The sequence below is a fragment of the Hypanus sabinus genome, chromosome 18, assembly GCF_030144855.1.
Source record: "Hypanus sabinus isolate sHypSab1 chromosome 18, sHypSab1.hap1, whole genome shotgun sequence".
Classification (NCBI taxonomy): domain Eukaryota; kingdom Metazoa; phylum Chordata; class Chondrichthyes; order Myliobatiformes; family Dasyatidae; genus Hypanus; species Hypanus sabinus.
Window position 1 is genome coordinate 10,126,699 of NC_082723.1, and position 72,089 is coordinate 10,198,787.

Consider the following 72,089-nt stretch of genomic DNA (forward strand, 5'->3'; position numbering starts at 1 on the left):
ATGGGCTCAACCTCATGTGACAAAAAAAGTCTGTTTGAAGTTGACTGTCCGTGTTGGTTGTGCATGATGATTGTTAGTGTTAGAAACAACACTGTTTGGAAGATGCCCAATTCAGCATCTGAAACCAGGTCCCTTGGAAATTAGATTAGTAATGTTCATATTATCATTTGTTTAAAAGTAAATCACTGGTACCATTCCTTCGGGAGCCGACTTTACGGCACGGTGACAGAGTCAGAAAAACACATTAATGTCAGTGTTTGTGCGGCTGTCTGTGATTGACGTGGTAACCACACTAATTGCTTCAGTGGAATTACTCTGAATTGCATATGACTCTGTAAAACCTGCACCAGTCCATCTGAGCAACTGAACGCTGCTTCTGACGGAATATTTGTTATCAAGCCAATTTCTAAATCGCAGGCGTTTTCTATCCTGCAATTGTAGAGGTCAGTGTTCCTGGTAAGATGCTGGACCTGGTCACTATATGTGTGGTGCCACTGTGTTGCTTGCTGTTGCTTGTCCGTCTCTCCTGCGCTGTTTGGAATATTTCTGATCACAGATGCTTCCTTCATCTGAAATGCGTTTACAGAATGGAAAATTCAAGCATCTGATAGATTTGTTGTTCAGTTTCCATATTTTTTCAAAGTGATGCTTTTTTAGCTTTTGACAATTACGTTGGTGCCGATATTTCTGTCGATTCACAGCTTCACCTTGCTCAGCTCTCTGAACCGGCAGTGGTCGCTTTTCCAGATCAGAAGCTTTTTCAGCTGACCGGCACTCAGGTCTGTTCTTCCATTATAGTTCATGCAGTAAATCTCATGATTTCACTACAAATAATCCAATCAGCTGTTTCACCTCCAGTAATGGAAATGGTGATGTTCAATGGAGCGATCGATCGTTCACCAGCACTGAGTTGTGGAAATCAGATGCCTCGTTCCAAACTGTCGGAAAATCACAAACCCACTTCCCCGCCGGTCCATTTGGTCCACCAGTTGGAGTTGACTGACGGAGTCCGCACTCACTGGATTTCTGTTTTCCACTTCCCAAAAAATATACCATGCATAGCATTGTATGACTGGTGGGTACTCGGACAGTTGCAGCTAACAAAGTTTATGTTATTTCCCAACCCCACCCTCCATAAATTCCTTATAGTAAATTTAACGGCGATTGTGATCTTATCTCGGTGAAAATGCGTACTCTCGAAATGCATCACCCGTTACCTGGTTGGAATGGGAACAGCCGATCTGATGGTAGTTATCGTTGTTGCTTTAGTGGAACTGTCCAAAAATATCCACATTTATTCCAGATCCCTGCTCACCACTCCTATATGCGCTCTGATACTTATATTTGGGGTTGTAACGATGGACTGCTCTGTTTGGTTTACGGTCAGTTTTAACTTCGATCGTTTCATCGCAAAATGCTGTCGAAAACTGCAGAAGCGATACTGCACTGAGAGAACAACAACGGTAGTTATGGTGACCGTGGTTATAGTGAGCTGCTGGAGAAGTGTGCCGTTTTACTTTGTTGTTGAACCTTACGTCATCATTGACAACATACCGTGGCGGTGTAGTGTCACATCTGAATACGCTGCTTCACCCATGTGGAAAGGATTCGATTTACGGGATAACATTTTAACACCGCTACTACCAATTGGCTTAATTCTGGTGTTCAATGGGCTAACAGTAAGACGTATTGTTGCGGCAAATAGAGTCCGCAGAGGGCTTCGGAAACGCAGTGATAATCAGAAAGATACCGAGTTGGAAATGCGCAGAAAATCGATGATTTTGTTGTTTGCTATATCAGCTAATTTAATATTATTGTGGATGCCGTGTGTAATTCATTCCCTCAAATGGCAACCGCAGAGCTATTTTTATCTGGACAGATATTTGAGTTCCCCCGTATATATACAACAACAGTTTGCGTACATGTTGCAAATTCTGAGTAAGTGCACCAATACTTGTATCTATACACTGACACGAGAGGAAATTCAGTGAAGAGCTGAAGAATGAAGTATGTGTTTACTTTAAATGGCCATATCTCTATATAACGCCCATGCCCAAGTGAAATTCAGCCGTTTCCGAATAATACAGCTTTAAAAATTAGATTTGACAAACATGTCTTAAACTCAAAAACTCGCGAGGCGGGCCAACCTTAGATCGGAAAATCCCAGAGGATTGCACACGTCATAGAGTTAAGGTAGGAAACTGGGCAATGATTATTACATTGTTTGGATTTCAACGCACTGTCACAGAAACTTGACTATCACAAGATGAAGAATAACTTTTCGACTTTTCCGTTTACAGATGTTTCAAAATGGACGGAGTCGTGTAAAACAGCGTAAAGGAAGTGATATCGAAATGCTGTTCAATATTGACGCAAAGAGTTTCAGGTAATGACTTGCTAAATCTGAGACTATTCTTGGGGGAGTAGCTGCTTATTATGTAAATTGTGAGACCTGCCAGAGAAGCAATCTGTAATCTCGTAATTGCTGAATGTTGGCATAAATGTCGGAAGCCGAGTGAGATAGGTTTCATGGAGAACGCAAAATGCTCCAAAAGGACATTAAAACCTTTAGAGAAAGTGCTACACTGTCACAGAGATTTGGTATATATGGACCGACTTTCTGTTCTGAGAAGAATAGTATGTCCTTTTCGATCTGCAAACGGAGAGCAAAGTGAATACGGAGGAAATTATTGGCAGGATTCAGCCGATGCAGCTATTTGCTACGATTACAATAAATACGAGGAAACATTTCCTGAGGAACTACCACCAACATACTATCAAGGGGAGCCGGTGCTACAGTCTGCACGATTGGCGTCTGCACGAGTTACTTTCAGAGAGGAGGGAGGCGGTGCAGGAGTAGCGAATCAAATAAGACCATATCATAATCTGCACCACGCCGTTCGGTGTACAAAGACTCCAATAATAATGGGACACGAGTGCTCGGAGTCGATCATCTCTATCCTTTGCAGACAACTCGACAATAGAGTAATACGCGCAATAGATGAGGCCGAGGAAAGGAAATTAATGGGAATGTGTTTGCTTCCAATAATACACTCAGCTCTGGTAGATATAGGGAGTCCAGATGGGAAAACAAGTGGAGCACTGAAGAACGCAATACTGACTGTCAAGGGTGTTGACAGAGGATAACCGGTAGACGCAATAGGCGAATATTACCAGAGGAGAAGTGAACATCTCATTGCATTTACATCCCGTTATGGAAGGTATTCCAAAGGGCGTATTAGAGCTGGACCATTTAGGAACGGAGGCCTCAAATAGATGGCTAAGGACGCTTGTGTCAAACTGTACCGACGAATCTATAACGGTACTGGAGATGTTTGCTCCTTCTGACACACACATATTGAGGCATGTGTACTGCAGAAAATGAATAGAACGTTTGAAAAGGAGATATAAAGACTGACTAAGCACTGTCATTGGAAGGTGATATCGATTAAATATCAGGCTGCCCCTTCCCAAGGACCTCCCTGCTACACTATTCAGGGGCAAGGACGTGCAGATGAAATGGAACGAGGCTGGGAACAGGCAGTACTGAAGGTGGAGTAATTAAATATTATAACTGTGGTCAGGAGTGACACTTTAAGGGAAAAAATCTAATCACGAGAAGAGAAGGAACAGGGCAATGCAGCTTGCCCTTGATGGGGCGAGATACTCCGAGACCATAAAATAACCTGGTGGACACAACACCATCCAAGAAATTGTACCCTGAGCTTCATTAATGGTGTTAGGCCTCGGCAACATGGGTGTGGCACAAGGTAGAATAAAACTGGAAGTCTTTTCTTGAGTAGTTTTGTTGGAGGCCGCCATGATACCATTTCATTGGCACTGGGGGAAATCACAAACACAATGTCAAACTACAGTAATCAAAACTCAAATGAGAAGACATAAGGTAAAAATAAAATTATATCTTCTGTGGATTCACAGGATATTCACAAGTGGAAAATGTGAGTGTAACATTAAAAATTAGAATATGAGACATCACATTGAAATCTTCAGTAGTGTTGGGTTGGCTGAAATCCCCAGGGAGCAGCAATATATAGTCGGGAGAGATTATATGGTCAATGCGAGGCGTTGTTTTGATCCAGCTATGATTCCAAAAATAGCAAATGGCATGATTAACGTTCACCACTTGCAGATCCCAGCAGGAGAATATTAGGATAGAATATGCACAATGGTTGAATCGTGGATAAAGCCGGAGGAGATGAGCAATAATCGAAAGGTGCATCAAGTTATGGCACATAACACAAAAGCATTTGCACGGCACAAGCATGTCTGCGGAACGATGGCTGTTCAAGGTCCAGACACCAAACCACCACACCACAGAAGTAAATTGGGTTCCCCAAAAAAACAAAGAAAGGTACTACAGAGTGCGGTACAATATGGAGTACTGAGGCCAATAGCCTCGACTAATAACTCACCCTTATGGCCAGTGAAGAAACCAGATGGTAGCTGGACTTTGATAATATACTGTCGACAGCTAAATAAAGCAAGTCCGTTAACAGCCACAACTGCAGCAACACAGTGTCAGTTGTCAAACAGAAGTATGGAGCGCAATTGTTAATAGTTTCAGATTTTGGTCTTTCCCACTATAACAGGCATGTCAATACAAGTTGGTATTTACCTTTCAGCGACAGCAGTGTACATAGTCTGCCCGACCACAGGGTTTCCTTGTTTATATTTGACCAGCTCATATGGGAAGTTTTAAAACGCTTTTCAAACCTCGAGTGTTTTGTACTCCTAGAGTCTGAAACCAAGCAGTAACATTATAAGTTATTGACAGAGCTGTTGCAACATTGGGACTATAGGCAAACCGTAAAAAAGCACAGGTGATAAAACAAGTAGTTAGTTTGACATTGGGAAGAAGAGAAATTGAAAAGCGAGGAGTAAAATCGGTTATGACAGTGCCAATTCCCCGAAACCGAAATGGTTGTGGTCCCTTTTGGGGCGATTCGGCTACTGTAAGGATCACATTTATGGACTTTACATGAAGACAGCCCCTTTAATGGAAGGAGTCAATCTCATTGGAATTGGCTACAAATGATGCCACCCTCTCATCAGTGCTGTTACAGGAGACGCATGAGAAGACCTGTATCGTATGCGACACGCATTCTCTCAAAAGTTCAACAGGGGGATATTTATGTGACCAACATTTGTTAGCGGCTCCCTGGCAGTTCAATATTTCGCGTCCATAGTGGGGTTTAATCCGCTTACAACACTGACAGAACACACGCCCATACAATTACCGTTAGATGGAGCGGTTTCAAATGGTTCACTAAGGCAAAGCAAAATCATTAGATGGACATTGCTATTGCAATGACGGAACATTAGTGTGAAGGAAATAAGTACAACATCAAAGTTGTATAAACTGGTGTAACAAGGAATTGAATATGAATGTCAAGTAATGATAGCAAATGGTCTCAAGGGTCCATTTGTATCGAAGGCAATGCGAGGGGGTGGAGGAAAGTCAGATAGATTAATGACTGAGATCGAAGATAAAAAGGGAAGAGAAAACGCCTATTTTTTAGATGGAAGTGGCATATCTGTAGAGGGTGAACATGGTCAGGAAAAGTATAGTGTATCTTTAAAATTACCCAAACCCATGCATGCACAGGTAGCAGAACTTGCAGCTGCAACATACCTGGTTAGCTAGCCAGAACATTCTTTTCTCAAAAGTCAGCCACACAATCGGATCGTATCGTCATTTTGCAACATCCTTACAGAACATTTGCCACTGTGGGAGACAGAGGCGTTGTTTCAACTTCCCCCATCTGATGTTTTATTACAATATATGTCAGGAGGCAAAGGCAAAACAATGTAGGGTCATAAAGATGAAGGATCGCTCTAATGTATCTCCCGAGGGAAATACAATGACTGAGGAATTCGCAACGCAATCTGTAATGGCAAACACAGATCAGGAAGGCTGGCAGGCAGAAGGACCAACAGATTACGAGTATGTATTTAGCAGAAGGGTACAGATAAACCCTGGTAATAAAAGATAGCTTTACGGCGTGGGTGAAAGCTTTCCCAGCTGAGATTGACAGAACAAAGCCACTGCAAAAAATCTTTTCGGAAAAGATATTCACTTGTTGTGGGCCACCCCGGAGTATCCACACGGATTAAGACACACAAGAATTTCAGCTGAGACCGCGACAGCAAAGGACACTGAAGAGGTCTTTCCAGAAAGGATATTGACTTGTTGGGCACGACGCCGGAGTATCGAAATGGATTAAGACACACAAGCTTTCTCAGCTAGAACGGACACAACAATAGTCACTGCAAAAAAGGCAACTGCTTATCGCTCCATTTCCGAAACAAAATCAGGTGAGGAAAATGGACGCCTTGAGTCCAAAGACAACTGAGAGCCCGGATTGGACTGTGTAAAAATAGACAATATGGACTTAAATTAATTTAACATTATCACTGGAATTAAGAGCAGAAAAACCCTTGCTTACTGGTTCCATTCAACCTGAACAGAATATTGCATTTTGTTGCGTTGGCATTAAGCATGTCTGGGCCAGTGTCAGTTTGTTCCAGAGCCAGTACGCGGGCAAATGAGCCAACAGTGATATCATTGCTTGGAAAATACTCAGTGAACAACAAAATAGTATCTTCTTAACGGACACGTGATACAATCGAACAAGGGAGAAATAGAGGACTGTAATGTATTTTATACACAGTAATGAAGGAGAACTTTCAAATACAATGCACTAATACGGATGATTATCTCTGAGGATTTGTTATTACTGATCAGCCACCGATCCCTCACTTGACAGCAGACTGGACATGCGTTGTGTAGGGGTCAAGAGAGATAATCCATCACTGGACCAACCTCACTAAACTAGTTGTCACACACTCTGGTGAGGCAAATTAAATTTTCAGCTGCGCAGGCTTTTGAAGTAAGTTTTGGAACTGCGGGACAAATATTCAAATATATCTGCGGATAAGAATAGTAACGCATGCTGCTGTAATACCAGTTTAATTTACCCTCTTAAATATGCTTAATGTTTTAGACTCCACCACCAGCGCTGGCGAGTCTTTCCAGGAACTCACAACCCTCTGTGTAAAAAACATACCCCTGATGTCTCCCCTAAATTTCCTCCCTTAATTTTGTACATATGTGCCCTGGTGTTTGCTACTGGTGCCCTGAGAAACAGGTACTGACTATCCACCCTATCTAAACCTCTCATAATCTTGTAGTCATTTATCAAGTCCCCTCTCATTCTTCTACGCTTCAAAGAGAAAAGTCCAAGCTCTGCTAACCTTGCTTCATATGAATTCTTTTCCAAACCAGGCAAAATCATGGCAAATCTCTCCTGCACCCTCTCCATAACCTCCACATCCTTCCTGTAATGAGCTGACCAGAATTGAAAACAATACACTAAGTGCGGTCTTACCAGAGATTTTTAGAGCTGCAACATGGCGTCTCTACTCTTGAACTCAATCTCCCTGTTAATGAAGCCTAGCATCCCATAGGCTTTCTTAACCACCCGATCAACCTGTGCAGCGACCTTGAGGGATGAATTGATTTGAACCTCAAGGTTCCTTTGTTCATCCACACTGTTAAGTAACTGACTATTAATCCTTTACTCAGTCTTCTGGTTTGTCCTTCAAAAATACATCACCTCACACTTGTCCGGATTGAAATCCATCTGCCATTTTTCTGCCCAGCTCTGCAGCCTGTCTATATCCTTTTGTAATCTTCGAACACCTACAGCTCTATCAATAACTCCTCCAATCATCGTGTCATCCGCAAACTTACTCGCCTATACTTCCGCCTCTGCATCCAGGTCATTTATAAAAAGCACAAATAGCAGGGTACCCAGGACAGAACCCTGCGGCACTCCACCAGTCACCGACCTCCAGGCAGAATACTGCCCTTCCACAACTACCCTCTGCTTTCTTCCTTTAAGCCGATTTTTTATCCACAACAACAACAGCACTGATCTCATGTCTCCTAACATTCTAGATGAATCTCTCTTGAGGGACCTTGTCAAATCTTTGCTGAAGTCCGTGTGGACCACATCCACTTCCCTACCCTCAGCAATTCATTCTGTTACCTCTTCAAAAATCTCAATCAATCTCGTGAGGCACGATATTCCCTTCAAAAGCCATGTTGACTATCCATGAGTGGACTATACTTCTCCAAATGCTCGGAGATCCTATCATTAAGAATCCTTTCCAGTAGTTTCTTTAGAGTCCTGTCTTTCTAGAATCCTTTCCAGTAGGAGTAGACTCAACGATCTATAGATCCCAGATTTCTCCCTATTAACTTTTTTAAACAAGTGAACTACATTTACCATTCTCCAGTCCTCCGGAACTTACCCTGCAGATACAGAGGACTCAAAGATCATAGCTAATGCTCCTGCGATCTCTTCTCTCAATACCTATCAATCTCAATCTCAATGATACAACAACTTAGTGTGTATCTTATCCAGACATGGAAGTTTAGCAATCATAATGTTTCTAAGAAGATCCAGCACATTTTCTTCCTTAATCCCCACATTGCGCAGCGCACAGGCCCGCTCTACTTCGATCTCATCCTGATCAAGATCCCTTTTATTTATGAAGTCTGAAGCAAAGTATTCATTTAGGACCTTACCAACCTGCTCTGGCTCCAGGCATATGTTGCCCTCTTTATCCGTTAGCGGTCCCACCTTCGTTCTCGTCATCCTCCTATTTTTCGCATACGTATAGAACGCACTGGGGTTCTCCTTAATCCGACATCCCAAGGCCTCCTCATGCCCAGTTCGATCTCTCGTAAGTCCTTTCTTTAGCTCCTTCCTGGCTACCCTATGTTTCTTATAAGCCACTCCCACTCCCTGCTTCTTATATCTAATATATGCTTCCTTGTTCCTCTTGACGAGTTGCTTCACGTGTTCCGTCAGCAGACGTTTCCTTTTCCTACCATTTTTTCCTTGCCTTGGTGGGACAAATCTATCCTGAACCCAGCTCAAGTGGCCCCTAAAGTTCTCCCACATTACTTCTGTGTTTCCCCCTTTGAACATCTGTTTCCAACTAAATTTCGTTAGTTCCTGCCTCATCCCTTGAAAGTTATCCCTTTCCACAGTTAAGTACTTTACCATTTCGTCTGATTTTATCCCTTTCCATACCTGTGCTGAAGCTAAGGGAGTTGTGGTCACTCTCACCAAAATGCTCCCCCACAAAGAGGTCTGTCACCTGAACAGGTTGAGTACCCAAAACTAGATCCAGTGTAGCCTCTCCTCTCGTCAATCCATATGCCGTGTCAGGAATCCTTCTTGAACACACCTGACAAATTCAGCTCCATCTATCTCCCTTGCACACAGGAAGTGCCAGTCAATATGAGGGAAGTTGAAATCAGCCACAACTACTACCCTGTATTTCCGGCACCATTCTACAATCTGCCTGTTTATCTGTTCCTCGGAGTCCCGAGGGCTATTGTGGGCCTATAGTCTCTTCCCAGCACAGGGATTGAACCCTACCTATTTCTGACTTCCACCCAGACTAACTCCGTGGACACTCCTTCTGCAGCGTCCTTCCTTTATATTGCCGTGATACTATCCCCGAATAGCAATGCCACTCCCCCCTGTTCTACCACCCATCCTGTTCCTTTTAAAGCAACTGAACCCCGGGACCTGGATCATCCAATCCTGCCCCTCCTCCAGCAAGTTTCAGTAACGGCCACAACATTATAGTTCCACGTACTATTCCATGTTGTAAGTTCATCCTCTTTGTTCCTAATACTCCTAGCATTGAAATATACACATTTCAACCCGTTTAACTGGCTACAATTATGTTCTGTCCACTGCCTGTCCTTCCTCATCAACTCAGAACACTTAACAACATACCCTTGTACTTGTACCTCAATCGCTGCACACACATGCTAAGTCCCACCCCCCTGCCAAACTAGTTTAAACCCGCCCCAACAGCTCTATCAAACCTTGCCCGCCAGGATATCGGCTCCCCCTAGGATTCAAGTGCAATCTGTCCTTTTTATACAGGTCACATAGGTCAAAAGAGGTCCCAATGATCGAGAAATCTGAATCCCTGCCCCCTGCTCCAATCCCTCAGTCACGCATTTATCCTCCACCTCATTCTATTCCTATACTCACTGTCGCGTGGCAAAGGTAGTAATCCCGACATTACTACCTTTGAGGTCCTGCTCTTCAACATCCTTCCTAACTCCCTGTAGTCTTTATTCAGCACCTCTACTCTCTTCCTACCTATGCCATTAGTACTAATATGTACCACGACCTCTGGCTGTTCTGCCTCCCACCGCAGTATATCTTGGACGCGAACCAAAGTACCCCGGACCCTGACACCCCTTAGGCAAACTACCATCCGAGTTTCTTTCCTGCGTCCACATAATCGCTTGTCTGAAAACCTGAATATAGAGTCCCCTATCATTAATGCCTCTCTCTTCCTTTCCCTACCCTACTGAGCCAAAGGGCCAGATTCTGTGTCAGAGGCACGGCCGCAGTCGATTCCCCTAGATAGACTGTCCCCCAATAATACTCAAACAGCAGTACTTATTGTCAAGAGGTACAGCCACAGGGGTACTCACTAGGATCTGACTTTTCCCCTCTCCTGACTGTGACCCATTCCTCTGTCCCCCGTGGCCCCAGATTGACCACCTGTCTGTAACTCCTCTCTATCAACTCCTCACTCTCCCTGACCAGACGAAGGCCATCGAGCTTCATTTCCAGTTCGCTAACACGGTCCCTTAGGAGTTTCATCTCGATGCACCGGGTTTAGATGTGGCCTCCCGGGACGCCGGGAGACTCCAGGACCTCCCATATCTGACACCGACCACAGGAAAGTTGTCTGGCACACATAACTCATCCTTTAGCAATCAGCAACTGTCTCACCTCGTCCCGTTACGGTGGAAGCACTTGGAGCCAAAGCCCTTTAGCTCTGCTGCCTCTCACTCCGCTGCCCGCTGGATAGGGCTGCCTTATTTTGAAACTGTTCGTGCTCAACTGGCTGGCGTCACGCGACTGCGTAGTCAACCCTCTTTCTTTCACCGTGAACTAAAAATGTCTTCCCGCTGGAAATCCTTCGGTGCTCTCCCGCTGCCTTTTTGTTCCAAATGGAAAGAAAAATCGAGGATAATCCTTTCATTGAATAGCAGTGAAAACGGTCAGTATAAATTCGGTGAATTCGGTTGGTAAATGTTAATATATTATATAGAAGGTAATTTTTCCACACCGACTGGGGTTTCATAGGAGTCTTCTGGGCAGCCAACTGAATGAGTGGGAAATAATGAGGAGGGACATGCTGGCCAGAAGAAACTACAGTCTGATCAGGGAGACATGAAGCAGGCAAATAGGTTTTCCTTTTTTCCACCGATTTGATGGTCTCTGAACTGGTTCTTGCTCTGGGATAACGCGATTAGAGCAATTTATCGTGGAGGCAAGAAGCTTCGTATAAAGCCCAGCTAAACACAAGACCATTCTCAAACAAGTAGTTACATAATCAAAACAAATAAATGTGTTCACAAGAAATGTCAGGTAATGACCTGACAAATCTGAGGCTGTTCTCGGAGGACTACGCACCTACCGTGTAAACTGCCAGAACTGTAAAATAAACAATCTGTGGTCTCGTTAGACTCTGTTTGGTGCCCATATTTCATTGGTCTGGACCACTCAGATTTAAAACAGACACAACTAAGCAATGAAGGAGTGAACAGAGCCTTTATACAGTGTTGGCTCTAGCCCTGTATAATGACCAGTGAGAAGGTGACCCAGATAACTCAGGTGACGATCACCCAGTGAGATGGATATCCACATGAGAAATTGTAGGAACCAGGAGCTGCAAATATGTCGGAACAATAATTCTTCGGCAACAAGAGACCGACCATCGTCGATAAAGAGGAGCCTTCGGACACTTGGAGATTGGGAGAACCAGGAATGTCTGGCCAGCGCAGAGTGCTTTTCCCAGAAGGGAAAACGGCTGGGAACTCGGTGTAATCCCTGTGTAACACTATTGGTCTCGCCTTCCCACATCGAAAACGGCTCATTTATTCTGTCTCTCTGCCTTTAACCTGATGATTAGTTTTGAGTCCACATATGTACATTATCCGTAATCCCATGTGCTTATCAGAAAATGTCTAACATCGTTCCCGCACCACATTCTTCGCTTTCCAATTTTCCATCTGTTCATCCATTTCTGAACGGACGCTGACTCTGCCAAAGATGTTGTTGTTGTCCATCCTGCCCCGTGGGTGGGAATGTGGGGTTAGGTCTGCGCTTCTCTCTTTTTTAATTTTTCAGTGTGATGCGTGACATAATAATGCATAAATGCCAAAGGTCCAGCAGTTCACATCTAAGCCTCCTCTGTGGTGATACAAGACTATAAGACCGTAAGATATTGGAGCAGTAGTAGGCTATTCGGTCCGTTCCGCAATTCAGTCATGGAATGATCCACTTCGTACAGTCATTCCCACTTCCCTGCTTTCACCACATACCCTTTGATGCCCTGGCTAATCAGAAAAAAAAAACTATCTTGCCTTAAAAACAAACAATGACTTGGCTTCCACAGCCACTTGTGGCAACAAATATCAAGGATTTACCAACCTCTAACTGAGGTAATTACCAGCATCTCAGTTCTAAATGAGCATCCTTCAATTTTGAAGGAATGCAGTCTTGTCCTAGAATCTCCTACCATGGGAAATAACTTTGCCATATCTAATACATTCAGACCTTTTAACATTCGGAATACTTCTACAAGATATCCCTTATTCCCCTGAAGTCCAGGGAATAAAACCCAAGAGCCTACAGACCTTCAAATCACGGTAACTCTCTCATTCCTGGAATCATTCTCATGAATCTTCTCTGAAACTTTTCCGATGTCAGTATATCCTCTCTGAAATAAGGAGCCCAAAACTGCACACAATACTCCAAGTGCAGTCTCACGAGTGCCTTATAGAGCCTCAACATCACATCCCTGTTTGTATAGTCTACACCTCTAGAAATAGATGCCAATATTTGATTTACCTTTGTCACTACCGAATCAACCTGGAGGTTAACATTTTGGGATAACTTACACATGGACGGACTCCCAAGGAGCTTTGCATCTCCACATTTTAAATTTTCTCCCTATCTAAATAATAGTCTGCCCGTTTATATTTTCTACCAAAGCTCATGACCATATTTGTATTTACAATATTATATTTCATTTGCGAATTCTTTGCCCATTCCCGTAAACTATCTAAGTTTCTCTGTAGTGACTCTGTATCCTCAACACTACCCGCCCCTCCATCTATCTTTGTATCATCGGCAAATTTAGCCTCAAATCCATTAATATCGTAGTCCAAATCATTGACGTATATCGTAAAAAGTGGCGTTCCCAAAACCGACCCCTGTGGAACTCCACTGGTAACCAGCAGCCAGCCAGAGTATGATCTCTTTATTCCCACTCTGTTTTCTGACAAACAGCCAATTCTCCACTCACGCTAATATCTTCCCTTTAATTCCATGGACCCTCATCCTGCTAAACAGCCTTATGTGCGGCACCTTGTCAAAGGCCTTTTGAAAATCCAAGTAGACCACGTCTGTTGCATCTCCTTTGTCTACCCAACTTGTAATTTCTGCAAAGAATTACAGTAGATTTGTCAGGTAGGATTTTTCTTTCATGAAAACATGCTGACGTTGGCCTTTCTTGTCATGTGCTTCCAGGTACTCCGTAATCTCATCCTTAACAATCGTTACCAACAACTTCCCAACCACTGATATCAGGCTAACAGGTCTATAGTTTCCTTTTTGCTGCCTCCCACCCTTCTTAACTAGCAGAGTAACACTTGCAGTTTTCCTGTCATCCGATATATTGCCAGAATCTATCGATTCTAAAGACATGAAGAGGTGTCATACGTTTGGGCCGCCAGAAATTGTACAGACTCTATTTCCGATTTTGTGTTATGACTCTGGTGTCTTTTGCAGGTCATATTTCCCTGGTGTGGATAATTTAGAACATGTATAGCTATTTATCAAAGATCCAACTTCGATCGCTGTGGCACATCACTTGTTACGGGATTTCAATTCCCCAGCCCCCGAGCACATTGTGTCACCTATCAAAATTTCAATTTCTGGACACTATGTATTGTAACAGCCTGGAATAGACCATCTTGCGGGAGCTTGCCAATGCTCAGATATCCAATGCCTAGAACCATACATTCCTTGAAATTCTTGTTGACCTCCACAAAAGCTCAGCTTAGGTCACGAGACATTATCGCCCAATTACCGGGTATATTTAAAGCGGAGATCTCTAGGTTCCTCAGAAGTAAGGGTATCAAAGGTATCGGGAGAAAAAACTGGTGATAGAGGTTAAGAGGGCTCATGATTCATCCATGGTGGGATTGTCGAGCGGACTGGATTTGGGCTATTTATATTTCATTGTCTTATAGTATTTTCGTATGTGACAGTTCGGAAGTAGCAATCCAAGTTTAAATTTGTATAAGCTTCAAATATAAGCATATTTACAGATTTGGCAAGCAGACAATTAGAATAAAACTCAGCCCATTTTGGTCCAAAGTGATCACGTTAGTCAGAGTGCTGCTGAACCACAGTAATTGCATATTTGGGTGTCGAATGGTTAAAGTGAAGTAGTTGCTGTTGAGCCTGCTGGTGTGGGACTTCAGGCTTCTGCTCCCAGTCCTGCTAAAGGTCCTCGGCCTGAAAAGTCTACTGTTCGCACATTTCCATACATGCTGCTTGACCTGTTGAGTTCCTGCAGCATTGCGAGTGTTGCTTGGATTTCCAGCATCTGCAGATTTCCTCGTCTTTGTAAACTATGCGGGTTCAGGGAGGATGAATATTATCAGAACTTTCTGACGGTGCAAAGTAATTGTTAATAAATTGTTACTTGTCCCTCGCTCTGTGATTTAAACGGAATAATTCAATGGCATCCTAATATCTGAAAAGCGAACGTGGTGTGAAGCGGGAATGATACCGAGAATACATCCAAATGTACAAGACAAATTATAACCGGAGAATGGAATATACTTAGTGGAGCATTATCATAGGCTCTAACGTCTTTCCACATAAAAATTTCACAGGATCCCTGTTGCTTCCAACATTTCTCTCTTTGTAAGAAGTGGCTTTGTATCGGTTTGTACTTTTGAAAAGTTGAGGATTTAATCTTGTCCCTAAACGTGCAAAAGTTTGTCACCGAGCGCTTATACAGGCCAACACCACAGACTGCGTATGTTGAAAAAATCCATGTGATGCTCCAGCCCTCTGGAGAAAATGTTCGGCGATCAGTCCCGGTGATAGTTTTCTCGACTGCATGCTCATGACCTCTAGGTTTAAACCCCGTTCCCTGCATACTGTTCACTCCACTCTGTCCTTACGTTTTCTGTCACTGTATATCCAAGGGTTAACTGGACTTGTTCGTTCATTCAGTTTAATTAAGTGAACACCCACGAGGTCTAATTACGTCCTCGTTTTGTGCTTCTGTAGTACAAATAGGGGTTTCCTACAGTGATTGTCAGTACGAGCAACGCCTCCGGTGATGACATTGTTCAGCAGGCCTGGCGATCGGAGTTCCGACGCACCAGTCCCGGAGAGTAGAGTGGGGCAGTTTAACAACGGGTCGGAAACTGCGATCAGTTCAGTGGGAATTTACACTAATAAATCAGAACGTTTCAATGGGGATGCTTACTTCAAAACTCACCCAGGAGGACTAACATTATCACAGCGGATCAGAATTGCGCTCTTGTACTTTGAGCCGGTTTACTACCCAATTCTTGCTGTTGTTGCCACCCTTGGTAAGACGAAGTCTCGTGTTGAAACTAATTCGAGCGGTAGCTGTACCATGGTTTTATTATCGCACACAAGACGCATGTCACGTCCACTCCTCCCCATGTTACCCAGAAATACACAATGTTCTGTTTTGCTTGCTTGATAAATACTCGCAACTCCACGTTTATATTCGGTAAATGTTGCAAACGTCGGTGGCAGACAGACGATTTATTTTCTTTTCTGACTCAGCATTGTATTGTCCATCCCTAACTGTCCTTGAGAAAGGGTGTGTCAGTTGTCTTGTGGAGCGGCTGATGTACTTTAGGAAAAGATATTCCACATGGTTGCTGGGGAGACAGTACCAAGAGACTGTAAAGGAATTGCGATATTATTTTCTACGTTCTAATATATGCATCGCTTAAAGTCGAATAAACGTTCTGTGAAATCGGAAGTTAAGTGATTTGGAGGTTGTACGAATACCATATTATATACTTAGCAAACCTATATGGAGTCCAGTAGTGTACCTGTATTCTACAATCGGGACTAGGGACGTATATACGAAAGTATGTTGTCAGAATGGACGTTAATGGGCGCACACCTGTAGCGCATTTCAGCGGGAAATGTCAGGACAGTGCAATCCCCATGCCGTGCTGCTCCTGATCTTCCAGACGGCGGCGGTCGCAGGATTCCAGCCTGCTGAAGAGTCTTGCTGAGTTGCTTAAGTGTATCTTGTCGGCGGCACCAATGTCCGCAGATTTACAATCTTAAGCGCCGTTCTCTTTTCTTGTCTTTCCTTTTAATATCGAGAATGTAAACTTATCATTGAGCCTGTTGCAATATCTGTTCCTGCACGCGACGCTAAACATCCCTAAATATCACACACAGCTGTAATGGACGTCTTCATCCGCCTGCTTTTTTATTGACTCAGGGGATAGTGCAAACCTCTGTCCGCTCCATTACTCGATATTCAAACAAAAACCCACAAATCTGCTCCACCTTTGGAGAATCGGCGATTTTGATTATCTCGGTCGCTGGGCATGATGAACCCATAATTCCCTATTCAGTACCTGGCTTCGGAGAGAGGAATTCCACCTACTCCCTGTCGCCCTTTCTAAGCTCTGACCGACTTCTGTGCAGAACTTCTGACTTTGCTCCTCACACACACTTGGAACTTGTTTGACTTTCTCACTAAATGCCGGTTTATAGTTCGACCCGCAATGCATTCAGCGCAGACAGAACAGTGAGTCATCAGGGAAAAATGAGTCGCTTCTGCCTTTCTATCGTTTGTTAGTCTAAAACACATTTAAACCAACACACAGTACATGACATCTGCACCTTTGCCAGACAGGGGAACATTTTCTATCCGCAGAAAAAGTATCTGCGGAACAAATCAGTAAGATCAGTATATATTTAGATTCATGACCTCAGCGAAAATAGTAAAATGGGGGAGAAATTTCAGCTCTGTCAGTGCGGGGAGGGGGGTCAGTGAGAGAGATTGTGAGATGCCGGTCGGATTACTGATGGCAAGACGACAATCGGTGAGCTGGAAAATTAGTAGGCTTAGATGTGCTGAAAACTTCAAGACCATCTAGTCAGTTTGTGAAAATTTTACGTAATCTGCATCTGCGCCATTAAAATTCGTGCTTGTTGGTTCAGTGATGATGGCAATTCAGCTTCTTGCCTTAATCCGGCGGTTTTGCGGAAATTAAAATGCACCACCCCAGCCACTGATAATGCGATCAATGCGCGTTGACTCTATCCGTACCGGAGTTACTATTAGACACATTGCTTTACTGTCCGCACCAGACCCCAGCCTGACTATTTTATTTTAATCCTTGGGTTGACCTGAATATTCTTGCATTTGTTCATTCCGCCAGTTTCGATCCCCTGGACCCTTCTCACGCTGTCATTGTGTACCCGTTGTTTTCACTGGGTATTAATGTTTTCCAACAATCTCCATAACTGACAAATATACTCCACCTGTGGTCTAATAGCGACGCCAAGGCGTTGAATCACCCTCCTACAGTTTCAGCAGCAACTGTATTTGGGTGTTTGTCTGCATCACTCCCACCTGAAACATCAGACTTCAGTACACTTCTGTTTTCTGCTTTTCCAAGCATCTGGAACACTGCCCTTTTAAAGGAACAGAGGAGTCGGTCAATTATAACATACTGATCAGATCCGTGCCTTTTGGAGAAATGTTTGATTTGATAACGCAGGTGCAAAAACAGCGAAAGATGCAAAGGCTGCGCCATTTCCCCGAACCGTGTTCAGGTGAAACGTTATGGATTTTATTGACCCCAGTTCAATTTTGCATGCAGCCACGGTATTCGATCAACAAGCACGACCTCTGTTTTATTGACTTTGACCGTGTGTTACCGTGAGGTACGGAGTTCGATGACTCTGCACTGAACCGGGGCGAATATCAACTCGATTTGTTCGACTGAAATATGGCTCAATTTGAACACAATATTTACTGCCTCCCTCAGATTGTATATTTCTGTGTGGAGAGAAGTCATACAGACGCTATCTGCTCAATTTTGTCCTCACTCTAATGGCGAAATTCACAGCTTCTACTGTCCGGTGGATTACGTCACTTCCCGTGATTAGCGTGCTCATTGAATATTAATCCCTGACTGACCAAAGAATTGCTGCCAATTACCGATAAATCATTCCACCTCTGGAGCGTGCAAGTATTTGATTTTGTTCTGAGTCAATTTTGCAACGATGTTCTCAGTTTGATGTATATTTTCTGTACTTCTCCTTTTCACAGTGAACGTGCTGACGATTGTCATACTATCACGGGTAAAGTGCGGACTGTCTAAAACAGTCACCCGCTATCTGATGGCCATGTCAGCGGCTGACCGAGCTGTCGTTTTCCTGGACGTTATATTGATGAAAATGCCGAAGGCTTTTCCGGATGACTTTTCCTTCCTGTTTTACGTCCGCGTGTGTAGAACCCAAGTCTTCTTATTGCAGGCTGCCACAGATTGCTTTGTTTGGTTCACGGTCGCCTTCACCTTTGATCGATTTGTGGCCATTTGCTTCCAGGATCTAAACGCTAAGTATTGCACTGGGAGAACGGCGGCTGTGGTTCTGAGCATAGTGACTGCACTGAGTTGTTTAAAGAACGTTTTCTGGTTCTTCATGGTCCAAGATACTTAAGCTTCCTCGAACATAGCGTGGCCTTGCATGCAGAGATGGACAGTACTAGGGTCATTCGTCTGGACAGTAATCGATGTAGCTCGTATTGTCTTTTCGACTGTGATCCCGTTCCTCGTTGTTATCCTGCTCAATGTTTTCACCATCATGAACGTTTTGCTGGCCAGTGGAGCCCGCGGCAGACTCCGGGCTTCCAGCCGTGGTCAGATTTCCGGAGACCCGGAGATGCAGAGCCGCAGAAGGACCCTCGTTTTACTGCTGGTCGTCTCGGGAAATTTCATCCTGTTATGGCGTTGTACGGGGTGATGGCAATATGGAACAGAATGGCTCATGCAGTGGAAGTCCCGCATTGGTTGAAGATACCCACATTTTTCAATGAACTGTGCTCCATGCTGCAACTCCTGACCTGCTGCACGAACACCGCTCTTTCCGCCGTCAGCCAGACTAAGTTCAGACAGCAGCTGATTCAGATGCTGACTTCCCCTCTCACTCTCATTTGGAAACGGATCCGACACTGAGTGTCCATCTGACCAGCATACGTCTCCTCTACTTGCAAGAAGGAGATTAGAATGTTGTCCATTGATTATCCGTGTCGTTCCAGATTCTTCCCAGATGGACGGACACAACTCCCTGGTTTCAACACTTCTTGACCCTCTCGCTGCCGTGATACAGACTCATCTGTTGTCATCTGCAACTCTGTTCATTCGGTTCCAATACCTTTGCCAGCCCAATTGTTTCAAGCAGGAGTCACAACTCGGAGCCGTAAAACTGACAAATAAATTCAACACTGTCTTCCTGCAATGTAATATTAGACACGTTATCATCTCAAAGTCACATAGTGAGAGCAATGACAACCTGGTGTTCATGACAGTAACAAGTTCCAAATTGTTGTAGCTGCAAGAATGGGAGTTCCTGGCCTCTGAAACTCATTATATGAGTCTAAGTTTCCATAGTCATCAACAACATGAAGATTATAGGGAACGACGTTTAACGCAAGTTCAACATTGGAATACAGCGAGTCGTCATGTAGAATATGTTGAAGTCGGGATGACATTGTGTGCTAGATAAGGACTACAGGATCACTGTCGCTGATAAGGTGGTGGGTAGGTTAGGTGAACGCGGATAGGCCGACCATATTTTTAAAGGAATAGCTCAAAGAAACATCTCACTACCTCCCATCCCCATCACTCCGCTGTCGGGAGGAATCACTCGGGAGTGATTTCCCACTGTCATCTCTCCCTCACGATTTATCTCACTCACGGTACTTTTCCCTGCAAGCGGGCAGCCTACTACACCTGCCATTCACCTCCTCCTATTCAGCTCCTCCGGACAAGTCTTCAAGGTGAGGTAAAACTTCTCCTGATCTGTTGCGGCCGTCTCCATGTTGGCGAGGCCCGTGATGAACTGGGCTTCATTTCGTCGAGCACCAGCGCTCCAGCCGTTAAAAGCGGATCTTTCTGGTGTCCAGATTTTAGAATTCTGTTTCCTAATTCCGACCCGATATTTTCGGTTCATGGCTTATTCTTGTGCCACGGTGAGGATAAACTCAAGACGTAGGTGCAACAACCAGATGTCATGAATGTCGGTTAAAAATATCCCTCCTCTTACCCTCTACTTCTATTCACCACTCTGGCTTCATGTTTATTCCCACCCGCCTATCACCTCACACGTCGTCGCCGTCCTGCTTCCATTTTCCCTGTGTTCCTCTTCCCTCTCTTAACAGATTGCTTCCGCTCCAGCGATTTATCTTTTATACGCATTTCGCTTCTTCTTTTCCCTCCCCACGCCATTTATTATGGCATCTCCCGCTTACTTGGCAGATGCAAAGAAATGTCTCGGGTAGATGATGGAATAATCGTCAACTGTTTATTCATGACAACAGATGCCGCCTGACCTGCTGATTTGCTCCAGCGTTTTGTGAGTTGCTTTGGATTACGTCATGTGCGGAATTTCACATGTTTAAAATACTAAAATATATGTATTTTGAAACTGTGAAATGGATGGAGACACACGAATGAGGGAATCATTCACATATGATTCACACTGCATGTGATTTCCGAGATTGACTTGTCGGGGGAAATGTGAAAGGAAGAAATTACGGCAGGAATAAATTGCAGCACAAAAATAACCAACATAAAGTGGTGTGCAAATGTTTGGGCACCCCTGGTCAAAACTTATGTTATTGTGAGCAGCTAAGCTGGTAAAAATTACATGATATCGAAAAGACAAAATGTTAAAGATGACACATTTATTTAATATTGTGAGCAAGATTACTTTTTTTATTATTTCCATCTTTTACAGTTTCAAAATGACAAAAAATGAAAAGAGTCCGAAACAAAAGTCTGTGTGCCCTGCACAGCGCAGCAGTGGAAACGCAGATCAGTGTCAAAATCTCGGGCGACAGTATCACCGAGGACCCAGCACAGGTCCAGCGCAGTAATGCAATCGCAATAGCATGACAGGGGTTCGACAGCATTAGTTCCTTGATTTAATACAGTGTGTCATGGATGTTCCAAAACAGTGAAACTCCCTCGACACGGTCCCATCATACACTCACACGGGGTCAGTCACAGAGTGCAGCTTCTTCTGCACCATCCCATCACTCCATGAAAAATATATAAAGCATACAACACACCAGCTGAGGCTGTCATAGGAAAGTCGAAACGAATATTATATTATTTATAAGTGAGACATCACTCGAATAAACTCATACTGAGGTGCACATAGTGGAATGGAAAACAGAATCGTGGAACATTTGGGAGCAGAGATACACAGTGAAGGTAGCAATTTAGAATTGCTGAGAGAAATATATTCACATAAATGTTGCTGGAGAGGTCTGTTCCTACCAAATTCCGATCTTACTTACGCAGTTATTTAGTTAAATTAATTAACTTCAATATTCTGTTCATTTTCATACAACGTATACGGAGTTGTGTTGCCAAGCCGTAGAAAGTTTCAGATCAGCGCAGCTCATTTGACTCTAAGTGGTTGAGTAACGAAGACGGTCTGTTTGCCATATGGCTCTATTACATAGGACGTGCTCCATAACACGTCATCATTCATAAGTGCACTGTCCATCTCACAAGTTTAACATAGGCGACTGCAGAAGAAGCTTGTTCTAACAAATAGTTCTGGAAATACAGAATCTATTTTAATATTTTCCCAGATTTACTATATTTTCTTGATTTGAGGAAGAGCTGGAAAGGGTGAAAATTATACGCCCGCTCACACTGTATCAGATGTTCGCAGGTTCTGGACGGAGACGACACGCTTTCCGCTCGAGCAGAGCCTGACAATCACAAAATGAAACCCAAGCTCTCACACTGTTACAGAGTCTCACAGACACAAAATGAAACCGACACTCTCACACTGTAACAGAGACCGACAAACACAAAATGAAACCCACATTCTCACACTGTAGCAGAGACTGGTATTTACAGAATGAATTCACTGAACCAGAGAGTGACACCTACAGAATCCAACACTCTCACTATATACCAGGGGCTGATATCTACAAGATGAACCGTACAGTCTCACATTCACCGGAGACCGATGGGTACAGAAGGAACCGCCCCTCTTCACACTCTACCCGGGACAAGTAGGTGGAGAATGAAACACACACTCTCATTTTATCAGACTGAATGCCACCCGTTTGTTGATTGTCCCTGCACTTCTATCGTTTCCTCTCACTGATTTGTATTTCAAGTGAATTGCAAATCAACTCTCTCTTCCTTTCCGGATTGAAACGGACTCTCTGTTCCCCCAAATCACTGTTTACTTTTTTTCTCTCATGCGGCTCCCGTTGCATTCTTTCTGCAACATGGCCGTGCGACCGTTTCAACGTCATTTCTGTTTTTTTTTGTCCCTTAATCTACTTGCAAGCTCAAATGTAAAATTTCTTGTTTGAAGCCTTCGGTGTCGGGAGAGAAAGGCATGAACAGAGACATCGGCAAATAGTTTAAAACATGAAATGACGAGAGATCGAGCGCATGAGAGAGGGAGAGAGAGAGAGAGAGAGAGAGAGAGAGAGAGAGAGAGAGAGAGAGAGAGAGAGAGAGAGAGAGAGAGAGAGAGAGAGAGAGAGGAGAGAGATGGGGGGAGAGAGGGAGAGAGATGGAGGAAGTGAGTGTGTGTGACTGTGAGAGGATGTGCGTGTGCGAGTGAAAGATGGAGAATATGTGTATGTGTATGCGTGAGCGTGAGTATGTGTGTGTGTGTGTGTGTGTGTCTGTCTGTCTGTCTGTGGGTGTATCTATGGTGATAATGGTTTCTAATTTGAAATTACTTTGTGCGTCACCTTGATTAGCTGTGCTGCGTCTATATCCACCACGGCACTTTCGAGATAACCACAGGTTAACCGGTATTTTATGATAAAGTACCAGATAAAGTCATCTGTTTACTGAGTTGAATCCATAAATGACAGAGAAATATCATTCCAGTATTTACACCAGAGACAAACATATTGATGGTTGTCCTCGTAACACACCGGGCAATGAGTGTCAACCTTATCAGCCCATTGTATTCCTAAAGCTAAGTGAATGAAGAACATAGAAATGATTGTGATATTATTTATTAGTGGGACATCACCCGAATAAACTCATACTCTAGGGCACATTGAGGAACAGATAACAGATTCGGCAAACATAAAAGTGCAGAGATACACGGTGAAGGGAGTCATTTAGAATTCTTCAGTGATATCACCTGTCCGCTCTCGATAATATAATCCTGGAAGCTGACTGAGGGGACGTGGAATTCGAAATTCTCCGGCTTTACGAAGTCTGCAGGACTTGACGTTCATGATGAAAGTGTTGCTGGGGACTGCTGGAAAATATTAGGATGCCATCTGGGTAGACAGAGACAGACCGGTTAATAAAGTCTCAGTACATCGTTAATCAAGGCTTGAAAAACCGCGGGGGCATTGGTGAGGCCGAAAGGCATGATCAAGTACTCGAAGTGGCCTAAAGGGGTATTGCATGCCGTCTTCCACTCGTCCCCTTCCTTTATTCGGACCATACGGGAGGCGCTTCGCAGGTCCAATTTCGAGAAGATAGTGGCTCCGTGAAGTGGTTCGAACACAGAACTAATAAGAGGCAGTGGGTACTTGTTCTTTATGGTTATATGTTTTAGGCCTCGGTAGTCGATGAAGGGACGTAGAAAACCATCCTTCTTCCGCACAATGAAGAATCCTGAGCCGGATAATTCCCGCCGCGAGAGATTCAATGATGTAACCCTCCTTTGCTACCCTCTTTGGCTGAGACAAGTTATACAGCCGACTGGTGGGTAGAGGAGCTCCGGGGAGAAGGCAGATTGCACTATCGTATGGTCGGTGAGGAGGCAGGGAAAAGGCGCGTTGTTTACTAAACACTTGCCCCAGGTCGGTGTATTCCGCTGGATCCATGGACAAGTCGGGGGGGGGGTTCAACGGCAGATGAGGTCGTGGCGGTTCTTACAAGGGAAAGGGCCGACTGTGGACAGTGGAGTGACAAAACGGACTCCGATTGGTTATCTTCCCGGCGGACCAATCAAAGTAAGGATTATGCCGGCTTAACAGGGTTACCCAAGAACTATAGGAGCTTGAGGAGAGGAAATTAGGTTAAATTGTACCTGCTCCCGATGGTTCCCAGCGAGGATCAAAGACAGTGGTGGTGTATGGTGAGTTATTCGGGCCAGAAGTCTTCCGTCCAGTGCCCGGGCTTCCAAAGGGGTACTCAACGGCTCCCGAGGAATTCCAGCCTAGGAAGCAACCTTTTCATCCAACAGATTCCCCTCAGCACCGGAATCTCTCAAGGCAGATAAGTACAGGGACAGTTGGCTGTAGCTTACATTAGCTTGGATCTGCATCCCGGATTGGGGAACGGAAGGGAATATTATCTGACTCGCCAGCATCCCCCTTTCTACTGGTGAGCCCTCCATTTTGGCCTAAGGCAACAGGTAGCACAAAAATGGCCAACAGAAACAATCCCCACCTCTGAATCTCTGGAGTCGCTCTGTGGGAGAAAGACGGCTCCATTCCAGATGCATTGGTTCCTCTCCCGGGGTGGTGGAAACGGCCGGGTCGGGTGCTATTCTACGAACGGGACGAGGAGAGAAGGTAAGGCTGGGACAAGACGTTAAAATGTGCCATGGGGTGCCAAATGAGTAGGACGACCGGTTCTCTCTCTCTCTCTGACGTTCTCCGAGTCGGTTTTTCAACCAGGTGGCTAGGTAGATAACTGAATCCAGGCTGTTAGTTTCATCCCTAGCAGCCAACTTGTCCTTTACCTTATCACAGAGGCCTTACCGGAATAGCGGCTGGAGTGCCTCATCATTCCAACCCGAGTCGGCCGCTAGCGTCCGGAACTCCACGGAGTATTCGGCAACACGACGTGAGCGTTGACGGAGGGTGAGTAGACGCTTAGCTGCATCCCGGGGTACTGACAGAGGCGGCTCTAGAAATCGTGGACGCATTGGTAATCATTTTCCAATGTTCTATAGATTCAGGAACAGTTTCTGCTGATTAGAGTGTGGCTGATGTTGACTCAATTTTTCAATAAGGGAGGGAGAGAAAAAACAGGGAATTATAGACCGGTTCGCCTAACGTCAGTAGTAGGAAAGATGCTGGAGTCAATTATAAATTTAGAAATTACGACATATTTAGATCGCAGTAGAAGGATCAGTCCGAGTCAGCATGGATTTATGAAGGGAAAATCATGCTTGACTACTCTTCTGGAGTTTATTGAGGATGTAACTATGAAAATGGACAAGGGAGAGCCAGTGGATGTAGTGTACCTGGACTTCCAGAAAGCTTTTGATAAAGTCCCACATAGGAGGATAGTGGGCAAAATTAGGGCACATGTTATTGGGGGCAGAGTACTGATATGGATTGAAAATTGGCTGGCTGACAGGAAACAAAGAGTAGCGATTAACCGGTCCCTTTCGGAATGATAGGCTGTGACCAGTAGGGTACCGCAAGGTTCGGTGCTGGGACCGCAGCTATTTACAATATATTTTCATGATTTAGATGAAGGGATTAAAAGTAGCATTAGAAAATTTGCTGATGACACAAAGCTGGGTGGCAGTGTGAAATGTCAGGAAAATGTTATAAGAATGCTGGGTGACTTGGACAGGTTGGGTGAGTAGGCAAGTGTATGGCAGATGCAGTTGAATGTGGATAAATGTGAGGTTATCCACTTTGGTGGCAAGAACATGAAGGCAGATTACTATCTAAATGGAATCAAGTTAGGAAAAGGAGAAGTGACATCTAGGTGTTCTTGTACATTAGTCAATGAAAGCAAGCATGCAGGTACAGCAGGCAGTGAAAAATCTAATGGCATGCTGGCTTTTATAACATAAGGAACTGAGTATAGGAGTAAAGAGGTCCTTCTGCAGCTGTACAGGGACCTGGTGAACCCCACCTGGAGTACTGTGTGCAGTTTTGGCCTCCAAATTTGAGGAAGGACATTCTTGCTATCGAGGCAGTGCAGCGTAGGTTCACAAGGTTATTTCCAGGATTGGCGGGACTGTCGTATGTCGAAAGATTGGAGCGACTGGGTTTGTATACACTGGAATTTAGAAGGATGAGAGGGGAACTGATTGAAACATATAAGATTATTAAGGAACTGGACGCACTGGAGGCAGGAAGCATGTTCCCGCTGATGGGGGAGTCCAGAACTAGAGGCTACAGTTTAAGAATAAGGGGTAGGCCATTTAAGACAGAGAGGCGGAAAATCTTTTTCACCCAGAGAATGGTGGATATGTGGAATGCTCTGCCACTAAAGGCAGGGGATCAAAGTCTCTGGATGTATTCAAGAGAGAGTTACATAGAGCTCTTATAGATAGCGGGGTCATGGGATATAGGGAGAGGGCAGAAACGTGGTAAGCCTTGTGTATGATAACCCATGATCAAAGTGAATGGCGGTGCTGGCTGAATGGGCCGAATGGCTGAAAGGGCCGAATGTCCCAGCCCTGCACCTACCGTCTGTTGTCTATTGCCTATTGTTTACCGCGGGCGGGATGTCAAAAATCTTCCTTATTTCTGAGATGAAGGTGTGGAAGGAAGAGCAGATCTCTGGCTGAATATCCCAAATCGCGGTGGCCTATGCTAAGGCATTTCCGCGCAACCACCCCATAATGTAAGCTATTTTTGATATGTCCATGGTGTAGTGGATGGCTACTGCCCGAACAACAAGAAGCATTGCCGGAGATAAGCTCGGCACTTCCCCAGATCTCCGGCGCAGGGTTCTGGTTCAGGTACGTGTGGATCTCTCAGCGGACGTGTTGTTGACGCATTGGGCGTCGCCAATACAGGCTTTCTGGGCTGGTCAGACAGAGTTCCCGGAGACGACGGGGTAAGATGGGTAGATAATCGGTCGATCGGATCACTGATCTTTCTTACGTTCACTGACAGGGAAGGGAGGTTCTCCATGACATACCGGAGAGGGAGGCCTGGCTGACGAGGGCTTGTTGCAAGGAATTCGGGTTGGCTGGGTTCATTGTGGCCAGTTTGTTCTGTCGCACGGGGCGTCTGAGGGGAACCCCAGTGCAGGTCACCGGCACGTCGACTGAGTCGGGGAGGCTGGAGTAGATGTGAACGTAGAACAGCAAACCGGAGGAATCTTGACACGGAGACGGGATTTACAGGGACTATCTTGAAACTAGGGCTGAACTAAGAACTAACGCTTCTAATCGGACAAGCGAACGAAGTAGCTCACGGGAATAGACCAACAAACTGGCAACCCGGGATAGTGACGCCATCGGACTTATTGCAGTCTCTAATGAAAACCAGAAGTGCTGTAATTATGTAAACTAGCTGTAAATGGAAATCTCATGACTGAAATTAGGACATAATCAGGGTGAAAGAAGCGTTAAAGGGGGACAGCCAAACAGAACCATGACAGAAATCTGCCCTGACGTGCAGGGAGATTTTCACGACCGTTTTGAAAGCAGGTGCCAGTAAATAGAAGATTGACGGTGTACCGACTAGTGTATTTTATGCTGTGTATCATGAGCACATGAAAGCTAGGAAGCCGCCGGCTGCCCCTTCTGCTCCTCCTGCCTCCTCCCTGTACCATCGTTAGCTGAATTGCAGGACGTAGGAAAGAAGGCCATATAGGAGGAGACCGGGAAATGGCGTATTCCCAACCCCTTCCGGACCTGGGGGCTGTCCGCGTTCCCCCGACATAGAGGATTAATTCGATGTGGACCCGGGAGGACCCTCGGCCTTATGTACTTCTGTGTGTCCACTGGGCGAAGGGAAATGATCAACAATTTGTTGCTCAGGTGGATACGGGAGTACGTCATACTGTGATCAAGGGAGATCCCGATATGTGGAGGTGTCGCGAGTATAATATTGAAGGGATGGGGGATGTAACGATCGCCGAGAACGCCCCGCGTTCTGTATCTGTCCTGACTGATGTAACATCCGAAAGTATCTCAGGAATGAATGTGTTGCGGGGAATGCAATTGAAGGGTCCTTTAGCTTTGGGATCTGGAGCATGCAGGTGTTAGTCGGAAGGGCTAAGTGGGAGCCCTTGATTATCCCCCCACCGACGCAGATAGTGTCTATTCCAAAATACCGGATACCGGGGCGTCACAGGGAAATAACTGATACTGTTGCCTCATTTTAGCAAGCTGTAGTTTTTCGACCTGCCGCGTTCCTGTACAATAGCCCGGTCTGGCCTGTAATGAAGCCAAACGGGTCCTGGCGAATGGCTGTTGATTATCGAGAATTGAGTAGATACTCTCCTCCGTTGAGTTCCGCTGTGCCTGACATAGGGACGATGGTTGATAATATTTCGGATGATACAGATTGTCGATGATATGCTGTTATTGATCTGGCCAACCCCTTCTTTTCGAGTCCCTTGGAGGAGGAATCGCAGGAGCAGTTCGCGTTCACCTGGAACAGTAGGCAGTATACCTTCACTCGTTTGCCACAGGGGTATGTTCATAGTCCTACCTTAAGCCAAGGGATAGTAGCGCGTGATTTGGAGACTAACGTCAGAATACACCACTATATCGGTGATGTTATGTTACAATGACCTGACGAAGGCAGTGTCGCAGAGTCACTGTGGTCCCTGTTACAGAGTGTGCGAGAGAAGGGTAGGCTGTGAATTAAGATATAGTACAAGGTCCCAGTCAAATATGACATTTCTGGGAATCCACTGGCATGCTGGGGGAGATTCATACCGGAAAAGGTGCGAAATAAATTCAAACCGCAGCTACCCCCAATAAAAGCAAGACGCCCAGCGTTCTGTGTGATTATTAGGATATTGGAGGAGGCATATTCCCCATTTGCTTCTCCAATTGAAGCCACTGTCCACCGTCACTCGTAAGAAGAGTAAATTCGCATGGGGAGATGAGCTAAAGGAGGGGTTTGAGCAGGCCAAAATGACAGGAGAACACGATGTTCCCCTTTCACCTCGGATCCCGGGGGCTCCGGATGAATTACAGCCGTCAGCTCAAGACAACATGGCCGTATGGAGTCTGTGGCAAATGTTGAACGGAAGGAGGGTGCCCCTAGAGTTCAGGTCTCGCTCTATGCCGGAGGCTGCCGAACGATATACTCAGTTCGAACGACAGCTCCCAACTTGTTACTGGGCTCTGGTTTAAACGGAGTCCATCACGGGATCGGACCCCACGGTGTTGAGACCTGATTTGTTAATTACGTCCTGGGTGTTCCCCCAGATATGAAGGTGAGACAGGGGCGTGCCCAGCAGTCATCCATAGTGAAGTGGAAATTATATCTGTACAGGACTGGACCGCTAATGGAACCGAAGGGGTCAGCCATCTTCATGAACATGTAGCCAGATTAACTATAACAGCTGGAACCGATGAAGAGAAGGCGGTTTCCACTCTCGAACTCTCCCCCATTCGATGGTGCCGGCGGTACGAGGAATTGACATCGGAGGAAAATGCTGATGCTTGGTTTACGGATGGCTCAAGCCATTGGTTATCGGGACGTCAACGGTGGAAGGCTGCTGGTATGCAACCCTCGAACGACACTCAGTTAATAGAAGAGGGAGTGGACGGATCCAGTCAGCTGGCGGGACTTGTAGAGGTTACCCTGCCCTTTTCACTCCCCACCAAGGAAATTTGAATATATGCCGACTTGTGGGCAGTTGCTAATGGAATGGCTATCTGGATGGTGAGTTGGCAGATGCACCAGTGAAGAGTTCATAATAAACCTATCTGAAGGAAGTAACATTGGCAATAGATATGGCAAGAGACGCAGAGGCGCGACATTTATGTGTATCAGGTGAATGCTCACCAGAAGGACATTAGCCCTACGGGGCTCTACAATAATCAAGTAGTCGCATTGGCTGCGGTATCTGCTATTACAGTGCCTGTCGTTAGATGGACGCACGAACAGTCCGGCCATCTCAGCGAGAAGAGAAGAACATGGGGTAACTTTGACGGTGGATGACTGTCAGACTACTGTGTCGGAGTGTCCTATTTCCCAGCAAGTCATGCTTCGCTCTGTCCTGCATGGACCACTCGCCCATATTAAGGGAGGCTCTGTACCGGCTAAAGTACGGCAGATCGATTACATTGGACCTCTCCCCCCCCCCATAAGAATGATAAAGAAATATTGACGATGGTGGACACTTATTCTGGATTCCAGTTGGCCACACCCTTTCCTAGTGCCCGTCAGCAATCCACCATTCGAGGGGTAGAATACGTGACGTCACATGATGACACACCCGAGGAAATACAATAAGATAATGGAGCCCTTTTGACAGGGCAACAGATCTAGGATTGGGCGAAAGAGCAAGGTATTTAGTGAGATATACCTTTTTACCCTCAGGTAGCTGGCTTGATTGAACGAATAAAATGACTTTTGAAACAGCAGATTCCACGCTCTGAAGGGATGGCATTCAGCGCTGCAACAAGCGCTGGACGTTCTGAATAATCGACCACAAACGGGGTTCCCCTACTTCCTATTTGATTCAGAGTTATACTCTGGCTTTAGAAGGTCTTTTAGAGGGTACTTCCTAAACTGAGGTATGTGTGGTAGCTAGTAAATATGGGTGGCAGGGCCAAGAGTGGATCGGCAGAATGGGGAAATAGTGGCCCCCCGTAAAGGCACCACTCGGTGGGTCGCTTTAGAAGGACAGGAAGAATTGCAATGTTTAAATTCCGAACACCTAACAGCTCAGAAGAACTACTGTTTTCTTGTGTATCACAGACTGATGGCTGGCGTGCTGCTATGATACTTTGCTCTATTAGGGGATCACCCCTATTCAGGGAACAGCCAATCATAAAAGACAATGGAACCTTCGGCGATCAAGATAGGCGATCTCCCAGTTCAATGAGAGATAGAGATGCTCTGTCTAAGGCGGAAGAAAATACCCTCGGTCCATGGGTCACCGTCCACATTCGCGGACTCCCTCTGCTGTTCCTGGTCGTCGACTGATATGCCGACGGGCTGAGGAGGTCTGGACGGTGTACCGCGTCGAAGGATTGAGTTCTTTGCTGACAGTATCGAGCACCGAAATATGTTTCTGAGAACGAGTTTTGAATACGCCGTACAATTGAATGTATCAAAATGGTTGTGTTCAATGGGACCGTTGCATGCTTTGGGAGGGACTCCTATGATCCAAATACGCTTCACGGTTAACATTTTTCCTGGTTATCTAACTCCTTTGGGGGTATCGGGCATATGACACTGCAATGGGTAATATGGATTGTAATAATATTAGTCGTTGTAGTAGTTATTGTGCATGTGCTTAAATCAATGTGCGCTGCAGTAATTGTTTTCAGGCGTCCGTGATCTTCTATACCAGAGTCAGGGGGTGAAGTGTATAGTTAAGTGTATAGTGTACGGGTAGATTGAATGGTATGAAAATGGATACGGTAAAGAAATGGTTAACAGTTAGAAATTTCTGGGCCTGTTGGGCCGTTAGACCCTTGATGCTAAATGAGGGGGGACAATATATGGACTTGGTATACCGGATGACATGCATGAGAACAAGCTGAAGTGTTGATTTGCGTAAAAGCCATCAATTACTTTGTGTATAAAAATGTTTACTTTTACATTGTTTGTTTGTAAGCTCAATAGGATGCATTGTTCCTGGGAAGGCAGACGCTGACTGTTGAGGGTCACCAAATTGTGGGAATTGCAGGGGTGGAGGATGTATGTTAGCTTAATACGTGAATAGGAAATGAATTAGCAAAACTGGGGTCGTGTAAGCTAAATTAGCTAAACTGGGGTCAGTTGGATGCGTAGCCGCATCCAGCTGGACTGGGAGGTGGTGATAGTCCTATAAATTTGTGCAAGTATTTTTTTTCTTGGGCAGAGTCTGGGTCCCACCTTCGGACCGAGCAGCTGAACTGGGCGCCAAGGACCTCCACCCTAGGCAATCCACGGCCGATGGTCTGCTTCAGGGACCACGCAGTTGTTGCTAAGTACATTCGGCCGTGTAGACTACTAGGGGTTGCTTAAGTTAGCCCGACCTGTCAGTGGTATAGGCAGTGTACAATAAAATACGCTTCTCGCTTTTCTTCTCAGTACGAACAATAAAGTGGGGTTTGAAGGAATTACCAAGTTTGGATCCATTTGTTCAAGCGAAACCGAATAGTTGCAACATCCACCCGTTACAATTATTCTACTTAGATCTTAGATTTCCGATATACTAAGTGTTGGAGCCCATGAACAAAGATGAGATTGAAGGGTTATTGGAGAATCTTAATAAAATAGGCGGGTTAGCATGAATTTCTCAAGGGGAGATCTTGCCTGATGAATCTATTGGAATGTTCTAAGGAAATAACAGGAAGGATGAAGAAAGGAGAGGCAGAATGTTGATTTTACAGAAGAGATAGTAGCATAGATAGAATATTGGATTACTGAATGGATGCAAAGAATGGTAATAGATGGGAGCTCTTCTGATTAGCTGTATCTGACTAGTGGTGTGCCAAGGGTTCAGTTTTGAGACCGCTTTACCTTTAAATGTCGATCATTTGGACGCAGAATTAATGACTTGGTGACCACGTTTGCTGACAATACGAAGTTCGACGAGGTAAACATTGTGCGAAGGAAGTAAGGAGTTTGCACAAGGACTTTAACATATTAGGAAAATGGAAAATCAAGTTGTAGACTTCATGGAAAGTGAACTGCATTGTCATGGACGTTCGTAGAAAGAATAACGGCACAGACAATTTTGTAAACCGATTAAACAATTTTAATTCAGAGTTCAAGGAGTCGTGGGATTTTCTGTGTAGGATTCCCTGTAGTTTGGTTTGCAGATTGAATTGTTGGTGAAGAAGGAAAATGCATAATGAGCATTCATTTCAAGAGAACATGAAATTATAAAAAGCAATGATGTAAGGCTAACGCGTTACACCACATGACATATTGTGAATAAGTATGGTGTTATAATCTACGAAAAGTTGTGGTGACATTGGAGAGTGCCCAGTGGAGTTTCATCAGAATAGACTCAATGCAGTTCAGAAGAGTTGGGGGGGATCTAATTGAAACCATGTAATAACGAAAAACCGATTTGTCCTCGAGATGGGGAGAACGTTTCCTGCAGTGTGGATTCTGGGACCAGATGGCATAAACTATGAATAGAAAGGCGTACATTTCTAACAGAGAATTACTTTAGCAAGTAGGTGTTGAATGTGCGGAACTCATTGCCAGACATAGTTCTGGAGGCCATGTCACCCGTATATATAGGTTGATATATTCTTGATTAGTAAATGTGTGAGAGGTTATGTAGAGAAGGCAGATGCCAGGATAAAACGGTGAAGAAGTCTCGAAGTGACAAACAGACTAATTAAGTTACTATGTCGTATTTTCTATGCATTTCTCCTCCGCACACCCTGAGCCCCCTCAATTCATGGTGTGCTATCCCTTTATTAACTCTACATAATATATTTTGAAAGTGGTATCCACAATAAATTCCACGTCACCAACGACAGATTAAGTGTATTCTGGCCTTTGCAATCTCCTTTGCTGCCTCTCATACCATCCTGAGATACATTTTCTCAAGCCTTGTGATTTATCCACATTTATCTTTGACAGGACATTTTAGCATAACCTTTATAATCTTGGAGATAACGTGATATGGAATTTCATTGCACAAACTGAAAGCTCCAAACAACAAATCTATTTTTTCCGGTTAACATAATTGACAACTATTCACTTCAGACCGTGTCCACCTCATTTGGCCCCATACATAGATTGCCACTTTCGCTGTTCACAGGCCGTGATTATTCCAAATTGTCCTTGTTATTTTTCATAGACACAAAGCACTTGTGAATGCATTTATTTATTTTTAATTATTCATCATTCCTCTAATCATAGTTGCCACTGGTAATTTGTGACCTATGTTGCCCTGCTGATTTCGTCTTTCAAGCTTTCTGTACCCTCTTGATGCCATTGAATGTCCTCAACATTTCCACCTGTTCTTTCTTTCCAGATGTTTCCTATTATTTCAGTCAATCCCTCAATACCTTTTGACATTCGGGGTTCCGTAGACTCCATCCCTACAAGTATATGGTGACACTGAAACCTCACTACTTTAATCTGAATTAACTCTCATTTCCCAATGTTGCACTACATGTAGGTGCAATGTCTTGGAAAGTATTCAGCCCTCACAACTATTTTTATATTTCACTATCTCATTTTCTCAGTTCAAAAGACATATTGAATTTGGATATTTTGAGCTGAGCTATAAAATATTGTCCATCATGTGAAATCAAAAGAATAATGTTAAAACGTGTTAACAAATCATGGAATAATGAACCAAAATTGTGTGGCTGAAAAGGTATACACCTGTCATGTAATTACTCCGTCTTATTTAGCCAGGTGCAACATACCGTATTACCTTACCAATTTTCTTAATGTGTTGATGTAGGAATTTGAACGATCGCCTATTTTCAATGAATGCTGGAGAAACAATACCCCTCTCTCCCGCGAGTCCAGGAATACGGTAGGTTTTCAAAAGAAAAAACTCAAAATGAAGTAAAAAAAACATTCCAGACAAGTCAGGGAAATGATAATAGAAAGAGCAAATGCGAGGAAGAGTACAACACCATCTGAAAGGTACTGAACATACGTCGGAGCTCAGTGCAGTTCACTGAGAAACAAGCAGAAAACATCTGAATCCGGAGCCACACGACATGGGTCAGCACACGCGTCTAAACTTCATCAAAAAAGAAGAACTGAACTTGTCACTTTGTCTACGGTGACAAATGCAGTAAATCTGAGTATGCTGCAGAGTAATTGCTGCAACAGGTGACAATTTCGCGGCTCCACAATCTCATGGTCTCTGATCATCAGCAGATTGGGTTTTTATTGAAGAATCGCCAGGAAGAACCACTGTGACAACACATCCTGACTATAAAGATTTTATAGAACGTCACGTAGAAGATAATATAAAGATGTGGAATAATTTGTGATGTTCGGATGAGATTATAGTGGAACTTCTTTGAACACTGAATGGTATATGTAGAACAACTCTAACACTGCACATCATCCAGGTGATACCATTCCAACTGTAATGTATAGTGGAGGCATCACCCGGAAATGGAATACTTATTGAATAGAAGAGCCCATGATCGTTCTGATGTTCAAGTATTACACTCAATGTTTCTGCTTTGTGTCCGTTGTTCTGCATTTCTAATCTACAGAGTGGCTCTCCAGGTCAGGGAGATGTGTCTCAGATTAATTCGTGGAGATGTTGGGCAGATTCAGTAAGATTGGGTTTCGCATCCGTTCACATCTACAGAAAAAATCATCCCTGGAATGTTTACTCGTATTGGAGCAAAATAAAAAAAATCAAATTATTAACAAATCTGTAATAACAACGTGTCCTATTTTTATCTTACACAAACGTGTAGAGTATTCCGTATTTGTGCATGTGCTGAACTACAACGGGTTTACTACAACAATTTCTGATTGAAATTAATCTTCCTTGGGATGTGTAATAATTCACTCTGTTTTTGCACACTGCCTGGATGAAATAACACAAAGCTGAACATTTATTTGCAGCATTCTTCACAATGTGGTAAAGTGTTTAAATATGTTTACATGTACTGTATACAAGATATTTTAACAATTAGATTTACCTGTGTTATTGCCAGTATGCGAGATCAGGGGGGAAAAAAGCTGTATAAAGCTGTCAGTGATGCAGCCTCGATATTTTTAGGTTCCCTGTTGTGTTCCAATATTTGCACCCACTGAACACAAGTAGCACTTCTTTTCATATTTTACGTTCCTTATCCAGTAATCCACTGAAAAAAGTCATGAATTAATTTTGTGCAGATTGACCAAATGGTTATGACGTAAGCATTCCTTCCTTCCGCTGGGCTACATGTTACACTGGAGCATGCCGTAGCCCCTGCTCAGAATCAGAATTCTGAGTGAATTATTATCACCGTCATGTGAAATTTGTTAACTTTGCAGCAACAGTACAATGCAATACACAATCTAGCATAGATAATAATAAATAGATAAAACCATCATAAGTAAACAAGTAAATTTATTATGTGCAATGAATAGATTATTAAAAAATGTGCCAAACCAGTAATACTGTAGATTAAGAATTGAGATAGTGTCCAGAGCTTCAACGTACATTTAGGAATCAGGTAGCAGAGGGGAGAAAGCTGTTGTTGAAACGGTGAGTGTGTGCCTTCACCCTTGTGTATCTCCTACCTGATGGTAACAGAGAAAAACAGGCATACCCTAGGTGCTGGAGGTCTTTAATAATGGACGCGGCCTTTATCAGGCACCGCTTCCTAAAGATGTCTTGAATACTTTGTAGGCTAGTGCCCAGGATGGAGCTGACTTGATTTACAACCCTCTGCAGTTTCCTTCGGTCCTTTGCAGTAGCCGCTCCATATCAGCCTTTGATGCACCTGTCAGAATGCTCTCCACGGTACAACTATAGAAGCTTTTGAGCGTATTTGTTGACGTGGCAAACCGCTTCAAAGTCCTAATAAAGTATATCCGCCATCTTGCCCTTGATGACGACATCAATGTGCTGGGATCAGGTTAGAACCGCAGAGATCTTGACACCGTGACACCCAGGAATATAAGCTGCTCGCTCTCTCTACTTCTGATCCCTCTATGAGGATTGGTATGTGTTCCCTCGTCTTCCTCTTCCTGAAGACTACAATCAGCTCTTTTGTCTTACTGACGCTGAGTGCCAGGTTGTCGCTGCGGCACCATTACACTACCTACCATATCTCACACCTGCACGCGCCCACGTCACCACCTGAGATTCGACCAACAATGGTTGTATCATCAGCAGATTTCTGGATGGTGTTTTCAGCCATGCCTGGCCACACAGTCATGTGTATATAGACAGAAGAGCAGTGGGCGAAGCACATACCCCTAAAGTACTCCAGTGTTGATCATCAGCAAAGGGTATATGTTATTGCCAATCCGTACAGACTGTGGTCTTCCGGTTAGAAAGTCGAGGATTCAATTACAGAGAGAGGTACAGAGGCTCAGGTTTTGCAATTTCTCAATTAGGATTGTGTGAATGATGGTACTAACTGCGAAGCTGTAGTCGATGAACAGCTTCCTGACGTAGGTGACCAGGTGGGAAAAACCCGTGTGGAGAGCCATGGAGATTCCGTGTGTCGTTGACCTATTGTGACGTTAGGCAAATTGCAATGGGTCCAGGTCCTGAGGCGGGAGTTCATTTCCGTTATAGCCAACCTCTCAAAGCTTTTCATCACCGTCGATCTGAGTGCTACCGTCGACAGTCAATAAGGCAGCCCACATTGTTGCCTTTTTAAAGCAAGTGGCAACTTCTGCCCAAAGCAGTGAGAGGTTAAAAATGCCATTGAATACTGCACCTAGTTGTAGCAACAACCGCCCCCCCCCACACCCCTACCGATATGGACCTTAAGCAGACATGGGATCTTGTCTTGGCGGTCTTGGCAGTGTGGAGGTTCAGAGGGATCTTGGGGTCCGAGTCCATAGGACACGGAAAGCTGCCACGCATTTTGACTCAGTGGTTAAGGAGGCCTTCCGTGGGATTCAGTTTAAGAGCCGAGAGGTAATGCTGCAGCTATTTTGGACCCTGACCAGACCCCACGTGGAGTAATCGGCTAAATTTTGATCACCTCACTACAGGAAGAATATGGAAACCACATAACGTGTGCAGAGATTTTAAGCAAAGGTACTCCCTGGATTGGGGAAAATGTCTTATGAGAATAGTTTGAGTGAACTTGTCCTTTTCTCCATGGAGTCTAGATGATGAGAGGCATTGATCCAAGGAGATATCAGGAGTGTTTCTTTTTAGGCCGAGAGTAGCAAGTGCGTGGAATGGGCTGCCAGCGTCGATGGTTGAAGCGGAAACGATAGGGTCTTCTAAGATTCCCCGGGATAGGTACATGGAGCTTATAAAAATCGAGGGCTATGGCTAAGCCTAGGTAGCTCTAGGTTAATGACATTTTAGACACAACTTTGTGGGCCGAAGGGCCTGTATTTTGTGCAGATTTTCTATGTTTCTAAGGCGCTACACGTGAGGCTGCTTAACAAGATGACAGCTCATGGAATTACGGGAATGATACGTCTGGATCGAAGACTGGCGGACTGACAAGGCAGAAAGAGTCAGAATAATGTGGGCAATACTGTTTTCTGTCGGTAACTAATGGTGTTCCTTATGGGTCAGTATTGAGACAGCATCTTTTCTTGATAAATCTGAATGATATGAAGGACGGAATTGATACCTTGGTGATGAACTTTGCAGTTGATACAAAAATAGGTACAGGACAGGTACTTTAGTGCAAATCGAGATTATGCAGAAGGACATCGATAGTTTTGGAAAACAAGCAACGAAGGTGCAGAGGAAAAACAGTGTATGCAAGTGTACATTCATGTGCAATGCAGGAGATAGAGCGTAGAAAAAAGGTAACAGGGAGAAAAACCAAAAATCAGGCGTTCATAAGTACTCGGGAATGCTTGAGCAGGTGACCCTAAACGTTTGCTTGCAGATTGACTTGATTAAGGATGACAACTGTAATGTTAGAATATAAGAGCAAGGATGTGATACTGTAGCTTTATAACGCATTGGTCAGATCGCCCTTTGTGTGCAGTTTCCGACCTCTTATCTGAGAAAAGATGTGTTCGTATTGGAGCGAATCCCGAGATGGTTCATGAGAATGATTCCAGGAATGAAAGGTGTAAAGTATGAGGACGATTAGACAGCTTTGACCGTGTTCTCCCTGGACCGAAGAAAGAGAGGGGATCTCATTGAAACCTATTAGATATTGAAAAATCTCGACCGGGTAGCTGTGAAGAAGATTCATCCCACACTGTGTAAGTCTGGGACCAGAGGCCACGGACTCAATATACAGGGCGTCCACTGAGAGCAGAGATGAAGAGGAATTTCTTCAGTTCGGGACAGGAAAATATTTGGAATTCATTGCCACGGACGGAGTAAAGGTCAAGTCATTGTGAAAGATTGCGGGGATAAGACGGGAGAATGGGGTTGAGAGCGATAGTAAATTGGACATGAAAAAATGGCGGAACAGACTCGATTGGCTGAGCAGCCATTGTCTCATATCTCCTGCTTCACTGCCTGAAGAAGTGCTAGTGAGGTTACATTAGGGATAGAGTATTGTTAGGGTATCCATGACTGGATTATGGTATTCACTTTTGGTCGTTCTGCTACAGGAGAGAGGACGTCAGGGTGGAATGAGTGCAGTGGAGGTTTACGAGAATGGTGCCGGTACTCGAAGGACTGGGTTCTGTAGAGAATTTGGCAGTTTGGGAATTCACACCTTGAAGTGCTGACCTTGATTGAGGCTGACCTTGTTCCAAACTTTGAGTGTGCAAAAATGGGGAATGTGTGCAGTCATTTTCCCACTTTTGTGGAATCAACAACCAGACGGCACCGGTTTAAGGTGAGAGAGGATTGATTAAATAAGGATTCCCGGGTAAAATTATTAATCCACTGTCCTTTTTCATTGTTTAACTAACACGATTAGTTCACTCTCAGGTTGGAGGAGCAGCACCTCATATTACATCCGGGTAGTTTACAACCCGATGGCATGAACATCAATGTCTTTAACTTCTACCTCCACCTTTTCCTTTCATCAGCCCATGACGCCCGTGTCCTCCATTCTGTCTCCCCACTTCTCTCTTCTCCACTGCGAATCGTCTCCCTCTGGTTCCTTTTTCACTTCTTTTTTACCCCATGGTCCTATCCTATCAGATTCCTTTTTTTCAGCCCTTTGCATTTTCCGCCTACCACCTCAAGGCGTCTCACTTCACATCCCACCCACTCAGCTTCAGTCATATCTGGCTTCCCCTATCATTTACCAGCTTGGACTCTTTCCACTCACCGCACCATCTTATTCCGGCTTTTCCCCACTTGCAGTCCCGTTGAAAAGTCTCGGCAGGGAATCTCTGCTTTGCTTTTTCCCCTCTATAGAAGCTACATGACCTCCTGACTTCCTCCAACATTTTGTGCATGTTACTCTGCATCTGCAACATCTGCAGAATCTCATCTTGACAGAGTGCAGAATGCAGAGACTACATTGGCTGTCACTAATGTCGAGGAGCCCTCACCTGGAAAGCAGCAAACAGTAAATGACCCGACAGGAACAATGTTGAAAAGTGGCCTCATATGGAAGGACTGTTTGGGATCCTGACTAGTGGTGAGGAGAGTGGTCTGGGGCAGATCTAGCACTTCATCCACTTGCAGAGTTGGCTTCCAGCCCCTACACCCCTCCTTATCCCTGTAAAACTTTCTCTTTTGTGTGCAACTCTTATACTTGGTGGTGATTTGCCAAAATAACAGGAACCCCTGATTTGTTCTCATCATTGCCACCAGGTGGCGCTCTGCCGCAATAAAGCTGAGAGACAGAAATGTGGCGTTACAGCCTGCTGAAATGTTTATTCAAGATTCAAGGTTGTTTAATTCCCTTTTTAGCAAACACGTGTAAATGAGGCCGAAATTATTACTATTCCGGCTCCAATGCAACAGAAAACCACAAATATAACAGCATATATCCACAGCTTATATACTGTGCACGGATGGACGGTATATCCATAAAGTGACGCTCGGCACTGGATGGCTGAAAATAAGATGACAGATAGGAAATTATAAAATAGAGGTCTGTGGAATGGTGGGTTAGTGGGTAAAAATATTTATCAGTCTTACTGCTTAGGAAAAGTAGCTGTTTACAATCTGGCAGTCCTGGTGAAGATGCTGCGTAGTCAACCCCCGTTGGAAGTGGGACAAACAGTCCATGAGCGGAATAGGTGGAGCTACATTTTGGAAATCAGGTAGGTGATTGATCTCAAGAGAGGGAGTTTGGAAAATACTTATCAGAAGCCTTTTAGAACAGCTTGTATTTGTGCTAAGTAAGGAAAAGTTACTTCTGGACTGAGTGCTGTGTAATGAACTAAATTTGATTAGGGAGGTTATGGTAAAGGAACCATGCGGATGCAGTGATCATAACATGTTAGAATTCACGCTGCACTTTGAGATGGGAAAGGCTCAACAAATCATCATTATTAGTGGAGTCAGGGGAACTGTGGAGGCAGGGGAGAACACTATCAGGGATTATGGCAGAGTAGCAATGGCTGGAGTTGCTCAAATTGACAGCCTCAGGGTTGAGGAGAAAAAGATCAGATTCCACCTCTGCAGCTTCAACCTGAAGGCATGAATATCGATTTCTCCGTCCAGTAAAAACAAAGAAAATCACTGCCCATCGCCTCTCCTACTCTCCACTCTGACCATGCACCTTTAAAGTTATGTAAATGTGATGTCACCATTCATTACGAGAGGACTATTCATACGGATACAATGTTGACACGTTATCAGGCATTGGATAAACCACACGGACTATCATGAGCAGTGCAGGGACTCATCTCAGGAAAAATGTGCTGGAATTGGACCGAGTCCAGAGGAGGCTCATAAAAATGTTTCCGAGACTGACAGGGTTAACGCATGAGGAGAATTCGATGTCTCTGGGCCTGTATCCGATAGCGTTTAGAAAAAAAAAAGAGGTAGGCTCTCGAATGCGGAAAAGCCGAGAAAGAGTGCATGTCGAGAGTATTTTTCCTGTAGTTGGGGACGAGGGGAACACGCCCACAGATTAGCGGGACCTCCATTTAGAACAGAGAACATGAAAAATTCTCCTAATGCGTTTTATGATCTTAGGATTATTCATCGCGACCGTGTATGATCAACGCTCCTGTGACTATTCCCCTCGTTCCCCGTAGTTAATTATCTATCTCCACCTCATAAATACACAGCCAACCGGTCTTCACACTCTCAGGGCAGTGAATCCCAAACATTGTACGCTCAAGTAGACAGATACCTCATTGATCACAAAGCCAAATTAAAGAGAAAATATAAAATTACAGTAATTTTCACACATTTCCATTTGAAATTAACCCTCTCTGTGCCTCTCCAACTGACGAGGAGAGATACTCAATCAGGATGCTCCACAAATACTCTATTGTTGGTGGAAGTGTTCTAAATTCAGGGTCAAATTAGCTCACCTCTGCTGATAAATCACCCCATGTATTACACTGGTAAAACTGCTCTGACTGGCTACATAGCTACTTTTAAGATTTCTTTCTGCTGGGGGATTAAAACTGTGCATAGAATTCGAGGTGTAGCCTCATTAGTACCCTGAACGATGGTAGCTACACCGACCCATTACATAATCTCTACTCCTTGTGCGGGGATTTGAACTACTACTACTACTTGAAATCTGTCTTTTGAACTACTTGATACAGAACCACAACGTCGTCATTAGATTTCCTTCCTCTGTTACTGTGTTCTCAGCAGATTTGTCATCTCACATGCCGTTCCCTCCTCTAGGCGATTAAGCAGTGAACAAATTTACTGAGCATATAAACATGGACGATAGCATGTATCTAGGGTTAGTACTTCGCTGAGGGTGTAAGGTATGGGACACCCGGGAATCTTACTGTCTCCCAGATGGCCATATATGCGCCTGGTGCACCAAGGAGCAGCTTCTGAGAGAACGTGTTAGGGATCTGGAGCTGCGGCTTGATGACCTACAGCTTGTAATGAAACGTGAGCAGGAGATAGATAGGAGATACAAGGAGTTAGTCTCTCCGATGCTGCAGGAGTTATATAAGTGGGTGATTGTAATGGAAAGAATGGGAAGAGATCAGATACTAGAGATCCCCCCTGTGGTCATCCCCTCAACAGTATCCAACACGAGAATACGATTACTGAGGGGGATGGCCACAGGGGTCCTCTCTAGTATCTCAGCTCTTCCCATTCTTTCCATGACAATCACGCACTCATCTAAATCCTGCAGCCCGTCCTGAAGCTCCAACTCCTGCAGGTTTCTGGCACTGAGCCCGGTTCCGTGAAACAGAAGGGAGGGTGTAAGATGAGGAATACGGTAGTCAGAGGGGATATCATAGTGAGGGGGACAGACAGGAGGTTCTGTCAGCCTGATAGAGATAGTGTTGCATCCCAGGTGCCGGGGTACGGGATGTCTCGGATCGGGTGCAGAGAATTCTGAAGGGAAAGGCTGAACAGATAGAGGTCTTGGTACATATCGGTACCGATGACAGAGGTAGAAAAAAGAAGGGAGGTCCTGAAGAGAGAATTCAGGAGTTACGTAGGAAGCTGGAAAGCAGGACATCCAGGGTAGTAATCTGAGGATTGCTGCCCGTGCCACATGCTAACGAGCGCAAGAATAGTATGATCAGTCATATCATTGCGTGACTGCTGGATTAGTGTAGGGGACAGTGTTTTGGTTTCCTGTATCCTTGGGGCATCTTCGGGGAGGTACGGCCTGTTCAGAAACGACTGATTACAGCTGAACTCAAAGTGGTCCAAAATTCTAGAAGGGAGCTCTAATAGAGCTGTTGGGGAGAGTTTAAACTAATTTGAATTTAGTTTGGGATCCGGAGTGATAGGACTGAGGAAGTGGAAAACAGAGATAAATCAGAGATAGCGTGCAACAGAGATGATAGGAAGCAAAGGTAGGAGATGAGGCTTAATCACAGCCAGTGGGGCGAGTTACAGTGTAATAGAGGCGTGGTGCAGTAAAAACAGTAAATCCTGGGCTGAAAGTGTTGCGTTTGAATACAGCAGCATGAGAAATACAATGGACGATCTAGAAATACAGATACACGTTGGCATCTATGATGTTGTGGCTATCTCCGAAACATGGCTAAAGGATGGATGACATTGGGTGCTGAATGCCCAAGGATATACAGTGTATCGGAAAGATAAGTTAGTAGACAGGGGAGGGGTGTGCAGCCCTGTGTAGAAGAAATGATATTAAATCATTAGAAAGTGATGACATAGGATCGGATGCCGTAGAGTCTCTATGGGTTGAGTTAAGAAATGGCAAGGGTAAAAGTACCCTAATGGCAGCTGTATTCAGGGTTCCAAACGGCAGCCGGGATGTGGAAAAGGCGTGTCAGAAGGGCAATGTCATTATAATCATTACAAATTTTAACATGCTGGTAGATTTGGAGAAACAAGTCACTACTGGACCTCAAAAGAGGAAATTTATAGAATGTCTAAGGGACTAAATTCCAAAGTGTCGTTATTTACCTTATAAGAATTACAATGGTTATATTTAAAACTATTATTATAGCTGCATGCAGAAGCATTCCCCGGAAGTCTCCATAAATGTTAAAAGGCCATGGACAGGTTCTCTTACTATCGCTGAACCCATCCATCTTTTCTCTAATTACCTTAATTTTCTGGATTTCCTGAGTGATATGCTGAGCTGGATATGTAACATTAGACGCCTCATCTGGAATATTCCTTTCCTTTGACAGCAAATATCACCCTTTTCTCTGCTGGCAATAAATCAAATGCCATCCTATTCTGTAAAACTGCCATCCTTAGAGCTGCTATTTCAGTAGTTAAACCCTTAATCTGGGTCTGCATGTCACTTAAAACATTTCCAGTGCTATTCGCCAACTGTCCTAGTGCAGCAGCCAACTTGTATACTTCTCACGAATTTCGGTCTATCCCATAGAAAGGAAAAGATATCATCCAAAATGTCTCACTTTCTATAATTTTTCTCTTATTTCCTTCCACCTGAGTACGATGAGAAATTTGGTTAATGAATATATAGAGGGTATAAGCTGAGTAGCAACATCCCGTCCAATTTCTCACCGTGATAGTTCCCTTGTCATCGGAAGGCCCTGAAAGCCAAGGATGTGCCTTCTTACCACATACACAATAAGTTCCATTAACAGCGTGAGGAGGGGGATCAGTCCTAATTCCTGTACAAGAGCAATTTCCCAAAAATGTTTCCTCTGCTCTTCCAGTATGACAATAACAGATCCCATTGACCTTACTCAGAGTGTGGGCAGGCTGTACAGAAGGTGTCTCAGGTCACTTCTGTAGGTACTTGTAAATGGCATCCCTTAAAACAGAGACACCCTGAATTCTGAATTGTTCTACATCCTGATATCACCTTCGATCCAATAACGAATCTCAGGATTTACTCAACATCTGGTAGGGTCCTTTCCACCGAGTGTCCAATTTATTTCTGTCCCAATTCTTTATCAAGTCAAAGTCTCAAGGATTAACAGTGGGACAATCCCCTTTAGCTTAATCCTGGTAATCTTGGTGGGCCTGGCGAACCTGCAAGTGCAGACTTTGGAAAATATTTGGTTAGTTTACACAAATATTGTCCCATTTCCTCCCCTAGAGTATGCATCTCTATTTTATCAGGGAGGGGACGAGTTAAACCCGGTGTCCATTGTGTACGCATAGGCTTTCCATGGATGATTTCTGTTGGGGATAACTCTCATATGGAACAATACGGTGCAACTCTCATATGGAAGAATTCCAAAGGTAAAACCTTAAGCCAGGTTAGTCCAGTTTTTTGCATGAGTTTCGTTAGCTTATTGTTTAAGATTCAATTTGCTCATTCCACTACATCAGCTGCTCTTGGATGGTGAACACAGTGAAATTGCTGTTTTATTGCCAGTTCTTCACAAATGTTTTTCATTTATCTAAGCAATAAAATGAGGCCCATTTTCTGAACTGATTGATTCAGGTAATCGCAAACAGGGTATCACTTCTGTTAGTAATATTTTCACAACAGTATATCAGTGGTGGGTATAGCCTTCTATCTGTCTGCTAAATACATCTACTATTACCAAGCAAGATTTACAACAATGTACTCTAGGTAGTTCTATAAAATCAAGTTGTAAAGAAGGAAAAGGTTCACCCGTTCCGGAAACACAAGCATTCCCTTTCCAGCATTGTTTTTTTTTTCATGATGTGACTCGCTTTACAGCTGCTTCCTGGAAATCAGGGCGCCACCAAGATATTAACCATTCAATCCTTGCTCAAGTGTGTACAATTATTTGCATAATCTATCAAGATAGATAGGAACACAGAGAGAGCACAAAACTGTCCTGCAGGGGTCACCCAGAAATTTGTCTGAGGTTGAAGGTGATAACCCACTTTGGATGGTAGTCTGTGCTCTCCTTCAGGGGCATCGCCCTGGAACTTATATATTCCCCCGATGTCAGTTACGTTTTCCCCCATGGCTGTCATACCTGTCTTTAGATTTTGTCTAATAAGAGCTTGCTGGTCTCCCGACGGGACTAAGAATGTGGGGGATGGGAGTTTATGTAAAAGTTCGCACCTTCATCTGATGAGATTTCTTTTCCAAAGGCTTTTCATTTAAAAAATCGGAACGTTAATCACAGAGCGTTCCAGTTCAGGCTTGTACTTTTGACTCCTCCACTGCAGCCCTCATTTAGGCCCTGTTTATTTTGTTCCAAATAGTTGTGGACTCCCTCTTCAATGCCATCTTTATTTATGACTTTCCGTTGTTTGTTTAAGGTCTTCTACAAAAAATTGGTTCTGTGGTGGATTCTTCAAATTCAGAACTGAGTTAGACTGCACTTTAGTCTATTGCTAGGATGCAGAAACGAATCAGATCAAGTAGCTCAGCTTTCTGGGCGGAGACAGCTGCCGCAAAGGAGACTTGCTCAATTACTTCACTGTCGTCACTTATCGCATACCCAGAACATCGATTTCCTGCTGGATCCACAAAAGAGCTTACAGCCTCATAAAACGTTCCCTCGGGCTGGAAGGGATATAGCGGAAGGAATGGGAGAGTCTGTCCTTCTCTCACGGTGATCCGGACGAGTTTTTTGTGTGTGGGGGGGGGGGGGGGGGTGCAAATGCTGCGGTCGACTTCAGGGCCTGAATTTTCACAGAGATCTGGTAAAACGTCTTGGGTGCGGTCAATATTAAAAGAGTGCCTTACCAGATGTCCTGTCTTCACCTTCCAGCATCGGAGTTGGCAGGCGGCCATGTTCTGCCATTCTCCCTCGGGGCTGGAGCCTTGTTTCGCCAGGGTTTAGGCAAGGAACCCTAGGCTCTTTGGCTTGAACCCAGGGCAAAGCCTGGGGACGTGAACACGTGCATTCCTTGCTTTGGTTCCCGTTTCTGATCCCTCAGGTGTAACCCCCTCGCGTCCTTTTTCTCGTGGAACATTTTCAACGGGTTTGATCAGAATTAGAAAAACGGGTCTCAACATTATGTCAAAGCTCGTTGTATTCGATTTTGATCATTGTCAGGCCAATCCATAGCATTTGTTTTAAACGTGTTGGCTAACTTAATAGATAAGCATTAGAGCAGTAAGACATTAAACTCGGGTGGTGGGGAGGGGTAATGGATTCCCATTATTAGAATCTTGGTCTTCGGCTGAAGTGCTATCGCAGGTCAAAAATTGCTCCCAATTGTCTGTAATCTGCTCTGTCTGTTCATTCTCATTATGGCTTCCCGCCTGTAACTCCAGAAAGGTTTGGTACCTTGACCCCGCCTTCCATTTACGCCCCTCATTATGCAGCAGAGACCGAATATATTTTGCAGGGTCGCATTATAGATCTGTGTAGAACTGCAGAGCTACTAAGCAAGCTATGCTGTTGTTTTGTTTTTATTTTTCCTTTTCTATCTGGGTCCTAATTCATGATAGTTATCATTTCTTGAGGCTTCGAGGGTACATACACAGGAATCACTGAAGGCTGTCCTTCCTCCTGCTCGTAGACTGGGCAGGGTGGGCAATTGTCTTTGTGGAGCCATTTACTCTGGGGTTTTATTGGACTCTTCCCTACCTCTCTCGGAATAATCCTTGGTATTCCCTTTCTGGATCTCAGGGTATAGGGACCTCCCCTTCCGAGCCGCTGCTGTTTCACCCGGGCGGCCACCGTATCCGAGTATTAGAAGGATTAGGGTTCGGGAGCTCTGGGTGCACTTGGCCCCTGATAAGGTAGAGAAACTGTGGGTGCCCAGTCCTCATCGCGGTCAGTATCCTCAAACCATGCCAGACATGGTTCGGCATCCCTTATTTGGCTTGGATCTCACGCGCGGCACTGCCGATCTAAACGTTCCTGTGCATATCTACCTTTGCCTGTTTTCTTTGTTTCTCTATCTGGCCAGTAAAGTGATATTTGTTTTGGTGTCAGCTTCATCTTTCCATTCATTAATCAGGAATTTCCATCTCTTTCCACAGTTCTTTTACCTTCACATGAATCTATAGCCCAAATTTCTCCCAAAGGCCGAATATCGTTACCCAATTTTTTTTTATTTAATTATGCTGATAATCTACAACAGTCGTTTTATTTTTTTTCCTGGATCATCTTTACTTAATTTAAATGATCGTGTGTTTTTTCCCCGATTTATCTAAGGTCTGACCATCGTTTCGCATGATTTTATATATTCGTCTCTACCACCGGAGGACGCTAACCACCTTTTTAGTTCCCGGAGGACTCTAATCTCCAGATTCCGGGGGGACTAGAACATCCCATAATATGCTCTCAAACACTAATCGGCAAACACTTTTATCTCATCCACTTCAGGTTACTGACCTTCGCGTGGGGAATTCATTCTCTTAACAACCGGTCTAAGGCAGAGTGTAGATACTCAAGATGTCGCGTCAAATTGGGACTCGAACCTGACTCTTTGTTCTTGGGCAGAGGACACGAACCCCGCTATCGGTGGACTCTAACCTTCTTATTCGGAGACTCCAGACCCTCTATTGCCATCCTGGGCTCTGTCCTTGCTCTCGCAGAGAAAAAAAATCAGTAACAAAGCAGATTGGAAGCTGCCAGCGCCAGACCTAGATTTAACCCTTACATACTGTTCGGGTCAACTTTGACACTTTTTGACCTTTGACCGCAGTGAAAGCTCCAAGAATACCTTTTTTCAAGCCGAAATTTTATGGCATTTTCCTAAAGTGACCCAAAATGCGTAAAAATTAAAAGATTGAAAAAACAAACTTTTGAATGGATGCTACAAGCTTTGCAACTCAGAAGCAGTTCCGGGTCAAATTATACCCGTACCTGATTGCAACGGCTACTGATGGTCTAATGTTACGCGGAACTCCTGACAAACTGACAGCAATCAGGGACTAGTGTGGAACATTTCCCTCTAATGCACAACCCTGTCCTGAGGTCACAGTGAATGAAAGACTGGTTCCCTTCAAACTTAATAAATGCCGGTCCTTTTATTGATAGACTGGTCAATCACTGTGTCAATGAACACATGCTCTTGGTTAATTTAGCTGATGATTTTTCCCCTTTTTGTGCTTTTACAGATCGCCGTCCTTTCCGCCAGTACATACCTAGCAAGCTAGGGAGATATGGGATAAAGATATGGGCAGCCTGTGATGTGTGTTCCAGCTAGGCTTGGAATATGTATGTGTGTACGGGGAAGCCAGCTGTGGGAGGTCCGGAGAGAGTGCAAGGCATACGTGTCGTGTTGGACATGACAGAAGGGCTGGAAGGACACTCTGATAACTTTTTCACGTCTCATTACCTTGGTCAGCCGCTTCTGAAGAAGAAAATCACAATGGTGGGCACTGTGAGACGGGAAGGCCGGAGCTGCCACCTGCTCTGATTGTAACGAGGGGGAGAGATGACTTGTCATCTGAGTTAGCTTTCATCAATCACACCACAGTTGTTTTGTATATGGCAAAGAAGAACAAGAATGTGATCCTCATCAGTACTTTACATAAGGCTGCAGAGATAAGCGATCAGGGGGAGAGAAAACCAGCCATTTTTCAATGCCAATAAATGGGCGTTGTAAACCTTGACAAAGTCACGTGCGCGTTCAGCTGCAAGAGGAGAACAGCTCGCTGTCCTCTCGTTATATTTCAAAAACATCATTGACAATTCCACATACAATGTCTTTGTCTTCTGCAGTGACCCGAACCCTACCTGGAGGATAAGCAAGAGGGACTGTAGGAGGTACTTTTAGGAGGAGCTTGGAAAGGCCCTTGTGACTCCTTCTATGCAAAGGCGAGAACACCTTCCCCACGCAGCATTCTCAGCAGCAATGGTAAGGGCAGTGCAGCCATGTGAAGCTGGCCCTGCTCTACAAGTCCCACAAGAGGCCAAAACAGAGGAACAGAAGAGTGGGAGATGCAGATTCTGACCTGCAAACAAAGAACAGCAAACCATCGACTACTTGCAGCAAATCTGGTAGGTTCATTTGGAAGGACAACACACGCAAGGTTTCCCAAAATTGCTTTGAATGTTTAATATGTTGGTTAAATTTTATTTACTGCTGAATTCATAGTTATAATTCGATAGCAGTTAATAGGATTTTTTTAATAATGTAGCAGTGTGGACAGTGTTTGCTGATCGTAATGGTTGCACATGGTCATATAATAATGGTTATAAAACCCTACAGTTTAAGAATGCTCTTGCCATTTTCAGTTTCAATAAAATATATTTAATCCTTTATTGTTGTTATGTTTTCATGTCTTAAGTAGAATTGGGCGTTATATTGTGCCACAGTATTGGTGTTTTCTCCAATGCTGAGAGGTGTCAAAATTAAAAGCTAACTGTCCCTCATCTCTGATAAATTAATTAAGGATTAGTCACATTTTTATTAATGTCAGATAGGCTACTTTGACATCGTCAATAGATGAGTGGCTCACAATTTGGTATAGACTGCTGTTAGAGAGGGATTATTGGACCTGGGTCAAAATTAACCCTGACCATACTTGGAAAGAATAAAATCTGTACAGAATGTAAGGATTGATTTGTGTTTTTTATATTGATCAAAAGATAGGTATAAAAGATCAGTATAAATATATATCAAAATATATCTAATATATAAAAGATATCAAAATATGGAAAGTCATTTTCGAGTCAAAGTGAAAACAGATCTCTACAAGGTGATCTAAGTTCATTACAAATGTAAAATACACAATAACTGGTTACATAAGTATTCGCCACCCCCACTTTAATGCAACACACTAAATCATTACGTGCAATCAATCGGTTTCATAAGTCACATAATTAGTTAAATGGAGATCACCGTGTGCAGTCAAGGTATTTTCGCTTGAATGTAATAAAAATAAAACCGTATTTGGAAGCTCCAGCTGCTGGTGAGTCAGTATCTTGACACAAAAAAAAAGTTACGCCATGAAGATAACAGAGAACTTCATTCAATACTTATGTGATTATGTTAATTAACATTGCCTAGTTGCACCAATAGAAGAATGTTCCAGGCCTTTGGACACTGGCCGTATAATTTAAACCTTGAAACAATGCGGCTGCAAATGACATACATTCCAATATTCGTACCACTTCAGAATTGAATTGTTGATAATTGTTATGGTGTTCCTCGACCAGCTCAGTAAGCTTTCCACAATAACTATTCAGAAATGCAAACTAAACATTCGCGCAGTGACAACTTGGATAAAGAGTCTGGAACAAAAATTAAGCCCATAAACTTTTGTCAGAATGTAATTACAAAATAAATATAGAAACCGCAGATCAGTGTTTCAGAGGAGAAGATGTATTAGAGAGATGTGCAACAACAGGTGTTTCCTGTGAGCTCAACAGGAAAACAGATTTTAGAGACATTGCTGCAGAAAGTGACAGGACAGTGTATCTATACAGCGAATGAATGAATGAATATTAGGAACTATATTCAATTATTACTGTGCAAGTATTCTTTCTGGACATGCAAGACACATTTTGAAATGCTATTTTAAAGCAGTAGTGACTATATTACCTTAAACTCGTGGCAAGTTGCCACGAAAACTGAAAGAAAACACAGATGTTCTGAGTGTCAACAGTGTTAGGGGGAGGGAGAGGAAAAATTGATTCCATTGGCAAATTCTGCTAAAAGCCAGAGAAGAAAATAACTCGAGTGCAGGATCTGACAATAAACGATTAGCTCAACCTGAATGGACAAATGTAGCAGAATGTTTCAAATTGCTATTGTAAATTTACAGAACAATCAGTTTAACCTTGAAGATACGATTGAAAGCATAAACAGCTGCTGCATTATTTTATTTGTTTATATAGTTTGTTGCCGTCTCAAAGCTGTACTCAGGAAAGACTGGTGCGAGAAATACCAGGAGTATGGTTAAGCAAATAACACCAATAATGTTTTGAAATTGTGGAAACAGCATTTCGTGATCTGCGTTTGGAGTAGCAAAACAATATTCATTGGAATCAGTGGTGGCCTGTTACAGATAAATAATATATGCGGAAATTATTTTTCTAAATGAGTCGAAGACGAGGCCATTGTTATATGTTCTGTGTCCTTATTTCGCAGGATTATGTTATGATACAGTACCATCGTGTTTATCGGTATGTCAGCAGGCTTCATTGTATCAGCGCTGTTCTGAATATCGATGCACTGCATACAATCCAGATGTAAATATGATCGGATTATTATCAAAGGAAGTTTGGCACAGGGAATACATAGCTTGAGGCAGCATTTAATCCAGCTGGACATTCATCTTCCAGTCTGCACAAATACTTCCAATTTTCCCGGACTTCCCTGACGTCTCAGTTTCTAAAACTAGAATGCTGAACTTTGTAATAATAAATATATATCTATTCTTCCTCTTACTACTTCAACAAGGATTTCCCCCTCCCCCCAGTGATGATCCATTCTCCCGGCTACTACATTCCTCCTCCTCTTGGACATCACCACCGGGCATTCTACCTTCTCTCGACCTTTTCATCTCTAACTGTCGCCGGCCTCGACCATTTCATTTTTACCATGGATGTTCAATCATCTCGGACACTTCTCTCCACTTCCTTGATCTCTCGGTCTCCATCTCCGGAGACGGACTATCCACTGACATCTTCTACAAACCCACTGACTCCCATAACTAACTTGACTATACCTCTTTCCACCCTGCCCAATGCAAAAATTCCATTCCCTATTCCCAGTTCTCCGACTCCGCCGCATTTGCCCCCAGAATGAGGCATTCCGTTCCAGGACTTCTCAAATGTCCTCTTTCTTTCAGGATTGTGGTTTCCCTTCTGGCGTCATCAAAGATGCCCTCACCTGTATCTCCTCCACTTACCGCACTTCAGCCCTTAACCCATCCTCCCGTCACCACAACAGGGACAGGGATCCCCTTATCCTCACCTACCACCCTACCAGCCTCCGGATCCATCACATTATCGGCCGCAACTTCTGCCACCTTCAAAAGGACGCCACCACCCAGCACATCCTTCCCGCCCTACCCCTCTCACGCTTTCGCAGGGATCGTTCCCTCCGCGACTACCTGGTCCACACGTCGCTCCCCACAGAACTCCCACCCGGCACTTATCCGTGGAAACTCAAATGCTACACCTGTCCCCACACCTCCCCACTTACCACCATTCCGGGCCCCAGTCTGTCCTTCCAGGTGAGGCAACACTTCACCTGCGAGTCTATTGTATCCGGTGCTCCAGGTGCGGCCTTCTCTACATTGGCGAGACCCGACGCAGATTGGGGGACCGCTTCATCGAGCACCTCCACTCCGTCCGTCACAGGAGACAGAACTTCCTGGCTGACACCCACTTCAACTCTATCTCTCATTCCCAACTAAATATGTCCATACCTGGCCTCCTCTACTGCCATGATGAGGCCAAACTCAGGTTGGAGGAGCGAATCCTCATCTACCGTCTGGGAAGTCTCTAGCCTGGTGGTATGAACATTGAATTCTCCAATTTCCAGTAATTCCCTCCCCTCTCACTGCCCCTATCCCAGGTCCCTCTCTGCCTCTCTCCCCTGTCAACTTTCTGCTTTTTTATCTCTACAGTTATCTCATGCTTATCCCCTTTCCCCTTTATCTTTCCTCTGATTGGTTTTGCACCTGGCGCGTCTAGCCTTTCCCCCTCCCCTATCTCTATTACTGGGCTTCGGTCCTCTCTTTCCCCCTATTCCTGATGAAGGGTCTCGGCCCGAAACGTTGGCTACTCTTTTCTCATGGATGCTGCCCGACCTGCTGAGTTCTTCCAGCGTTGTGCACGTATTCATATATCTATTCTGTTTTACAGCTTCACTCCTTACTGCCATTCTTTACTGTTGTGCTCCTGTTCACTGGCAGCTCAGCTGAATGGACAGTAAATACAAATATCTTCATCGTTTCCGCAACGTTCTTCCCACGCGAATCTTCATAAGGTAGGATAAGTCATATTGGGCCAGGGAATGTGTCTATCTTAATGTCCTTCAAAACTCTTAATAACATCTACCTCTTTGTTTCAAAATTCAGCAGCTTATTCTAATAACATACTCTGATCTCACTTTCCCTGCATCTTTTCCCTTCGTGAATATAAATGCAGAAAACTAATTTAGTACTTTGCCGACATCCTCTGACTCCTAACACAAATTACTTCCATGCTCCTTCAGCAGTAATACCCGCTCCATTGTCAGTCTCTTGTTCTGCATCTGCAACGTATGTAGTTAGGATTCTTCTTGAGCAAGTTGTTAAGATCGTTCTGTAACTTTTGGAGGTTCTCTTCCTTGATAAAGTTCTCTATATACCTCTTAAATACCTTGCCCGATTTCATGAGCTATGCTTTTCTTCCCACCCCCCACCCCTTAGTGACTAGAACCACAATTTCGTCTGTCACCTAAGGCCTTTTACTTTACCATCAGTATCTTTCAATCTCACTGAACGTGCCTTACCTGACCTCTGGTCATATAGTCAATGGTTTCCCATAAGTCAAATGTTGACGTTCCAATGTCACCTGCTCGCAATTTACATTTCCAGTATCCTCAGTCACTGCTGTAATTTACCTTGAGCCTATTCAATTCTACTGGTTGGTACCAAATTCGCCCTTATCTCTTACTGCATTGAAATAGAATGAATTATGACCGCCCATTCTAATGTGTTCTTCCACAGAAATTTTAGTCACCCTTACACTTTCATTTCCCAAATGGAAACTCCAGTACTGTCACACGCTTAAAAAAACACTCCTGGATACAGCTGAAAAACTCTGACTCAAAAAAAGTTTGATTCTTGATTTGTTTGTTTGCTTCGTTTTGCAGCAATGCTGTGTCCATCAATATCGGTAAAGTAAAATTAATCACGACAACACATTTGACTCACTTAAATGAGTCATAATTTGTCTGCAGATATGCTCCTATACTTCTACTGGATATTGGGAATTAATAAAATAATTACACAAGTGTGACTGATTTCAGATTTACCTACTTTGCCTTAGGGGGTGATTGTCTTCTCTCAGTAGAGCAGTAACATTTTCTCTATATACCCGCAATACTTTTCTAATATTGTTACTTCCCATCCTATCACTTCTATCATATTGACAGACTAGTCCCAATATCAGCCATGGCTCTATCATGGAGTGAACGCTACATTAGAATTAATCTCGGTTCTGAATCATCAGCCTAACCTATGATAGTCGTTGTATAGAGATAAACTTATTTCAATCTATAACGCCCACTATATACCTTAAGCGCTCCTTGTCTGCCTTTCATTTCAGATTCATTTGTCAGGCCGTCTGTACTGATAAATACAATCAATGAAACATAGAACCCTTCCTGTTTAGCTGCAGCCCATTTTTCCTGCACAATTCCCCGCTTCTTCAAGAAACGCCTATCAGCAAAAATCTCTGAAGCCCCCGTTCCGCACTCTATTCCAATTATTTACATCGTTAGCAAATGGTACGGAAAGTAACACATTGAATGCAACTCTGGCTTTCCTGCCATTTTACTCCAGGCTAACTCCCGAAATTAAGTTAGCAGATCTAGAGATTCCTTCATGGCTATTACTTTGGTTTCAAAATGAAAGAGGAAACAACGCAGCGCACTATCTCCATCAGAATATTTTGTGCCTCCTCAGAGACATCGTTTATTCTGGAACAGGTGAGGCAACATATCAGTCTGAATTTTGGTTTGCGATCGTAGAAATCTCTTCCTGTACCGCTGAATTTAGAATTCCCTCTCGCATTTTCTCGACTGGACTTTGTCTGCCTTGCAATTCAACAATGGCCGACCTGGTTCCTTTGTGTGACTGTTGCTGTTAGTTTTCCTGAGGTGACCTGTGTATCAACAACATATTATTTATAACAGATTATATCAACAATAACATTGTATATTTGTTTCTGATCTGCATATCCCCATCAATGCATGCAAGCCGCACACATCCTCCGTCAGACACAAATCTATAATGGCCTGCTACATACCTGATTCGACTAATCTCTGCTTCCAGCTGGTCAATGGTTCCAGCTTTCATTGCAACCACCGCATCATGCCTCCGAAGAGCTGCATGTGAACATACAACTTCAGACGGAATCTTCAGAGACGCTTGTCTGCTCCGTCATCTCCCAAACCTGGCAGAAGGATCACATCACTCTACGGAGTGTCATTACTGTTCATGCAATAAAGTAAAATCCAACCAGATGAACAAATGAATAGAAAAAGAAACAATTTATTTTGCTGTTACCTTGTTGCACCTTGCCCTTTATAATGAAGTATGGTATCTGATAACAGATATCTGGCTTTCTGTATCGCTGAAGATGATGCCTGATCAAGTATGTCCAGTCGCAGATCTTCAGAGGCATTACGATGTAGTTGAAATGAAAACTGTTGCACTTTGATGTCATTAGTGACTGTTGATATTTATTCCCGTTATTTAAACTACTAGCCGCATATCTATCATAAATTCATCAAAATAGCTGCCACTATACCGCGGACCTTCCCTTTTTTATTACAAGCAAATCCTTACTTACATTTTAATTATATAATGTTAGTTATACCTGCTTCATTTGCTCAATTAGTCAACATTTGCAATCACATTGGTGCCTCTTTGTCTCCTCGTATTCTGATTTCTCTCACTGAAAAAAAAAATAATGTCTGCCATCAGCCTGTTTCTAAATTCTTCTATGCATCAGTTTGCAGCTCACGCTAAATTATGGAGAAGGACTAAGTCAGTGAACTGAGGCATATCAGAAACTTGATTCAGGTGCGAGACTGATTGAGCGAGAGCATCTCCATGGAGTAAACTACCGGGAAAATAGCATCTAGCAAAAATAAGGAGGGAAACTGAGAACTCAGTCTCATGGGACTCACAATCATTTTCAGACGCGAAAAATAACATAATAAGTTCTGGAGTATGTTCTAATATTCCTGGAGATTAATGAATTCCTGCGAAAGAATTTCCGTTTTGGAGAGATAGGTTTCGGATAGTTCCATGTATCATCAAAGAATGGTATACAACACTCCTTTATTATTTATTTGGTGATTTTGCATCGAGATAACAGAAAATATTCCGCCTGAAATCGTGAGACATAGTTGGTCAGATTGACGACAGAATGAAGTATTTCTGTATCGCTACCTCCACTGCCATCTCGGCACCGGAAGCTCCAGCAAGGAACGTGAATTACAGAGCATTCAACAAGCTACGATACTGTCATTCAACTCATGATACTGTGAGTCGGGACAGGATCGTTGAGCAAATTATCAATGTGCCCAACAGCATGATGTTGGGAAAATGGGAGGTGAGTAATCTGGTCTCAGAGAAAGCTTACCAGATCTAAAACAAAGTTACAGGACTGGATATGTTTCGATGCACACATCGGGTCGGTGATTCATGGCCTTTTTAGTTTCTCACAGCTCACTGGTTTCTCACAGCGAATGAAAGACGATGGCCCATCATGTCCATTAAAGGGCAAGATTTATCTCATTGGTGCGTTTTTGCAAATTGCAGTTCACAACTCAGTATGTGTAATTTGACAGTACAGAAAGAAATACTTAGTACTCGGGAAAAAAAAGTTCAGATCAAGTGGCGAGTGAGAAGGCTTTGGAGAGATTCTTAGCTGTCTGCATTACCGGCTCCTTTAACATTCTGGAGAAACCTTTCTATATGACCATCTCAATAATGCTGCACACTGTCATGGCACTGACGACGATGTATATGTGGACCGGTGAGTATATATTGGGCAACGAACATATATATATATACCCACACGAAATTAATAAACTGTTTACATGCGCACGTTTATAACAATCCTACTGAATATTGACTGGAATGGAAAGAAAAACACAGAAAAAACCTTTATGATTACGCAATATTGAAACATATATTTCCAGTACTAATTTCCTGTATAAAGGAAAGAATAATTTGTTTGTATGATTAGAGTATAATGTTTGAATGGATCAGGAAAAAGGCAGATTACTTCGCAATTTACGACGGTGAAAATAGATCACTGACTTTTGTTTTCTTTGCAGTTTCATTGAAAATGTTTTTTTTTCAAATTTCGTTGTTTGAGCAGATTCTCGTTGGAATCACTGACGTTAGAGAACTGTTTCCATTAATTACATGAACCTACAAATTTAAACCTCCTATTGAGATTTTTTTGTGAAATGGTTCACTCTGTAATTGCAACTGCACTAAGGGAGCTGTGTCATCTCAGAAATCATCCCTCCGCAAACCAGCGGCTGTTATCAAATGATATCCTAAACAGATTAAAAATTGGAAGTGATTAGAACTGGAGAAAGTCGATGTTAGAACTCTACGCATCGGCGTCCGGAATGAATTACTCAGTGAATGTGCGCAGCACCCAAAGCTGCCGTTGTTCCTGGCTGAAGGCTTGTGCACAACTGTATTACTGTATTTTTTAGTTATACCTTTTTCTGCCACCATGTTTCATATTCAAGTGAAGGAATTTGAAAAATGTACTCCGATTTTGGAAACGTTTTACAACCTTGAAACCATTCTGTAATATAGTGAATATTTATTAATAATGTTGGTTTTATTCTTCAATCATTCCAAGATTTGCAGTTTTAATCCACCATACAATGATGGAATGTGACTCGTTATCTATGATCTTATATTACATTATATATCAAATTTTATATTTATCTTTCCTTTTCATACCGCGTCAAGTGAAATGCAACTAAACATTTTGTTTTGCAGTTCGTATTCTTGTGTTCAGTGCATGGAATTTATATTCTCATTCCCTGTCTTCGTTTAAATCATGATTTAGATTCTCGTTGAAAATGCGACGATTATTTTCTTACCTCCTTTCAAGTACTTTCTATAAAATGTTTAATAGTTGACTGCCGTACAAATGGAAACACCCAAGGAAGTAGGGACACCAAAGAATTGGGAAATCCACAACTTTCAGGCAGAATGCGCAATATCTATGAAAAGAAAAAAAAAAGAAATATAAATAACTCGTTTCCGCAGATACAGCTTAATCTGTCTTGTGTTTTTCTCTTTATTACTCTTCTGCTGAATATCCCGCCTAACATCCTACGACCACACAACCTAATCTCACTACTTCCCAAACAAATCTAATTCTGCATTTCTCATTTCAGGCCGCTTCGGGGATTGTCAGTCGGAACCGTCAGGTAACTTTGCTTACTTTTCACTGTGCAGAGGGCTGGGCAATTACAACAAATTGCTATTGAAACAACAGCTGACAGGTAACTGCACCATTAGACTTAAGAGCAGAATTAGTTCATTGAACCCATCGAGTCTGCTCTACCGTTCCATTATATCTGTTTCTGGATCACACCCGACCACAGACACCTGCCTTCTCGCCATAACCTTTGATTCCCTGACTAATCAGAAAACTATCAACTTCCGCTTGAAATATAACCAAGATCGGCCTCTGCCGAAGCCTGTGGCAGAACATGGGCAGAGATTTACTACAGTCTGGCTAAAAAGATCCCCTCTTACCTCTCTTTTAAAACGTCACCCCTCAATTTTGAGGTTGTAAGCTCTAGTTCAAGATACACCGCTATAGTAACCATCCTCTCCTCGTTTCTCTCCTCATTCTCCTCGTCCATTCAACATTCGGTAGGAGTCAAAGAGATTCTGCCGCTCCGCAATCCTCTCAATTCCAGTCAGTACAGACGGAAACCTACCAAACGCTCCTCATATTTTAATCCAATTTTTCGTGGGGGATCACCCTCGTGAACCTCATCTGTACTCTCCCTAATGACAACACATATTTTCTGAGATATGCGGCCCAAAGCGTTGACAATACCCCAAGTGGGCCTGACTAGTGTCTTGTAAAATCTCAGTATTACTTCATTGTTTTTTATTCTAATACCCTTGAAATAAAGGCCTATTTTGATTCTATGCCGCAGACTGCATCTGTAAATTAGCCTTCTGGGAATCTTGCACGAGTCCTGCAAAAAACATTGAGTTTTACGTGATCTCACCATTTAGATAATAATTTGCTCCATTGCTCGTTTTATCAAAATGCATTCTCATACATAATGTCTCATCAGTCTCTTGTTTGCCCGATTTTCCAATTGGTCTACGTTACTTCTGCAATCACATTGCTTTCTCGGCATTAACTGCTCCTCATACTATCTTCGTATCATCGTGAGAATTTGCCGCAAAGTCATAAGTTCTATTATCTAATTCGTTGCCAAACAATATGAACAGTAGCGGCCCCAATACTGACCCACGTGGATCACCACTGGCAACTAAAATAAAAGGCAACCTTTGTTCGCAGACGCTGCATCCTGCCTGTCAGTCATTCCTCTGCCCATGCCAGTATCTTTCCGGTTAGAAAATAGGATTTTACTCTACTTGGAATGATAATTAGTCATCTCCAGACAGTGATAACAGAGAAATTACTTTCCCTGACGTTATTTTTCCCCAAGATTAAATAAACTTTGATTGTGAAATTCATCCTCTTACGCCTGATGCTGACGACACGCGAAGTCTCAGTTCGAATTTTTCCAACAAAGTTTAGATTCTATTACCCAATACATGTTGACTGTGTGCAGTAGGACAGTGACAGATTAGCAGATCAGCCGCTCTCCGAAGAATGGATATGCCCTTGTCTTTTGGGGAGTGACCCCATTATTTTCCTGGGAGGACAGACTGCCTCCAGCTCTGAGTCGTCAACTAGTTTCTTGTTTTCTGTCACTTTAAGCAGCTCAAAAGGGGTTTCCCTATCCTGATCCCACGCTTGATCGTACGTTTTGCATGCAGAGTTTGTAAATTTCAGGCGTTGTTCAGTAGCATACGCGATGCGCCGAGCGCCAATGCCCCCAGCTCAAACCGTTGTTTACAGTGGATCGTTATTTTCTGATATTTTCCAGAAAACGTGAAGTTGAGGTTGGCGAATGGCGGCAGCCGATGTGATGGGAGATTGGAGATTCACTACAAAGGAAACTGGGGGACTGTGAATGGTAATTCCTGGGATATGCCGGACGCGAATGTGGTGTGTCGGCAGCTGGGCTGCGGCGCTGCACTGAGAGCCTATTATTATGGTCGCTATGGGGAAGGATCCGGACCTGTTTTCACGACGAACGTTCAGTGCGGTGGGAGCGAGGCCGCTCTTCAGGAGTGTAAATCAGACCCATGGGGTGACACTGGGTATTCACACAGTCAGGATGCTGGTGTTGTTTGCAAAGGTAAAAGTCCGGTTTTTATATCGGTGGTCCCGCGATGTTGATGTCCTCCTGCATATCACTAATATCAATACTCGAACAGAAAGTCCTCGGCGTCTCCTGTACTGATGTTAAACAGCGTAAGCATATTTGTCAGTTTGCACAAGTACACGATCATATGACCAGGTCGAACAGCATCTGTGGTGGGAGACCATGAGACATAGGTGCAGAAATAGACTATTTGATCCATTATGTCTGCTGCGCATTCAGTCACGGCTAATCATTTCCCCCCTCCTCAGTTCCACTACCCCGCCTTCACTCTGTAAGTTCTCTTGCCATATCCACCAAGAGCTGATCAAGTTCTGACTTAAATATCCCCAACGATCTGGCTTTCAGAGCAGTCTTTCGTAATAAATTCACATATTTACCTCCCTCTCAGCATCTCTGATCTATATGGCCGTCCCTATTTCGTGAAGCTGCTCCCTCCTGTCCAAGAGTCCTCCGACACGAGAAACGTCCTTTTCGCATGTTCTCAATCGCAATTTTCCATGAGATCCCCTCCCCATCCTAAATTACAGCGCGAACAGATCCGTGGAATTAAACCTTTTTTGTGAGAATCCTTCATTCCTGGACTCATCGTCGCAGCTTCCACTGAGCCTTTTTCAATACCAGCGAATCTTTTTCTCAGAATGGGAGCACAAAACTGTTAACAGTGCTCAAGGTGAATCCTCGCCAGTGGCGTATAAAGGCTCAGCATTACATCCCTGCGCTTTTAGTTTTTAGTCGTCTGGAAATGAAGATGCTAGAGGAAAGTAATGCGTTTGTCGTACTCACCACCGAATCAGCCTGCAAGGTAACCTTTTCGGGTGTTTTGCACCAGGACTCCCAGGTGCCTTTACCGCTCAATTTCTCCCGTTTAGTTAATAGTCTGCACCTTTATTTCTGTTACCAAAGTTTATGAACATACATTTTACATCTTTGTATTTAATTTGCCACTTTCTTCCCTGTTCTCCAAATGTGTCTACGTCCTTCTGCAGCCTGCAAGATTCCTCAAATCTACCTGTCCTTCCACCAATCTTCATTTCATCTGTGAACCTGACAACAAAGCCATCTATTTCATCATCTTGATCATTGACATACAGCGTAAATAAGCAATCCAGAAACTCATCCCTGCGAAACACCACTGGACAATGGCAGCCACCTGAAATGGCTTTTCCCCTCGCTGCCTCCTAGCAGTCAGCAAATGATCTAACCGCGAGGATATCGACACCCTTCGGGTTCAGGGGCCACCCGCCACTTTGGTACAAATCATATTTCCCCCAGCAGTGATCCCAATTACCGAAGAAACTGAAGCCCTGTCCCCTGCACCAGCATCTCAGCCGCTCATTAATTTTTCGCCGTCTGGACTGCACAGACTCGAACCAGAAACGTCTGGAATGTGATGATCAAAGTCAAACTCAATGTGAAGCAGATGATGACCGTTTCCTCATTTCGTCCAAATTGTTTTCAGTTGCTCCAAATTCCAGAATTTTCAGCCGTTAATTATCCTGTAATTCAGCACTGCAACAGTTCTTCCGCTAACCAATACAAGAGAGCCAACACGATCATCTAATCTGATTTGACACATCGTGTCCTATATCTCTGCTAACATGTTCTGTCTTGCTATCTGTCGAAGTGGATTTAAAGTGGCGTGTCTTTAACTGTTTCAACTACTTTCTCTCGCAGTTCGTTGGTGCAACTACCACCATGTGGCTGTCAGGTGCTTTTGATTTTTCCCATCTCTCCTGATACATCTATGCTTGCAATTATTGATCGATTTTAAATAATACTAAATAATGATGACAGCAGGAAATAAGGAAACAAGCAACTAAATGAACAAATAATCATATAGCTGCCGCGAAATAGACAAATAGATGGACAGACAGAACATAGAAAACCTTCAGTACAATACAGGCCGTTCGGCCCATAATGTTGTACCGAATATGTTCCTACCTTAGAAATTATAGGCTTACCCTTAGCCCTCTATTTTTCTAAGCTCCAAAACTCTCTTAAAAGGCCCCATTGTATCCGCCTACATTATCGCTGTCCATTCCACGCACTCACCACTCCCTGCGTGAATAACTGACATCTGACATATATTCGGTACTTCCCAGCACCTTAAACCTGTGTCCTCTCGTAGCAGCCAATTCAGCCCTGAAAAGTAGCCATTGACTATCCACACGATCAATGCCTCTCATCATCTTATACAGTTCTATCAGATCACTTCTCATCCTACGTCGCTCCAAGGAGAAAAGGCTGAGTTCACTTAACCTGCTTTCAGATATGCCAACATACCAATGCGTATATATATAAAATACTAATTGATCAATTTAACTGCTTATATATTTATTTATTTGTTTGCTTGTCTGTTTGCCTATATAATGAACAAATATATACAGTATCTAAATAAAATATATGTGGAAATCAACAAACAATGGATGCTTCGCGCTTAGGCCATTCCTCAGCGTGAACAGTCAATGTTCGTATTTTGTGTTCTCTGCTCCTCTCGATGGATGCCGACTGATGTGCAGAGATCCGCCAGCATTTTCTGTCTGTTGCTCAACATTTACAGCCTATTCAAAAACTCTTGTGCTAACGATTAATCTGTGTATTTTTTATTCCAGAAAGTAGGAAGGTGAGACTGGAAGGAGACAGTCCATGCGCCGGGAGACTGGAAGTGAACTATAAGGGGTACTGGAGACCTGTCGGTGTTTCCGGCTGGGATCTGCTGGATGCAACTGTTGTGTGCAGAGAGTTGAACTGCGGCGCCGCGCAGAAAGCCCCACACGAAGATCACTTTGCAAAGTATCTTTACAGCATTGTAACCTATAATGTTACCTGCGACGGGACCGAGCCTGCTCTGCGGGAATGTGAATCAGAAGAATGGATTTTCTACAACAATCTTCGATCCGACTATGCCGGAGTAATCTGCGCAGGTAAATCAAGCTACTTTTCTCTGGGTACACCCTGTCTTTATTGATCCGGGCTGTCCGGGAATCGAAATAACACAAGGTTTCCACTCGCCGTGAAAGATAGGGTAAGAAATTTGGCCGTTTATAGATTATTACTGTCATGTTGGGATAGCATTCTGATTTCAAACCCCTACATAAAAATGTAAATACATGACAGTCGGCACAGCCACCAGAACGATTGAACGGATCAAGAGACATCTGTGGGTAAGAAAATACAGAATGATGTCGTCAGAACTAACATAGATCAAACTCAATATCTTGGCAAACTATCTTGCACCACAGCTGTTGTTAGTCTCCCTGGATTCCGTCTTATTTCGAAGTAGTCAGGAAACCTCAGCTAATTGCGAAATATGAATAAGAGGTGATGAGTCCTGTAGGAAGTAAGGGATTAGGAAACTGCCCATACCTAGATCAAGGATCTATGGTGTGGCGTGAAGATTGGGTAGTGGTCAGAACAGTTGGTTTTGGTCATGTGTATATAAAATAATATTAAATCATTATAAAGGGATGATATAGGATCGAAAGGTGTGTTGTCTGTCTGGGGTGAGTTAAGAAATGGCAAGGGTAACACGAACATGTCATGGTCCGTTCCGTGAAGTCCGCATTCCGGTTTATGGTCCAATCCGTGGACCTTGGACTCCCGGTCTTCTGGCTGTCTGTTGATTCAGTGGTGCTTAATCAGTCCCCTGATTCTTATATTGTGGCTGGAATATAAGTGATCCTGGGCTCGAGTGTGGTTGCTGCTTTGGCACGTCGGTACCCCATACTTGCCTCTGTGGGGTAAGTTAGGTCGGTCTTGCCGTTACCCTATGATGGCATGTGATCATTCCTGTCTTTGCCTCCGTGGGGTAAGTCAGGCCGTCTTTGCCGTTCAGCTGAGGCTGAACAGTTCCTTTCCTTCCCTCTGAAGCCTTCCATGATACCTACGCCTGTAGTCCTGCCTGTTACCCTCGCCTGAATCGTTGCCTGCTACCCTCGCCTGAATTGTTGCCTGTTACTCTCGCCTGAATCGTTGCCTGCTACCCACGCCTGAAAATTTGCCGACTGCCCATATCTGAAGCCTTGCCGACAACCTCGTCTGCATCCTCGCCCGTATCGCCGTCAAGTTCAGCCGTTGGAGTCAGACCACAGCTTTGCCACGCCAACAGAATGAACTATCTATCGTTGAGCTTGGAATTGTCGCTTTGTGTCCCTGTGTTTAGTGTCCGTGTATGAGTCCCGGCCCTACGTCCTGTTCCCAAGGAGGGCCCTGGCTCTGTGTTCTGTTTTCCTGTGCTCCAGTCCAAGGCTCCGTGGAGATTCCAGTCCGTGTGCAAGGCTTCGTAAATGTTCCAGTCCGTGTCCATGTCATAGCCCAGGCCCTGAGTCCTGGTCTCGTTCAGGGCCAGTGTCCGTGTCCAGCTACGCCTCTCCCCGCCTCTGCTTTGCTCTCCCTCGACCAAGACCTAGTCTGAGCTTCATGTCCTCCTCCAGCCCTGGTGTCCCGCGTCCTGCCCCCGCGTCCAGTCCTGTTGCCTTGTCACGTCCAGTCTTCGCCTCCGAGCCCGAGTCAAGACCCAGATCCGGGTTCCCTGACCAGTCTCTGGCTCGAAGTCCTTGTCCAGGTTCCTAGTTCCATGTTCCCGGTCCCTAGTTCCTCGTCCAGGTACCACTTTCCTAGTCTAGTTTTAGCCAAGGCCCTGTATCCCAGTCTCGTCCAGAGACTGTGTCTTATCTAATGTCGTTTCGACCCCACTTCCCTTGTATTCTTGATACACCTAGTCCTCTCCCTAAAACTTCAGTGTCCGTGTCTATATTTGGTTCCGTTCCAAAGCCTCCCGTATGACAGAACCTACTGGCAGTTTTACAAAGACTTCCAAGCAACATCCGAATGCGGACTACAAAATGCAGCAGGAGATTTCTGAAGGCAGTGTCTGAAGAGTAATGTCATGATATTGTTTGGGGACTTTAACATGAAACTCGATTGAGAAAACCAGGTCAGTACTGGACCATAAGAGAGGGAATTTGTGAAATGTCTAAATGATCGTTTTTTAGAACAGCATGTTGATCAGCGGACTGTGGGGTCGGCTGTGCTGAACTGTGTGATGCACAATGATCTGGCGGTGATAAGAGAGCTTCTGGTTAAGGAACCCTTAGGGAAAAGTGATCAGAGTACGATGGTGTTTACTTTGCAAATTGATAAGGAGAAAATAAATCCCAATGTGTTGGTCTGAGTGAAGTAAATGAAATCACAATGGCATGAGAAGAGAACAGAACAAGGTGACTGGAAATGGACACCAACAGGAAGGATAGCAAAATAGCAATGGCTGGAGTTTCTGCGAAAAATAAGAGAAGAAACCAAAAGGAAAAGGTCATTAGGAACGGAAAGATGAAGTATGGAAGGATGCTCGCTACTAATAAAAAAAAACTAAAAACATTATTAAGTATTGAAAAGTACAGAGAGTTGAAGGTAGATATTGAACCAATAGAAAATGAAGCTGGAGATATTGTACTGTGAGACACAGAGATGGCAGAGGAACTAAATGCGTATTTTGCAATGTTCTTCACATCTGCAGTATATCGGATATTTAAGAGCGTCATGGACGTGAAGTATGTGCAGTGAAATTCACAAATGAGAAGGTGCTCAGGAAGCTTAATGGCTGAGAATAAAACTTCTGGACCGGACATAATGTACCCTCGGGTTCTGAAGGAATTAGTCGGAGCGATTGTGGAGCCTTTAACAATGATCTTTCAAGAGTCGAAAGAATCTGGCATTGTGCCGCATGACTGGAAAATTGCAAATGTTACGTTACAATTTCAGAAGGGTGTGTGGCAGCAGAAAGAAAACCAGAGAACAGTTAGCAGATATCAGTAGTTGGGAAGTTGCTGGAATCAATTGATAAGGATGAGATTACGGAATACCTGGAGGCACATGACAAGATAGGCCAAAGCCAGCATGGTTTCTTGAAAGAAAAACATCCTGCATGACTAAACCATTGCAATTATTTGATGAACGTAGAAAACAGGGTAGACAAAGAAGATGTAGTAGAAATGTTGTACTTGGATTTTCAGAAGGCCTTTGACAAGTTACCGCACATCAGGGTGCTCAGCAAGATAAGAACCATAGAATTACATGGGAGTTACTAGCATGGGTGGAGCATTGGCTGTTCGGCAAAAAACAGATCTTATGGCTGCCGATTAGCACTGGAGTTCCACAGCGGTCGCTGTTGGGACCGCTGCAGTTTACGATGTATGACAATGATTTGGAGTATGGAACTACTGGACTTGTGGCTAAATTTGATGATCATACAATGATAGGTGGAAGAGCGTGTAGTGTTTAGAGACTTAGATAGTTTAGGGGAATGGGCAAATACGTGACAAATGAAATACAATGTTCGAAAGTGCACGCGGAAGAAATAAACGGGCAGACTATTATTTAGATGGGGAGAGTATACAAAATGCATAAATGCAAAGGGACTTGGCAGGCCTTGTGCTGGATACCATAAGGTTAGCTTACAGGCTGAGATGGTGCTGAAGACGACAAATGCAAATTTGTCATTCGTTTTTAAAGGTACAGAATATAAGAGCTGAGATGTGATGCTGAGGCTCTATAAGGTAGTTTGCAGACCACATAGTGTATTGCACGCAGTTTTGACCTCCTTGTTTTAGAAACGATATACTGACATTGGAGAGGGTCCAAAGAAGATTCGCGAGAATTATTCCAGGAATTGAAGGGCAGCTCTTGGGCTGTACTCCCTGGAGTTCCAGAGAATGAGGGAGGTTCTTATAGAAACAGTCGGAATGTTAAAAGTCCTGAACAGATTGAAGGGTGATTTTAAGCAGAGATACGGATACATTACTTTCGTCGGAGGATGTTGAATCTGCTGAAGTTGTTGCTCTGAGCGGCTGTGGACGCCAAGTAATTGTGTGCATTTAAGGCAGAGGTAGATAGGTTCTTGATTAGTCACGACATCAGAGGGTTTGTGGAAAAGGCAGAGGAGTGGGGATGACTGAAAAATTGGATCAGCCATGCCTGATTGGCGGAGCATACTGTATGGACTGAATGGCATACTTCTGTTCCTATATTTTATGGTCTTATGATCACACTCATGGCATTGTGAATGCCAACGTCCCTCCTGATTGGATCCCACATTCATTCAGTGAGAGAATATGAGCATGATTTCAGACCATCGCTATTGCTTGGTATCATTACAAAGAACCGTTTGCCTTTTTAGTTATAACGAAGTATCTTCGACCTCAGAACGTGCGTGTACTCCCCTTTGCGTTGATGATGCCGTATGTGTGCTTCTGTGTTATTTTCTATTCGGTTCAGAGTTGTGTTAACTGCAGCGTTGCATTTTAAGTTTCAAATGCAAGCACATTTTGCCGTTGTGCAACTGCCATTGTCTTGCAGAACCGTTAATTGAACCTACAGTGTATGAAAACAATGTGAAAAAAATAGGGTTAATGCAATTCAGAAATTACTTTGTCATAGCAAATTACTCCCAGATATTCTCACACTTAAGATGATCAAAAGCTATCGGGACTGCAGGAAACCTGAACAAAATTAAACCGCTGGTGAACTGAATTAATCACCAGTCCTTTACAGAGAAAAAAATATGAACAACATCGTTCCATTTCGGGACAATGCTGTAGATTGTCTGAACAGGAAACAGACAGCAAGGGATACACAGGGAGTGCCTTCAGGCTTCTGTAACGGCTTCTTGATGTTACCAATAGGAAATGCCATGTCCTTGGTGAAGGGAGTCTCTTTAATGAGTGACACCGCCTCCTTGAGGCAGCGCTCCTTGACGATGTCTTGGAAATTACAAAGACCAGTTCTCATGATGGGACTGACAAAATTTAGAACCTTTTGCAGTTTACGAGATCCTTTCTGTAGCAGACGTTCAGAAGGACTTAATGGTTTGAAAAGCAAACACGAGGAAATCTACAGATGCTGGAAATTCAAACAACACACACACTTCGTCAGGAGTCCTGACGAAGGGTCTCGGCCCGAAACGTCTACAGTGCTTCTCCTTAAAGATACTGCCTGGCCTTCTGTGTTCCACCAGTCTTTTGTGTGTATTGTAATGGATTGAAAGATATTCAAATCAATTCTTCATGACTGCGGTCAAGCAATTATCTCTCCATCAAATCCGATTAAGCAAACTCGGTTTACACAGTAGCAATTTGTACAACTGAGGCTTACTATGGTTTACATGCTCAGGTTCAGCTGTGATTTCTCCGCTGTTGACAAGGGAATCTGGTCTCATAAAATCTGGACAGCATACCTAACATATATTAATATACCGCCTAGCGATTATTTTTTAACATGATTCTTCGATATTACTAACCTCTGTTTGGTTAATTTCAACAGTCCTTAATCATTAAGTAACTTTTACTAAAACTGGTAATTGCATTGGCTTGCTGGGCTTCCATTGTCTGGAACTGTTTTTGCCCTCTCTCAACGTCGTCAACTGACAGGAACTCCGCAGGACGGTATGTGTATTCACTAGGGAAAACAGATTGTTGGAAAGGCAGGGTCTGATTCTGCATATTCTGAATAACGTTGTGATGGGGTAACCCCGTGTTTCTAATATACCTGATTAATTGTTCAAGTAGTTGGGAATATTCTTCATGGAACAGCAGTATGCATTAAATATATTTTGTATAGGGATTTGCATAACAGTCTTTCTTAAAGGTGAGGCACAAGGATTGCAAGGCAAGCTGGATCATTTTGATTTTACGCTGCGCGGTGCAGGAGACAGAATCCAATGATAGAACAATGTTTGTCTTATAATTAATCCGTGACGAATTTACATTCCAAATGGTGGTGCATGAACTTCCGTTCTGTACGATGTGCATCAATATCTAGGAAATAAATGTCTGTCGTAAGAATATCAACTGTATAGAGGAAACCACATTGATGAGTATCTAATAAATAGTACAACAGGATATGGATGAAACGAGAATATTGTCACTAATCAGAACTTTATACAGCTGTGCTTGATCCACACTTGTGATACAGAAATATTGCTGGGAATTGAGTAACTTAATGGAGACAGTTCGGTTAACCTGGGAAAACGTTATATTCAGTAAATTAAGTAATTAAAAAAAAAGTTTCTCAGTTGATCATCTGTAGACTGAGTCATAGAAACATTCAGTGAAACGCGTCTTATAAGTTGTAACGAACATCGGCCATGATACAACACAGCATGTTCACCACTCACCAACCCTGAACTACTTGAACATATTTTGAATGTGAGTAAGCCGGAACATCCCGAAGAAGCCTGCGCGGTCTTTGGCAGAACGGTGAAACCCCGGACAGATCGTGGAGGGAATTGGACCTTGATCACTGGCGCTGTACAGAGTTACAGTAAAAGCTACGCCAACGTGTGACCCAAGATGAAACGTGGTTTGATTAATGCATATATATTATAAGAGGGCAAGATAGTTGGACTTCACAATGCTATGTTTAATCTTATGTGAATGCACATTTAGTTAAATAAAATTTAACTAATAATGCACATTTAATCTTATGTGAATATGGGGACATGTTTTCCCTGACGGACTCTGAATGACATCTTGAATGTACTGAGCAAAAATATGCAAACCCGTGAAAGCTTCGTCCAGATAACCTCTATTCTCTGTAGAAAAAAAAACAAAACAAAACAGAACAAAACGAATTGCGTTCCTATCCACATATATTGATTCATAGCTCTGTTGATGACATCCAGTTACTGATACATTGTTTGGTTAAGAATATTGCCTGCATGTACAGCTGGCATTAGAACAAATGTTAATGTGTGGAAATTATGTATATTGTTATATTTTACGAAATTAGAAGAGAGGCGATAATATTGAATTATTGAGGTCTTTTGCTAAACATAGAGAACTCGGGGTGAGTAATTTGCTTACCGGCAATGACAAGCCAATTAGACATTGGAATAATTTGTTTGCATCACTGGCCGAAGATTCGAGCGTGATTCTGCTGAGGTAAGGTTGTACGCTACCTTCATGCCAATGCACTTTTAAATTTTTAGGATAATTATAATCGACGTGATATGGGAATGCTACTATTAATCATGAAAGGATGTAGAAAAGCATCGGAATGATATTGCATGGACAGCCTGAGATTTTTTAACAATAGATAAAGCTATTTTTCACTAAAGCTGAATGAGCTGTTACCTTATAAGGCATATAAAAATAAAAACATGACTCGTTGCATAGACAACAAGTTCGGCAGTGGGTAACTGTCGTGGATTGTCTGTCCGGGATGCAGTGCCTTTCTGCGGCCGACACACTGGCCGGAGTGCTCGGGAAAATCGAGACAACAAACTTCTAAAATCGTAAGTCATCGAGTTGCTTGTGCAACGGGGACACCTCTTGTTCCCTAATTAGGGTGAGAGCGAGTCTGGATATGACATAATATCGGGTGCAAGTCGTTTTTTGGATACTTCAAGTCTGTGACTTTATTGATGGTTTGTTGCACGCTCGAGTGGTCGATAGAGATTGCTGATGTTGTTTTTTTTTTGTTGGTAGGTGGGGTTATCGCTGAGTTGCAGCTGCTTGTGCCGGGGAGGGGGAGTTGGATGTGTTTCAGGGTTTCAGGGTTCCAACGTTTTAACTGCTATTCAGACTTTAGGACTCTCCTC